This window comes from Simochromis diagramma, unplaced genomic scaffold (genome assembly GCF_900408965.1).
Source record: "Simochromis diagramma unplaced genomic scaffold, fSimDia1.1 OVJJ01000334.1, whole genome shotgun sequence".
Taxonomy (NCBI): Eukaryota; Metazoa; Chordata; class Actinopteri; order Cichliformes; family Cichlidae; genus Simochromis; species Simochromis diagramma.
Genome location: NW_024386764.1, coordinates 4670247 through 4742335, shown reverse-complemented (window position 1 = coordinate 4742335; position 72089 = coordinate 4670247). Strand labels below are relative to the sequence as shown.

Below are 72089 nucleotides of genomic sequence, written 5' to 3'. Positions count from 1 at the left end.
CTAGGAAAATGCAAATTTTAAACAAAGTCACGTGAGAGGTGAGGCAAAATATGGAACACAAAAGCAAAAGGTCTGTCTTTCCTAGAAGCAGCAAACATCCATGAACATGCATGTTTGTCTTACTTACCCACCAAGAGCTGGATTTTTTATAGACAGTTGTTTAAGAGAAATCGTTGAAATCTATCTGAATTTGAAAAACACTGCATTCATTTGGATTTTTGTCTGTTTAATAAACAATTATGCAAGTTTCCAACATATGTCCAACAATATCTTGCATGTATTAGTGGGTGATTCCCAATATGAGCTTGTGTGCATGCATGCACATATGACCCCTTAGACCTACATACTTAAGCTGCAGTGGTACTTCATGTGACACGTGTGCATAAGCGGATCATGCATCTTTACCATCACTGGCTCACTGCAGCTCCTTCACCTACTGAATACTAAGTTGTCTTAATGAACTACACTAACAGGCATTGTCCTTTTTCCTTTTTTTTTAACATGACCTCATTAGAATGTAAAAGTGAACCCATATGTGTGTGATGTGCCCTTGCATGTGAACTGAAACAGAATTTACATAGTTAACAAGCAGCTAAGCGTGAATAAAACATGTGAACCGTAATGCAATGGGCAATATCGTGCAACATATGTCCTGACTGGATGAACCTTGATCCTCTCTGCCTCACTTCATTAGGACCTGGATCAGAACACCTCAGTGCCCCCAGAGCCAGAGCTGAAACTGCTTTCTTTTTATATTGTAGGATAAAAATTATTTAAAAATCTCCATGTGAGGGGACACACCATTTGCTGTTACCTTTTTCAGCCCCTACTGTGCGGTGGAGTTAAATATAGAGTAATTTGGTGTTGCACTACACAGGAAAGGGTTTGCCAAGATCTAATATACATATGGAATTACTGTTTGTCAAATCTGGATACAGACTAAGCACATAAGTATTTACAGGGTAGACTTGTTAGATGAGTATGAAGGCAACTGTTTCCTCTCTCCATTATCTTGCTACAAAACCTATCCAAGAATCCTGTGTATGTGCGCAGGTAAAACGCTGACAAGGGTAGTTTATTTTAGTGCGCAAAACTGGATCAATATATAATTTCTTGATATGTATTATATACAAGTATGCAGTTATTTATATTCATTAGCCCAGGAAAGCCCAGGAGTCGTCTCCACAGGTTAAGGTAACAGAATTGGGATAAATCTGCACAATATTCAATTTTAACAGTTGGCCATCAGACAAAAAAAGAGAAAGCGAGTGAGAGAACAAGAATAATATATAGTATAGTATATATGAAAATAGCTCCACTGAAATAAAGAAAAGCACAGTACTTTACTGAGGTAATGTACTATGAAAATGTCAGGAGGGAAAAAGGAAAGGAACAATATAACAACAAGCAGCATCGCCTCTTTTTTTCAACCAATGATCGTAATGACACTTGAGAACATGGCTTGCAGTTGTTGGGGGTTGGCTGTGGTTGTGCTGGCCAATGTCTAGGTATGAAGTTACAGCAGGTCAATTTTAGGGGCAAAAAGGGTAAAAAAAAAAAGGGGGGGGATTAGAAATAATAGTGAGAGATTATTCACAGAGCTGAAAGAAAGTACTTAAGGTCTCTTTTGCGTTGTTCTAGCTGCATCTCTCAACATTCTTCAGACATGGTTCCATAAGCCAAGGCATTTGTGGTTAGTATGGTATGGTCCCTGTTTCATATATATGCTCTATGAATGCATGGGCCAGACTGAGTAGACAAAGCCAGTCTTCCAACGCCAGCAGGGCTGTTCAAACCCTGTCGGTCTTTCCATCCACAGAAATTCTGGAAGAGTTCCCAGAGTTACAGTAAGCCGAAGCCGGAGTGATGACTTCACACGGAAACGATCTAATTGGGGAGCTGACAGCTATATTATGGTTAAATCCCCTGTGAAAAACCTTTGGCTTTAGATTGTGGATCAATGTGACAGAGTCAGAGCAAGCATTAAAAACTGGGGTGGGTTGTATGTAAGAGGATGGAGAGGTAGTGTGTCTGTGAATGGGCAATCACACGCGCAGTCCCTGACCATGCCACCAAATACTCACGGCAGGGTCCAAAGTAAACACAGCTGTGAAATATCCTGAGTGACTTCACAAATGACAAATCTGTATTGGTGCAAGAGGCAACTGCTAAGCTGTCAGTCCTTCAAACCTCTGTCTGTCTGACTGTTTATCTGACTCTCCGTCTTTGCCAGAGGGACAGTAGCAGCCAACTGCAAACAGAATGCAGTGACTGTATACAAATGAAAGACGGCAGCAAATCAAGAAGGATGACAGAAACAATGACAACATGCATGATTTGGAAGTATTGTATATTTGGCCTCATCCATCCATCTGCATTTATTCTCCATTTGGGCAAGCTGTTATTTTGATGCGCTTTGCTGCTTAGAAGAGTGTGAAATGCTGTGGGACAGAATTCATCCATGTGAAGGGAATAGACAGAATTGGGCTTATATATTTGGTGATGATTGCTATCTTTTACTCCAAATATGTATTCAATTATATGTGTGGATGGGCTGCTTTGAACATATAGGGGGTTGCAACTAAATATAAATACACATTTGAGAATTTAGCATATTTCTGTTGACATTTTTAGTGTTATTCTTTCATTTCCCTCCAGAAAGAATTGCACAGTTGCATCAATCAAGACAACTGATTTCTCATCACTTTATTTGTCACCTGTTGCAGATGGATGCTAAGGCTGCTGGGCTAAGGTCAGTATGCACTCTTTATCATCACTCTGGGTTCCGGACTAGCTTTGCGTTAGCATGCTGTCTGTGCTGATGCTTGCAAAGATCTAAAGTTGTATTTGCAGTATAATGCGATTTTTTTCTCTCCTGAACACAGCTGGCACTTTATCATCATACTCTTATCCTTTTGAGCAATAAAAATAAAAATACTTTCCAGATCTCGACTTCAAACAAACCTTGTTATTGTAAAATTGCACCAAGGAGCTCTGGCACATGTAGCAATACACAAAGGGTGATTTGGGCTACTACGCGTACGTCCTTCAAGTGGACTCCAAGCAAGCTAGAAAGCTGAGTATCTCTGGTGTCTGCAGCTGTCCTTGTGCACATTTGCAAGTGGGTATAATTCCGGCCTTAGGCTTAGGCTTAAAAAGGTTTGTAACCTTTTTAAGAGTGCAGCTTCCTTTGGAGAACAAAAATATTGCACTGCACTTTCCCCCTCACATGCCTAGAATGACAAATTTATGGAGTGCATATTACTGTATTCAAAATTAAGACAAATTATCTAAAAAGGGTGAAAATTTTAAATGGAACTGGCCAAAAGGCATCTCTCATTTTCTCATTCTCTTCTATTTTCCCTCTCTGCTGTGAATGTGAACACAAGGCTACAGATACACCGAGGTTGTTCCCAATCTTACAGTTAAGAGTTCAGCTAATGTTGACTTATGTCTAGCAGTTATATAGACTCAACATGCAGTTGGCCTTGGTTCTCAAATAGTTCACAGCAATTATGTGAAAGGAAGGGATTAAATAGAATTATTATCGGCCTCAATAAAAACGCCATTTTTCTTAACTGTTGACATAAAACTTAAAACTATTCTCAAATATTCATAACATTTATAGAAGTAAAATCCGTAGTTAGAGTCGTCTACATTTAAAAGTGTGATTGCTTGGTTGCCCCATGCTGAGCTGTGATAGCAGAATCCTCCCCAAAAATGTGCTATGCCAATTGGAATCTTGTGACTTAGAGTATATTGCCAGGGTAGGGCTTTTAATATCCCCTGCCAATAATCTACCGTGCTAAAAAAAAAAAAAAAACCAACAACAACAACAAGGAAATAAAAGTCAAGAAATGCAAAAACTCTGTTTTCCTTTCCTAACTTTTACTATATTTGTTTGTCACTTTCACTGTCCTGGAGGGGTCCACTGCAGGTGTAGGGAATATTGACTTTGGCGCTGCTTTTCGTTGTTTTCTTCTTGTCAGGAGGTGTTGAATACCCTCAGAGTGAGTGCAGAGGAGGAAGCCAGGCAGTTTTTTTTTCTTTTTTTCCCCACTCAGACATAACATGCCCAAAGCACATCAGTGCTGTCCATGTCAATAATGTCAGACAGAAATGGTCCTTGACTGGTCAAGAAGAGATTAAGTTTGACCACATTCTGGGGAGATTATGCTCTGAATTATGCAGATATATTCCTGTGCCTAAGTTTTTAATAGTAACAGTTTGGACCGACACTGGAGGTTGGAGCAAACTCCAGTTAGTTATAGCTGTGACCTGTCAAAACAGCAACTAATGAACTACAACGACTGTTACAATATTAACTATCGCCCCTGTCCACACAAGTTTTATGACTTCACAAAAGGCAAAACATCCCTCTCAGATTGTGTTTTATTATTTGATAAATTTACTGTACACCATTTAAATTTTGCTTAAGATGGATTATCATATAAATTCACAAGAGTCCCACCGTCAAAAAGTTGTATTTTTCAGTCATGGCCACAATTAAACATTTTGCTGTATCTTTAAATGCACTTTCATATTTGGTTATGAAGGTGTGTGTGTGTGTGTGTGTGTGTGTGCGCACACTGTTGATTGAGTCACATCCAGCATTGCTGCTGTGGGTGCAAAACAGCCTCCGGTATTAGCATGTATAAACAGGCTTATAAATGGAGCACTATTTGGCTGTTCATTTTCATCCTCTTAACAGTAAACAAGGCGGAACAGGCCCTGACACCCTCAAATAAATACAGACCAACACACGCAAATTCAGCCGCAGCGAGGAGCCGAGGAGGCTTGTTTGAGTTAAGGTCAATCCTGTTTAGATTGCTTTCGTCGTATGCAGTTTCTTTCTTCTCTTCTGCCCAGGAAATCATTTATTCATTTATTCTGAAATCTGGCGTTGTAATGAATTTGACTGTGTTTATTTGTGCTTTACGATTGTACTTTCGGTGTACAAGCGAGGATGGTGGTGGTGCGGGGATTTGCAAAGGAATGAGCAAAGTGGATGCACTCACATGCAGAGGTGCACTTGGCAGCGGCTCATGTAAATATACAATGTATTGTAAATTAATGGGCAGCTTCAGTATGTGAGAAGTGATTCTGTCTTAAGCCCCTGTCGGTCTTGAGATGGTTTATTAATTTATGTTTCAAGCCATCAGAACTCTGGCTGGGAACAAAACCAAAGAGGAAGCCGACAGCTGACCTTCAGCATTAACTATGAACACTGCTATTAAGTAGGTCATGCAGGGGTTTTTTTTTTTTAGCAAATAAATAAATTCATAAATGATTTAAGAAAATCTTTATATTTGCTTGCAAAAAAGTTGATTCTGTTCGTCTGGACGTAGCGTTTTCAGTGGGAGAACATCATCCAGGCGATTTCTTCAGATTTCCTTACCTGGATGATTGAGCGTGCATCGAGACTTTATATCTGCACGTTTTTTGAGGTCAGGGAGACCTGCAGTGTGTCCCACTGCTAACGGAATAAAATGAACATACAGTAGAACGACTAGTGGCAGCTGTTTGGAGGAAACTTTGTGCTTCCTATCTCACACAAAATGTTGAAGAGATAAAGCAAAAACAAGTCGCTGGTAAAAAGCCTGTAGCAAGCTAAAGGCCTAGATAGCAAAGCTAGAAGGCCAATAATGGATCCATCATTATGCAAATGAATAAAAACTGTTACAAAGTAGTTACCTCTACCGTTACTGGGTTACAAATAGAGGCACAAATTCACTACCATTTGGATTTACACTTCAGTGTTAGACTGTACGAAGGATTATACTGTCACAACTGTACAGGCTGAATTGCAGTTAGACACCAAGCAATGCATCTGACACTTTCAGCAGGGAAAATTTACAGCATGCCTCTATTGGCTGTGGTGTCTTGTTTTTAATTACACCACACAAAAGGATAATGGCGAGTGTCAAAATGGTGGACAGGTTATAAATAAGATCCATTCATTAAACACTATCAGTCTTTTCTGAAGGAGCCATCTAGACGAGAGCACTTGAGACAATGCAGCATGTCATTGTGATAAGTCCCATCTTGGCTTTTTAGCGCTTGGCTGAAACAAAGACCGGATTAAGAGCATGGATTGGAATGGTAAATCACAGTCAAATACATTTGTTTCTCTAACACGGCACAGTCTCCAAGCTCCCTGCAGCGACCTACTCTGAGTTATTTATGATGTCGAAATTAATCTCACTTAGCGCGATGGGCTCTCGAAGAGGGGCCCTCCTTCTGAGTCAGTTGCTGCGCAAGGGATGAGAGCGAGATTGAAGAGTCGAGAGAGAGCGCAGAGCCACCAAGGACTTATTCAAATCCTCCCTCATAGATTAGCAATCGCAGCTTGACAAGCCGCCCCGCAACTTATTATTTATTTAATTTTTGAAAATCGAAGCCGTTCCTTACTAACATGTCAGAGACAGGGGGGTAATCCGTTTGGAATTTACGAGTGATGAGACAGGAGACAAACTCGACGACATGTCACAGAGTAACCGAGACTGGAGGAAGTAAAATATGCAAATGAGGCCTGCATGCTTTAAATCAGCTGTCTTTCCCATTGCTGCTCTCTGGCATTGTTCCCCTATGATGGATAGAGGCTTTCGTTGCAGAGAACCATTAGTAGAATAAATGTTATGATTAATGATTACATAGGATACAAATTTGATTTTGTATTGATGCAATGTTGTTTAAGAGTACAGTCTGTTATTGGTCTCATTTTAGAAAAAAACAAGATTTCTGCTTTGATTTTCACTTATCTGCGCGTTGAGGATCCAAGAATGATTCAGCTTGGGCAGTGATGGTATAATTCCCAAGTAAATTAAAGCATTTATGAAAATGCAAACGTGACCTGAATTAAACTGGACACATTGTTTAGTGTTTTTACTCTTAAGACTTAACTCATTAAGACGATCTTTCTTCTAACACAAACAAAAAGGGACAAGGCCTGTCCGAGGGAATAAACACAGCCTTGCTATTAAAGCTTCCTCACTCGGACAGTGTTTTACACCAATAAATAACGAATGCAAGTGAATGCCGGGCATTTTCACATTTTCATGAATGCTTTCATTTATTTTAATTCATGGTACCTTCTTATGAAAATTGCTTGCATAATAAGAGCCCAGCTGCTTCTACAGAGATCAAGAAATAGAATAAGATATGAACAGTGACAGCTAATTAACATGAAATACTCAATACAACAATATCTGTCACTGCGAATATTATACTAAGAGAGGTTTTGCTGAAATATGAGTTGGTGTAAACTCAAACTTGTACTGATTTCAGTTTCCTGTTTCAAGAGATGTATCTGCATGGACATTTCAGAAACATTGGCTAACCATCCATTCTAGATCGTCTTCAGCAGCATTACCTCGGTGTAGCTTAAACATTTTGGCAGGGAGGTAAAAATATGCTCTTGACCGCCCCGTTTCACTGCAACATCTTATCTCTGTCACACAGCAGGCCTATGTTGACCCCAGAAGTCAAAAGGGGCTATTGTTTGACAGTTCAGTGGCAGGTGGCAGGTGCAAGTAGGTTCTCAATGCTATACATATGTACATGTACAGTGCTGTGGAAAGGTCTTGAGCCAACCTTCATTTCTTTACATTTTGCTAGGAAGATAGGAAATTGATACATGCAGATAGATATTGAGACCCAATACATGGCAAAATCATTTTTGTACAGTTGAACAATCTTGAAAATCAATATTTGGTATGACATCCTTTAAATACAGGTAATAAATGAATGACCATTTTAATTATTCAATGAAGTCTGAACTCTCTTAGGCAAGCCAAGCTTTCCTGTAATTTATTGAAGTAGTCTTCATGAATAGTTCTCTAGGCTTCTTGAAGGACATTCAGCTCATCTTTCGATGTTGACTGCAGACCCCAGATCATCCATCTCCAGATCATTCCACACTGCTTTAATATTATTGAGGTCTATTGCTGAGGAATCTGGGTAGGCCAGTCCATGACTGATAGTGTTTGACTCTATGCTTTTCTATCCAGATGTGCTTTTGCTGCATTGACAGTCAATCCAACGCTTTCCACTTGGCACAATGGTTTTTGCATGATGGAACAAAATCTCACTGTGTTTGTCTGGGTTCATAATTCCATCAGTTTTGACAAGATCCCCAACACCACTGACTGAATGCAGCCACACACTATGACACGGCCTCCACTGTGTTTTACAGCTGGCTGTAAACACTCACTGTTATTCTTGTCACCTCATCTCCTTCATATATATTGATGATAATTGGAACCAAAAATTACCATAACACTTGTTCCGATTACTCAGATTTTTTAAGGATGTATTGCACACCATGCCAGGATAAGCCATGTTATTGACTAATAGCTCTTTGGGAATCACCTCATAAGTGAAAAACACTATTTTATGCCTATCAAAGTCTGTTATCTTTGGCATTTTTCATAGATTTAACTAAAGAAATTGGAACAAATTATATGGTTTTACAAGAGGCTGCTTGAATGCCAAACAAAATGCCTAAAGATTTACTTTAAAATTGTCTCTTTGCTAAGCTGTATACATAGACATAACACTGATTGACACTGATTCATCCCTTGAGGTAGGTGTCTTTTTATGCTTGAATGATTCAAAGGTCAGTGTTAAGTAGCTTAACACTGAAAACATTCCACTGAATAGAGTCAGGTATAAGGACTGGCCTGAAATTAAGTGAAAAAGCAGCCAATGTCCAAAGAAAAGCTTTAAAATACTTTCAGAAATCCTGGAGAACTATCACCCAAGACCACTTTAGAAATTACAAGAAAGTCTGGTTCCTTGGAAGAAATAGACAAAAAAGGCTCAAGACTGTGGACATTTAAAGTATGAGTCGTTAAATATAAACATAAATTTAGCACAAACATTCACTTGGACCCAATATGAACTGATTTAATTGTAGTACTTAAAGGTTTTCGTGATCTCACAAAAAGTAAGATTTTCACACAAATGTCAAGCATAATGAAATGATACAGTGAAGACATTTCCTAAGGTCAAAGGTCAGGTTCAGACAGATATAGATGTTGACTGAAAGTTTTCAGTTAGTTGTAGGCGTAAAACCTGGGCGGTAATACTATGACTACCCATGGAGCCAAAACAGCTAAACAAGAATAAACTGCATTTTTTTATTGCATTTTTAATACAGTGTAAATATCAGTGGGATATAATAGGTGATAATTTGTGAAAAAAACAAAACTAAAAAATAAATTTGAATTAAACACATCTCAGTTTATCTTGTCGAATATGTGTAGAAAAGGTCACCGTAGGATGAATTCATTTTCAATGTCATACAAGACTCTGAAGGTTGTCAATGAACCAGCTGACTCATTATAGCTGGGACCCTTACAGACTCTGCTGGCATCATTTGGAGGCCTTAGCTCCGTGACATTTATAAATATTTGACAACAGATGAGTGGGCTCTGTTGGATGCCACTCGAAGGCCGCAGACAAATCTGCTAATAAAGCAAAGGCCATCAGCGATTTCTCAGTAAAAGACTGTGCTCAGTAAACGGTGGACGAGATTGTGATGAAAATATACATACAGACTTGGACACACACACACACACACATACATGTACGCATACCAAGTAACAGTGAGCCACTTATCACAATCAGTAACAGAGAAAATGAAAAAGCAATTAGATCCTTTGTGAGCGAGTGCATTTGGCTTGGCTGTGCTGTGACACTTGAGACAAAATGCAGCAAAAGTATGACTATGATCCTCACTTGCCAGATGAGCAAGCGTGTGTGTATGCATATGTGTGTGCATCAGCCTTGTTACCAGGCAGCTGTTAACCTTCCAGGTTGAATGAAAAACAGGTGGTGGTGGGACCAAGTGCAAAAGCTTGGCTTGGAGGAAACACTAAAACTGTGCAATACCTGACGAGTCACCAATAACACAAAAAGTGTTTTCTAGAGGTGTCTTGAGCAATGGTGCTGTAACAACAGAAGCGCTGCACAATTTTGAAATTGTGCATGGTACCGCTTACTTCTGCACATTATTTGTTTCTGCACACATTTGCTCCCTCTTTTATCCCTACTCCTTCTTATCACTATCTTAATCAGTGATTACTGTCCCTTTGTTCTTGTTCCCTTTCCCCCTTTTCCTTCCTCTCATTCTTCCATCCCCCTCTGTTTCTGTCCATCTGTATGTTGCTTTCTCTGCGTTGGCACGTGTATTGCTGTTCCCCTGGTTGGTTCTTGGCCAGCTCCCCCACTCCTCTATTCTTGCTCTTGTTCACCCACCCCCACCTTCCTCGCCATCCTCTTCTTCTTCCCATTTCTGCATGTGTGCCAAGGTCTGGGGGGCTCGACACAGTGTTCAGCCCAGTGGCCTAAAAGTGAATACTTACGTAATTGCCAACTGTCTCCAATCATTAGGGGCAGCCCTTAAAAAAGATATGCTTCGCCGACAGCTGCGTCCCCTTGCCTTTGCCAGCCTTTCAGATCGCATTTGCTTTAAAGGGCTTGTCCGCATTATATTTAACCCCAAAGCGTTTTGTGCACCGTGGACAACAGAGGAAACGCATAAAGGATACAATTTTTGAAGTTCTCCAACATAAAGTATGAAAACAGTTTCTCTCAACATGTCAAATGGATTAAGAATAACTGTGTCGATGTGTATTATTTCCCTGAGTAATGCTATGGATTTTGTGGCTTGACTGCTTACACTGTGTGAAATAACTACACACTAATTGCAATTTAAAGTGCAGCAATACAACAATATATCGCAAGCTTTAATACCAACATTGTTCGGTCGTCAACTAAGTTGCTACACTGGGATTAGGTAGAACCTTTGAGATCTTGCTCAGTGGATAAATTAATAAGGCAGGGATCAGAACTTTGGCCTTTTTTATACGCTTTCACAACTTCTGCAGCATGCTATGTAGAATGACAAAACCTTTGTTTCTGTGCTCCTGTGTGAATTCTTGATGAAATCCACAGACACATTGGGAGAAATTAAGGTTGAGATGTGTTCAGAAGAGACTCATTTGTTTATATTAACTACTGACAATTCCCTGCCAGTTCCTGCTTAGAGACGAACGTACATTTTATTTCCGTGCTTTCAGAGAGACCTCCCACAGTATGGTTAGTGACAGCTGGGTCAGGTCCCCACATATCGAGGACACAGCTGCCCTGCAGACATGTGCTCAGATGCACACGCGTGCGCACACTCACAGACGAACTCCCTTGCACCAGGCAAACAGGAACAGGAAAGCAGAGCATCTGAACAGCCTCGGAGCTGAAACATACAGCCACATTCCTCTTGTCTAACAAAAAGCATACATGCAAAAAGACATTTCAGATTAAAACAAAGAAGAATTAATTTAACCCTAAATCACCTGTGTTTTACTGATTTTTTTTCTTTTACAATAGAATAAGTTTAAAAAGTCCATTAAACTTTTCTGCTTAAAGTATATTTTTTTAAATATATATTTATTTTTAAAGCTGTATGTACAAAACCTGAACTCCTGCGTCTCCAAATTTAGATCCCTACCTCTCAGCATATCTCCTTGGCTGACAAACATATTGGCATGTTTCAAGCTGTTGTCCAATAGAATGCTTGTACTCAAAACTAATTACCTGAAGCAAGAAGTCCTAGAATAACTCTTGCAATCAACTTTAATGTGTTGCTATTCTCAACTTGCACAGAATAAATCCAGTGGCTTTTGACCAATACAAGTTGCAGTCAAACTTATTGAAAAAGCAAAAGTAATTCACTAGCTTATATTTTCCTTTAATTACTGGTTGACACAATATAAGCATGTTTTTAAGAGAATACACATGTTAAGTTCTTAGATCCTATAAGAGTGAAAAAAAAAACAATAAGAGTGAAAAAAATAAATAAATGATATCATTGAAAAAAATAGAAATGTTCTTTCAGTTCTCATGTTGAGTTCCTATAAGGTGTGATCAGCTGATTTCAGTTCATGTGCTGGGAGGAGGAAAATAGTGTAGGAGCATCTAATTTTTTAAGGAGTGAAGATATGGACATAGCTTTTATTATTAACATGTGAAAGGACATTAGTGAAAAATGCAATGGTAAAATGCAGACTGCGTCAAGGACAGAATCAACTGCAGCGTGCTGCTAACATAGTATCAGCTCTTTGCTAATATCTGCACAGACAGCATGCTAACTCTGAGCTAGCAAAGAACCTGGAGCCATGTTAAGCTGAGTGAATACCAACCCCAGCCCAACATCCTGAGCTTCATCTTCCACAGTTAACAAAGGCTTGTTGTTACCTGTGCTTTGAAATCTATTTAGACTGGTTTTAAACCTTGCTTTGTGTCCAATGATTCATGAGTTTTACGTGGTTCTCAGCAGGTATCGTACCAACAGCAGTGGCTGCAGTGACTACTGTATACAGATATGCTACATATCCGGAGGGGAAAATTATAGTTTTGTAAGTAAACTGTATATTTAGTTTTCTATTTTAAATTCTATGTCCATTACTTAAAAAAATTGCCTTTTGAAATCAGATTATTCTTTTCATTACACCTTATTTAATGAACAAGTGTGAAAAATACATCCTGAAAACATTCACATTTCAATAACTATTTATAAACAAGTTGAAAGTCCTTCAGAAAAATTACTGCAATTGCAGCAGTAAAATGGATCCATTGGACAAAGCCATAATTCTTTGAATCAAACAATCAAGCTGTGATTAAAGTGCAGACATTCAGCTTTAATTTGAGCGATTTAACAAAATTATTGCATTAAATGTTTTGGAATTACTGCCCCTTTTATAGATAGTCCTTCTTTTTCATAGGCTCAAAATTAATTGGACAGTTGACTGACAAGCAGTCAGTCATGGAAACGTGAGGTCAGTTCTCTTGTTATTTCAGGACAAATGAAGCAGACATAATATCTGAACTTGATTCAACGTGTTGAATTTATATTTTACATCAACTGGCCAAGTGGAAGTGTAGAGAGGCAAAACTGCAAAAAATCTGCTTTTTGCCCAACAAATTATAGACCAAATTATATACCTGTGTTTTCCTATATTAGTGTAATAAATAAATTCTGCTTCTAATGAAGAAACTAATGTACAGTCTCTAAACAAGATGTCAGGATTAAATTTACTCTACTTTTACCGTACATGCATCAGGAGAGGTAGTTAATCTTTTTGTGTAACTGCAGATTCACAATAAACCAACTCATCTAAAGACAAACTGCATTTACTATACATATTTATTTATAGTAAATGAATTAAAATATTCTGTGTTTGAATGTCTAGTAGTTAACCTGGACTACTCGAATGTCTTTTAACAGAAAATCACATTTACTTTGCCTTCTTTCTGTTTTCTCTATAAAGAAATTGAGGTGAACTATTTTCAGGAGGTACTTGCTGATAAAAATCAGAAGTAAGTTTCTGAGGCTGAAGAAATGAGAATGCTTTTAAGTAAGAAAAAAAATACATTCACAAATAAGTGTGTCAGACTGACGGCTTGTGTAAACACTCCCCAAGCAGAAGCTCAGAGGGCCATGATTCAACCATGAAGGATAATCAAATCAAATGCAAATGCAGTTTGTGTGATTTTTTTTTTCTGTTGCTGAAGCTTGATGCCCTAAGGGGCCTTGTCAGTTGTTAGGGGAGGGGTCGTAGATAATGAGGGGTCACGCTTGAGGGGCTCTTTGTAGACACAGTGAGTGGGAGACCTTTTCTTAGGGACAAAATTGTGGAATTACTTCAAGACAAAGGGAGCAAGAAGCACCCTTATTCTCTTGCAAACCCACTTCATAGACACGCACGCACACACACACACACTCTCCATTTTTATTCATTCCCTTTTCTTTTATGAGTGGTTGTGTGTGTTTGCATATGGATATTGATATGCTACAGTCGGACTCTTTATGAAAATCTTGGAAAGGACTTAAAAATGGCCAGCTGAAGCAAACAGGTCTTTGGCCATCTGTTCGTGTGTTTTTCATTAAATAGATCATGTCTACGGAAATTTTGAGAAGGCTGTCATTGTTATACTTGGTGTTATTATTTCAAAGCAAAACAGTCCCAGTGTACGTTCAGTTCAACTAAATTCTTTGATATTATTTTTATTCCTCAGCACAAATCTCTTCCTACACCATTTATCATACTCACGCTTTTTTTGCTTAAAAGCTTTAAGACACCTGAAGAGAGTTTGACATACCGAGAGATCTTTCCATCATACACTTAATCTAACATCGGCAATCAGGATAAGCGGTCACACAAAGGTGGTTATCAAATCACTAAGGTTCTCAGGGTTTCCTCTGCATGTTCACATGTAAGCGGTGGTTATTTTACAAAGGAAGATGAAACTGGGTAGGGTAAAATACGAAAGGTTAAACAGATACAGAATGAAAGCAGACAAAGGAGCAGTATGACTGTGTGTGAGGGGGAAAGTACTGTAGTGTTAAAAATATATGCTAAGTTTTTCGGTCAGTAACACTAGGAAAGATCTACTATAGCAATAAAGTGTAGACGCGAGAAAAGTAAGCTGTCAGAAATGCCAACTGTGGAAGTTGACAGAATTACCGATATCACAGCTCTCTCTTAAAAGAATCTTCAAAAAAACGTTATAGTTTTTATTCTTTCAGCTGAAGCCTTGATGGTGTCTAACAGTCTGAGAGCAAGGAATTCAACTGTAGGCTGACTGTGTGTACAAGTTTGATGTAAGGTCAGCAAGTACAGTATAGGAGTATTTGTTTTCAACCAACAGAGCAGAAATCAAGGAACAAAGCTGCATCTTAGAATCTGTATGTATCACATTAGTTGCTACTAAAAGTCTTGGTGGCAGATAAGTTGCTACTTCTACAATGTTTGAGAGGATTGGTGACACTGTTTTCCAGAGAGCTGATTATTTCATTCCTGTTTATCTTTAATCTGGCACATAACCTGCTCTGGAGCCGGTTATATTTGCACCATAGATGACCATAGATTTTACATTTTGTTTAATAATTTATCACCCAAAAATTTAAAAACAGAAGAATTCTCTCTCTTTCACCACAATTTCTGTCAAACTTGCTGCTGAGCACAATTTCCATTTTACAGTCATTATTTTTCCAGCAAATGAAAGGAAAATCTGTCTTCTTTTAAACATGTCCTGCTAAAATCCAATTCATTTAATTTATTTATTTTTGTCTGTAGGCATTAAGTAAGTCAAATGACATCTAATTGGCCAATAGAGACCTGTGCTGGGCTGAGCAAAACACAGATTTCACTCTCAGGTATGCACAGAATGTCATCACCATAGTAATTGATTATAGGGCCTTGACTAAAATGGACTTGCACACATTTCAACTCATTTAAAGCTACTCTTCCATTTGGAAGGCAGGAGCAAGGAACAAAAACAGGGGAACAAGAATGAACATGAAGAGGTGGCCAAGGATCCCTTCATGTGAATAGTGTAAGATACTGCTAGTTGTCTGGGTGATAGAGAGCACCATGTCATCAGCAACATAAGATAAGTCATCGCAGACTACATAAATAATCTGCTATTACAATATAAAATTGGAAGGTTAAGGCAATCTGTAATATGACCCACACCCACACCACAATGTGTACTGCACATTTACAGAATAAGCCGGGCAAATATTCTTTGTTTTTATGCTGAAATAGATGATTTCGCACAGTGCTTAAATTTACTTACAGTATAATTTGTTTTTGCTTTCCTGTATTTTAATGTATCTACTGGTCAGTAATAGTATGTAAAAATAATTACGTTGCATTTTCAGACAAAGTACAGTGGAATTCCATTTAATTCAAGGGGAATTACAGCCTTAGACATGTCGTTTGGTCGTTGCAGTTGATCAGTGTATATATCACAAATACAAGCATATTCTTGATGCTGCTGGGTATTTGTGGGGATGATTTAATCTCTATTATATCAGTATAAAGAATCAAGACCGGGAAAGTTCAGTTTCATAATATATTTAATCTTTAAAGTGTTTATTAGATTATTTGATTTGAAGTAGTGGGAAGAAATTTTAAGTCATATTGAAATTATGACAAATATTCACATATAATTTTTAAAAACCACTGAAGGATTCATTTCTGCTCTGACATATTTTAGCCTTTGAAAGCCACTAAGCATGCTTGTGGGTGGGGTAGCGTGTGATGTGGCCCCGAAGGAGCAGAAGATACCAGAGAATGTGGAAAAATAGCATTAAGCCTCCCACCTGCCTCCTAAACATCATGGAAGGACAGTAATTCTGTGTAGGTAGAGAAATGTTACCAGGTTTCTTACAACAGCTGAAGATAACAGCACAGCTTGAAAAGTTGAGGTAGGAGCTCATATTACTGTATAGTCACTTCATAAGATCACACTGCCAGCACATCCTTTACACCCAATTAACTCTTGTGTGCAGTTTGAAAGATGCCATCAAACAGCTAATAATTATAGAATTTGTTTTAATTTTTTTAGTTGCTTTTTTCAGGCAACCCCTTAAGCAAAAAACACATTAGCTAATTAATTTCAGTTTTATTTTGTGAAAAAAGAATCTATTTTGGAACAACCTTGACTTTTAAAAGAAGTGCCTTCATAAAACTAAAATTATTCAGAATTTGCCTAATCTTTAGAAGAACCGTAGTTAATTTCATTGACAAAAACAAAACTTTAACAATTTAGCTTATGTGATTCACATGCAAAACAGCAGAAGTAGGCTGGTGTGTAATTAAAAAAAACAAGGGGTCCCAATAGCATCGTAGTTGAAGGCAACGCCCATGCCCAGAGAGGGGTCTTGGGACTCTAAACAATATTGCAGTGAGGTTTAGCACACTTTAAAAGACACAATGGACAACACTGGAAAACAATGGTGGGCTAACATGACTGCGCTTGTATGTTTGACCAGGACTGTAAGGTCTATTGTCTTTTCAATTGTAGTCCTGCTGAAGGGGAAGTGAGGCATAATCATGACAAAAGCGATGGGTGCATAAAATTTTGGGACATGTCTATTTAATGAATCCTTAAGCAGCCAAGCATTGATGCAATCTGTGCGCTGAGTTTGACTGGGCTTTAGCAGCTGGAAAGTGGCAGCAAAGCTCAAATTGAGTTCTGGTAGATTTACAGCTGTGTGCTGCAGCATCTACTCCTTGGTTGTTGCAGCATGCAGCAGTGTTGCTTGAATTATCAGTGTTTTCGTAGGCTTTCTGCCTATGACCTTATACCAGTCTTTCACACCTTTTTCTGACTTTGAGGGCATTATTGAGGACATTATTTTTGTTTACCTCTACTCCTACCCTAAAAGTTAGACATAATATGTTTCATATTAAAACAGCTTTCTGATTCCGCCAACTAGCACCAACATTCATGTGGCTGAAAATAATAAATTGCCTTGCCTAATGTACGCAAATGTATCTCTAATGAGTAGTGTCCTACTTGTTCAATTCATTACAGAGATTTTCGGAGGCTTTCATCTTGTGCACATGCCTCTGTGTAAGACTACAAACTATGTGTGTCACATAAGTTGTTCATGCTTTGTATGGGTGTGTGTGCGAAAGAGTAGAAGTAGTTTGTACACATCCGTATTATCTCTTTCTGCTCATCCGCCTGAGAAGCTGGCCTTAATTACAACTGTCTGCTTGAGTCACTAGCATGCTCCCCTACCCACACAAATAGACAGCAACAACAGGCAGCATCTCTGAGGAAAGGCAAGAGTGGTTTTGCCACGTAGCTTGAGGGCAACTTCTCCCTGCCAAAAAGATACAAAGGTACTGTGGGCCCACATCCAAATGGATCCCTAGACCCTTTTCCCTTGGGCCTTGTTGACTTCCAATTGCTGTGCAGGGCCTGCAGTTTGGATGGGCTAAATCCATTGTTTGTTTGTTTGTTTGTTTTTTTAGACACTTTTGGTTTTGTTCTTTCATTTCTTTGTTTTTCTAGCTTTTTAAAATCAGCTGTATCGAATCAACTCTGAGCTTTGAAATTGTGGCTGAGGGACTGGTTAGGAATTAGGCAGTAAGTTTTCACAGAATGTACTTCTGTCTAATGCAGACAGCAATCATCCCAGAGGCATTGAGTTATATCTTGTCTGGCTGCTTAGATAGAGTCTTCATGTGTAGGCATTTTTTCCTCCTTTAACACACTCCCATTGCCTGAAATGTTTGACTCAAATGTAAAGCTTAACATGGGAACTTTTGGAAATTCAATTAAACATCTGGAAAAATCCGGCACATCCTAAATTGGGTGGAAAGTGGGCTGAGAGTTTAAATAAATTCCATACATTTTCTGTGGTCAGAGCACACCCCAGCATGCAAAGCATTTCATTTGATGCCTCTATAAAATTAAGACAACCTTTGGACTGTCGCCAAGAAATGCTTTTCTCACTATTCACGATCTTCCAGTATAACATTTTAACATTTTAATAGCTGGCACTGATCCACTTAGAGCCAATAAGACTATCATAAAACATCAGATTGTAGTTATCTGTGTTGATAAAGGGCTATAGATCCAAAGATATTTCATGTAGCCTCATCAAACATAGCTTGCTATTATCCAAAATGCTGCTTTCTGCAGACTTAAAAAAACATCTCCAAAATAAGCTATATTTCACATACAGTATAGTGCTGTATAATTTGATATGTATATATTGTTACAGTTCTTTGAGTTTTAGGACTTGTATTTGCATTGCCTACCTTTGGTCACCTGAGAAGACTAATAAGCCAGTTCATGCTTTTTTCTATTAGTTGCATCAATTTATGTTATTTTGGATGGCTGCATTGAATTACGTAATGAGGTTTCATTGATTTTTTTTCAAAATGTCAAGGTGACCCTTACTGCATAAATCTGCATTGAAGATAAGAAAGAGTCATACAGTTAAATCTGTCTAAAATGTAAAATAAATGCAGTGCCAGTGGTGTCAGTCACATAGCTACCAAACCATTCCTTAGGAATTCTGATAAAAAAGCAAAGCTAAGTACGCATTTCTGAACAGTTTTGCCAGAGACACACAGCCAAAACGAAGCATGAAGAAAAAAATGACACTTCAGATAAGAAAAATGATTCTGAACACAAAATAACATTAGCAATGCCACTGTTCTGCAAGCTCAGCACAGAGAACCATTGATGCTGTGTTATTAGTGTGCATGATGGAGTTTGTTCAGTAAGTCACCCGGCGTGAGGTGGTGGCTGTCTTTGCTCGCAAAGCCACCTCTCTCACTGCATTCACAGCAGGGAGTCGACTCCCAAAGCCTGTAAAAGACACACTCCATTAAGTCTCCTAAGGGACCCAGATTCTGCTCAAATACACGATGGGGGAGGGGGGGGGGGGCTTGGGGGGATAAAACCACCCAGGTCAGTAGAGATGGAATATGCTGTCTTTGATGTACAAACATTTATGTACATGTACAGTATCATACAACATGCAATACTCAGTTATCAACGGAGCCGAAGAGCAGACTTGACTGAGTGTATAGTTAAATGTCAGTGAATTTACAGCTGAATGTTGACAGATGGAAACAGAATGTTTGTGTGTGTTTGGGCTGAAAGATAGAGGAGTTAAAATAATTCATGCTTTTATGTGTAGCAGCATGTTTGGAATGATGTAGAGTGCCATATGAAAGCTCTGGGGAAGCAAACCTCGGGATGTTTCACATTTACATTAGAGCTTATAGCAGTATATTTAGTAACTACAATAGGAGGAATTCCAAGTGATTTTATACAGACACAGAACTGGTTTCTTTATTGGCTTCTTGAAACAATTAATTTTATCCTCTAAATCTGAGTGAAGGCTCCCCCATTTCGAATAGCTAATTGCATTATTATGGTTTGTCCTTTTTGCATACTAGCAGTGAATTTTTTTAAAATGATAGAAAAAATACACTGACTTGTCATTCCACATTGGCATCAGAAAATATTTATTTCATTCCCATTTAATGCTTTAGATCTTAATATGTAAAGGTTTCTGAACCTTCCTCTTCCATTTGACACAAATCGGACCCTTTGTGTTTTAGATTGCATTTTCCTGTAGGAATAAACACAACAGTTTGTTATGAGCCCATTTGTATGGGTATTGATTTGTACTGTTTCGCAGGAGGGACAAAGGCAGAAATCAGGCTCTTTCTCATCACATGGATACATCAAAATAATTGGCAGTACCCAATTATCCAGTGATTCGTGTACAGGAGATATGACGAGTCAACTGAATTTGTAATCAGGAAGCCTTGAATATGAATCACAGATGAATTGCTAGAAGGTCAAAACGTTTGGATTAAATAGGACAGTGAAAAAAAGAGAACTGCGCTTTTTTCCCCCCATACTCTTAATATTCCACATCAAGCGCACTGCTTGCCTTTTCAACATTAGTATTCAGTTTTCATTTATGTCACACCAGTTCACAATAACAGTTGTCTCGAGAAGCTTTATATCATAAGGTAAAGAGGAAATATTGTTCAAGGACAGGTGAAAAATGTTTCACTAATTATCTAAGTGATTGGGTTAAATCTAAATGTATGAATTACCAAGTTTTATTTTAGCTACCTAACGTAAACATACATAATGAGTTTAGAAGCTGGGTAAGCCAAAGGTGTACCTTGTTAACCCCACTCGGTTACTTCCTGCCTTTATCTTTTCTAACCTGGGTGATGGATACTCAGAAAATTGTCACAAAGAAGAATATGTAAAGTCAAAACCCACAGATGACATAAAGGATCAAGAAAAATGTTCGGTCACTTCCCAGGGAAGGACACGGTGATAGGTCAAGCTTGAGACAAAGCACTCAGAATGTAACCTCCTGACCATAAAATGTCATTGCTGTCAATCTGTGAGCAAATGGGATTTAAACTGGCATCAGCCATGGCACAAGGTGGCTTCTGGCTACTTGTTTTATAATAGATTTTATGAATATTAATAACAACTATAAATATGTTAAACAATCTGATTAAGAATGCTTTGTTGTCTGTTTCTGAGCATGCCACATAATTACCACGTGTACAATGTCAATTGTGTGATTTAGGTCAGTGACCTCTGCACAACAGAACGGTTAACACAAATGCATGTAACACACTGCTACTGCGTTATCACCAGTTCAAATCATTTTTCTCAGAGCACATTATAAAAAGCCATTTGAGATAAATGACAAACTCAGTGGCCATGCCAGCGAGGCAGGCGCTTCAGCGGCTTATGCTTGAGCGAGCATGTAGGGCATACGCCACGGATGCACCGCACACCCTGAGGTGAGTCGGGCAGTTTTTAAAAATGCATTCACTCTGCATTCTCGTCATAAATTTGGTGATGTTTGCTTATATGGTAAAAACAAGTGTTAATATTTTATATGAAGTATTTGTGGAACAACATGTGAGGATATCTCATACACAAGTGTTGAGAAGGGGATGTATCTAGAAGTAAATGAAATTTGTAATGCAGTTATTGTTATTTATTTGCATGCAAAACAAATTAGCACAGTGTAATTTCCTTGTTATTTGTCATTTATCATCTATCTTTATCACAATGTTGAAAGAAAGCAAAAAGTGGTTAAAAATAAATAAATAAAAACCAAAAAATTAGTTTCAGAACCAACTGCTGTGTGCCAAGATAAATGTTTTCACAGCCCATCCACCCCAGCCTCTCCCCTAACTTTGTCACCTCATTTGCTACCATTGTAATTACTATGTTCTGTAAATACAAGGCACTGCCATTTAGAAATGTAAGTCTGGGCCACGTAAGCCACTTGCTCAAATGACCTTGGTGGGTTTTTTTTTTAATGGTAGGGCAGTCTTGAAATAAACATACTGATTGGGCTGTGGTTTACTCTGCATCTGGTATGTGACCTATCAAATCTTATGACAGAAATGGGCAAGTCTTGTTAGAAATCCTCGGTGAGATTAGATGTGAAAATTTGAATATGAATAAGGATATCTGGGCTAATTATAACCCCTCATCCAGCTGCCTCGTTAGCACCAAGTAATATTCAGAGAAATCAAAAAACTCTGGGTTGAAGGGAGAAGGATGAGTAGGAGGAGGAAGAAGAAAAGAAGGAAGAGAAGAGAGGAAGAAAGGCGCAAAGAGGGAGGAGCCAAGGCATCAATGCCTATACTTTGGGATTATGCATGCTCAGATAACATCCTCCACCCCACCACCCCCACAAAGATATGCTTCCTTTCAGGGTGAATGTTTCAGGGCTGCACTAAGTGATTCACATCAACACACATGCATACACAAAAGTACCTTCACGTATACACTGCACTCCCCATCCGGATAACGCTGCTGGCCAAGTTTGCACCTAGCTGTGCCGCTACGGTCTCGAAATGCGATTAGCACTTATCTGAAGGAAGACCAAGCTACCTTCATCATCGGGTTCATCATCATCATATCCATATTCATGCTGTTCAAATCCCCTCTGGAGTAAAACTAAAGGGATTCAAGCACCTGAGAAGACGAAGTGCTTAGCGGAGGAGGAAGGATTGCAAATTTCTCTATTGAGGTCACGGCTCTGTGTGATGCATTTGAACAGCTTTGTTCTACGAAGAGATAGCCACCAAAAAGACGACTCTTTTCACACAGTGTATTATTGTACATAGGTAGTACAATGCCCACTATCATAAGCATGTTGGCATGGCAGCATCCATTGTCACAGACGGGTTCAGTGACAGTGTCAAGAAGAGCCTTCCAGCCTGCAAATAATGTTGAATGCAGTATTGTGCTTACTCCAATCTTCAGCAATACACCTGATATTTTTAAAGTAAAACTATTTACTTTACTATGTAAAGTTATTTCTCAATGTGCAGAGATATCTTTTTTCCAAGAATATTTCAACCCAAACCACAAATTTTTCCCAAAACTAAGTAGTATTATTTTTGACTGCCTAACCTGACAAAGCAGCAAGTGACGATGAAAGCAAAAATCAAGTCAAAAGAAATCAGATGCACCACATTCTTGCAGTCTTCTAATCTGAACTAGACTGCTCTTTAACGAAATTACAATTAACTTCATCTTGTATTGCCACAGCTGATATGTCAAGGCACCAAGATTACAGGACATCTTGTGTGCATCTCACAAATGCAGACACAAGGAGGCAGTTAGCAAAACCAGATGCTTAAAAGTTCATAATATGCGTGGGTGGTAAGCACTGGCTAGCAGGAGAACAGAATGTGGCTGTTAAATCAAGGTAAAAGCAGCAGGTAATAAAGAAGTAAGGGTGAATCCATGTGGTGAACCAAAACACAGTAAACAGTTCTGAAACATTAGGGACCATTTTTTTCCTTAACGCAGCAGGGTGCATGAAAGGGAAAGTACAGTAATGTTTGGAATTAGAAAGTGCAGACATCTGTGAGTCCTTATTTTGTCCCTCTATTCAAAAACTATGTCAAAAAAGTAGGTGGAAATGCGCAGAAGTTTATTCAATAAGATAACCACAACTGTTGCAGGTACAACATGTAGTTGGTTGTAACTTGGTTAAAATATATATATTTGGTTAAAAATAGGAACAGATTTCTCGTGACAGAAACACAAGTTACTGTATTTTTATGATATATTAATTTTAACATGGCAACAATTTGTGTCTCTGTGTACTGTCTTCATAAGAATGTAAAACTAACAATAAAACTAACAATTTTTGCAAGTCCCAATGCTTCAGTTTCCATCGAATTTAAAAGACATGTGAAAATCGTATAATATGTAAAGCAAAATAAAGCAAATTGTAACTACTGGGTCTAGGAAGGAAATGCCAGAAATAGCAAGAAATATGTGGATGTTTAGCCTAATTTTTGCATGCATGCATGTGTTATCTTCCACTGTCTCTAAAATGGTCTGCAAACAGTATAAGTAGCTATCTTTTCTCTTTAAATGGTAAATGGTAAATGGGCTGTATTTACATAGCGCTTTACTAGTCCCTAAGGACCCCAAAGCGCTTTACATATCCAGTCATCCACCCATTCACACACACACATTCACACACTGGTGATAGCAAGCTACATTGTAGCCACAGCCACCCTGGGGCGCACTGACAGAGGCGAGGCTGCCGGACACTGGCGCCACCGGGCCCTCTGACCACCACCAGTAGGCAACAGGTGAAGTGTCTTGCCCAAGGACACAACGACCGAGACTGCCCAAGCCGGGGCTTGACCCTGCAACCTTCCGATTACAAGGCAAGCTCCCAACTCTTGAGCCACAATTAATGCATTAATTTAACATGGAGCGTAATCTGCCTGTGTTGGTAAGTTCATCAGCATTAATAATGCAACATTACATTTAGCATGGGGTTTTTTTTGGTTCATTTTGAGGCTCAGAAACTAGTGAAAACAGAGAGGCAGGCAGTGCTCAGGGTTACGGATAGGCATAAATGACGGCAAAGCCATTGCAAAAACACAATAGAAAAACTGATGAGGGGCAAATGGGAGTGGGCTAGTATGCCACACACAACAGTTGGTTTGTGCAAAAATGAAAACAGGTGTATGGAGGGTGGGAAAGTGACGCGATAAGGAATGGGTGTTACTGTAGAGCGTGTTTGAGTATTTGCATTTGAAATTACAGGGCAGTAGGTACATCACAGCAAAAGCTAGGCAAATGTGAAAATGTGAAACTGTAACTGGCTAACAGCTGGCAGTACAAGCACTGAGGCAGTAATGAACACCATAACACTTTTTAGTACAAAACAGGATTAAGTCTGCATGTTTCTTTAAAATTAAGTCTTCAGCTTGCAAATATACACTTGTGTACTTGTCTCTATCTTTGTGTCTTTACTGATCTAAAAACAATGTTGTAAGTGTATGCTTTCTTTTCAATTATTCACTCTTCTTTCCTTGTCTTTCAGTCTATCTAAATAAATTCTTTGGTGTTTTTTACACTGTCTTCCTATGCCGCGGCTGAACCTCTTCACCCTACTGTAACGAATGTTTCCCATCATCAGCCACATAGCCCTACCTTCAAAACCACGGCCTCAACGGTTTCTCACCGCTTCCACCTCCTTGTTGACTGTGTGTGTTTGCATGTGTGTATTTGTGTGTCTGTGTGAGTGCTGTATGCAGCTCACAGCTGCCAAAAAGGCAGTCGAAACTTTGATAGCATCGTCACACAGGAAAGAAGCAAGCGAGCTAGACACTAGCTTTTGCTGCTAAATTTGGAGGAAAGGGGAGAATTGGGGTTGAGTGCTAATCTGTCTCTGTGGATGAAACAGATGTTCAGCAAAACTGATGGGAACTCATCAACCTTTTTCACTGTGGTTTCTTTTTGGAGGTCAAGTGAGCAGCTTGTCCTTACCCAAAGTTTGTTACCACTACTAATTAGCCAAGATGGGTGTATAGTACATGTAATCAAATATCCACACACAGGCTTTGGGCAACTATCAAAGGGACGACGAAGATGCACCCTTCCTACGTCCCACTTAAACACTTTTACATTTTTGAAAGGATTATTATTTTGTTTAGGTATTATTTTTTCCTCATCCTTAATTGCTTTAAATGCCATTTTTCAAATCCCCCCTCCAAAAATACCAACAAATGGTAAGAGGGCATGTTGCAAATTGAAAGTACAGTTGGAATATTTCCTGGAAGAAGAAATTTGCAATAATTTTATTGTCAGAGAGAAAGCTTAAATATTATTTTGAAAGGAAAAAAAACTTGTCAAATGGCATTTAACAAACTGGAATTTTAAAGCTAACCCATATTGTCCACAATCATGTTAGATCATTTAAATCAGATAACGGATTTCTTCATAATGTGTTGCTGATATTGTTATGTGGTTGTTTCACACTGAGAAAAGTCTTTGAAAAATAATGAAATGATAATTCCATGTAATTAAAGCAGCATACTGGACAGTAACTGCAGGCTAAACTGTGCAGTTAGCAGAAACATGGTACTGTTTATGGGGATGGACTATGTTGGATTCCTGCAGGGTAGAGTGTGGTATCCACGGTCATTGCAAGATTAAGTCCCGGGCATGAGGATATTGTAAGAAAGAGACACGGCAGTCAAAGAATTTAGAAATGGGATAGTGCAGACTTGCAGCAGCATAACCGGTGGTGTAATTTGTAGTCTAGCAGGCATTTACGATCTTATTTGTGGACAAATATTTCTTAGAATTGACTGAATATTCTGTGCATGCACTTTTTATGTATCTTTGACCATTGAAATAAAAGTTCATATAGATAACGCTTCAAAATAATTGCCTATATAAGTGCTCATATGTGCTGATGGACTAGTTATCAAATTGAATTTAAGATGCTCTTTGATGACACTTACCAAATCCCACCCTTACTTGCTTTAAACTGACTAGAGGTTTTAAAGAAGCCTTTTTAACATCAGCTTTAACATTCTGCTAGAATGTAGATGGCTACATCCACAAAGAGCAGGAAACCTCAGAGCAGCATCACAGGTCAGTTGATCACAACGTGTACAAAGAGAAACTCGACTGGAAATTGCAACAGAAATTATAAGTGAGTCACTTCCCCCCACTGCCTCGCTACACCGGAACACAGGCTTCACCCATCTACCAAATACACCTTTAACTCTTGCTAATGCCACATTCATAAATGTGTTGTTCTAAATAATTCTAGTATGTTGGTTTAGTTTTCATTGATTTATTGTGTAAGGTTAATTAAATGGTTACATTTAAAAAAGCACATGGACACTGCAACTATTATTTTCAAATAAACAAGTAGACAAATTTGTTTAAAGCTTACAGTGCGCAGTCACATGGGTAAATCTACTCCAAAAAATAGCACCTGAAAAAGTAGAGCGCTGTCAAACTTTGTATGTAAGTTTCCACCTTTAACACCTCCAATGGCAGCCTTTGTGCAGCTATAGGTTAGATAAACATACCCTAACTTATTGTTACATCCCTAGAGTTTTTTTCACAGCATTCACATTATTGACACTTCTTTGACTCCATAATGAGAATGTTTCATTCTGAACCAAAGCCATCCTGACTTCTCTCAAGTTTTAATAATAATAATACTTTTAATTTAGTTTTATTCCCGATAGATATGTATCTGTCCACGATCTCATCTCATCAATCAGCCAGGCTAATATGCTGGAAGTCAATTCTGTACACATCCCACATGGTCTTTCCCTGTCCCCACTTCCATACCCCCTCCTTCCCTTTCCCCCTTTTCCCTTACTCTACTCCTTTCATCACTCCACATCCACAGGGGAGATGTAAAGCTTTTGGAGTAAATCAAGGCTCTCTCCTTCATAAACGCCTGTGCAATTAACTTAGCTTTTTCGCCTTCTGATTTACGGCATGCATGTTGGAAACTGGAGTCAGTCAGGCCCTCTGGGTTTCAAAAGAAAAGGCTACTTGGCTAACTTCCCTCTCTCTCTCTCTGTGTGTGTCACTCTCGCTCACTTGCACACACACTTTCAACCACAAAAATGTTATGCACGCACACAGGCTAATTCACATCTGCTCCTCTGAAAAGAAAATGATGATTGAAAAGGATGAAAAGAAAAGAGCAGTGAGTGAAATGTTCAGGCTTAGGGTAAAAAAAATGGATGATTGATTGCTAATTTGTCTGACATTTGCCTGTTTTTAGAAAGGTATATATTCAGTTACATAAAACTTAGAGTTATATCCAAAACAATTATTAAGCATTAACAAAGTAATAAGTTTGTCATTGACTTCAAAGTAAGTCTAGAAGTTTTGTTGAAGAATCTTTGTAGCTGCATTGCACCGTAATATAGAGATGGTACTTGCAATTTGGAGGAAAAAAAAATGTAACAATCTTAGCAGTTTGGAAAGTCAGTGTTTATAGGTTTACCCAGAACTTTCCCACACAGTTCTGGCCTCTCTCTTTGACGAAACATCTGTGTGTGTCTTCATTCCTCTCAAAATCTCACTCTAGTAAAGAAATGTGGCCTTGGATGATGACTAAATACAAGGTAGGCATTACTGGAAAGAACATCAATTTATGCTGCATGAATGCTGAACGACCCAGCCTTTGTACAGAAAACACCTGCAGTGTTATTTCTTGAACTGGAACCAACTATATGGTTTTCATTATCTTTGAAGATTTGCACTAGAATACAGTACACCCCCACCCCCCTCTCCAGCTCTGTAGTATTGTATGTAAGCACAGAAGGAGATGAGAAGATGTGTGGTGGAATTCCTTTTCACCTTCATTCAACAGCTGTTATAAACTGTTTCGCATTTAATGCAATAGATACAGCAAATTCAAGGCAAACACTCCCAATACAAGGGTTTGCGTTCATAGTCAGTGTGAGGAGTTGTATCTGTTATTACATTATAAATATTGTGTTAAAGCATTTTGTGTATATACACACACTGGTGTATTTTATAGAAGCAATATGCCAGCTGATGCACTGGGCAATGGGAATAAAGGGTGGGTAAAAAAGGTGGTGCTACTGTTATCCTTTCCTTTTTTTGCTTAATTTTTTTTTTTTTTTTGCTTAACATTTACAGGATTGACGTACCTGTAAACGTCATTAAAAGCAGTAAGATGAGGAATTAAATTTACATTTCAAAATGTTGAGAATTTGACTCCAAAGATGAAAAATTCAAGCAAGAGAAGAACAAATGTTGATGGAATCGCTGACCCAAACTGACCCATAGTTCTGTTTGTTTCTCCTGTCAGAACAATTAAGGAAGGGAGGAGAAAAAAAGGAAAACTTTTTTGTTTTCTTTATTCTTTTCAGTAAGCTGCTCTGATCTGTTCCTTCTCATTGTAGCCTCTTCCCAACATCAAAGGAGCCTGCACTCACTTCCTGATCCCAAGTTGAATAAATTACTATAAACTATTACTACAATACTTTTTAATTACTTTTAATGCTTAAATTGCGATACAGACAACCCAGCTGTCATTAACCCTGTGTTATAGCATCAGCACCAAAAGATTTCTAACTATAAGCAAAAGTGTAGTATTTGCAAACCTTTCTGTCAGAATCTGAACCCATTACTCATAAATCTGCTTTAAATGTTTACATTTATGACTTCATTAGTACAACTGGTAGCAACGTTGTCCAGACTAGCCATGCTGGCAAGCTGTAATATTTACAATGCAAAGCTAATGCACTCTGCTTAGTTGTAAGTGTATTGTGAAACCAAAGCGAAGGAGGATTGAATACATACAAGATAACACACATTTAAGCTTTGGTAACTTTTAGATGTTATGTATTTCATATTTATATTGTTCATATTTCTACTTCTAGAATTATCCAGTTTTTCCTGCAGGAAAATTTTAACCTCCTCATTGTATTTATTTCTATTTGATACCCTAAAAGTAATTGTGCACCTTCTAATTTTTTTCCTGGTGACTAAGATAGATCTGTGAGTGTTAACTTGCTGTGTTTGCTAGTTCTGTGAAGTTCACTGAAGTTTCAGCTGACAAGAAGGTGAGCTGAGAGTGACAGTCTTTTCCTTTTGTGTTCAGTATTTCTTGAAAAAAGTGGCTTTCTGCTCAAATCCTTTGAGTGCTTCTTTTAGACAAGCTTCTAATTTTAGCATGGAAACATCCATGATTTTAATAATTTATTTTCAAACTAGCCTGCAAAGATCAACTCTCATATCCTTCAAGGGCTTTGTGCTTTAGATGCAGCCACAGATCTCCAAGTTTGTCATATTATGACTCCGACAGCATCTAAGATTCTATTTGGGACTCTGTCTATTTACTTACTGTAAATTCATTGCAAATGTATAGATCGGGGCCTCTCTCCAAACCTACCCACATTTTTAGCCTGCTATGTCCCCAACACACAGCCTTTCATACACACATGCATATGCCCCTGAAAACCCCCGGCCCTGCCCTTGTCTGCTAGCTGCCTCGCGTACACTGGCTCCATTCTTCCACGCCACAGACGGAGATGGTTGGTGTGTCGGTGTGTGCATTGGTGTGTGTGTGTGTGTGTTAGAGAGTAATGGTGCATACAGTGCATTGAGTGTTCTGGAAAACCAGTGTATATGTGTGCTTGTATGAAATCTGTGGATTAACCTCCTAGGACCTGGCGTCCACATATGTGGACATTACATTTTGGGTTATTTAGGCCAAAATACTCAATTTTGCTCTACAAGGGCCTGATATCTACTTACAAGGACATTATACTGCTAGTGTTCTATCAAAATTTTAAACGAATATCCTCATATGTGGCTCTCATTTTTCTTAGAAACAAAAATTAGGTAAAAAAAAAAAAATCTGGTAATTTTTTGTTTTTACATTCATCAGGACCCAATCAGCCCAAATATCAAAGATAAATTAAAAATGCATGCAAGCATATGTGGAAAGGGGAAAAACTGCAGATGGGTATAATTCAACTGGGAGGCTAATGTGTGTAGGACTGTTTGCATGTGACAAACGGATACATCATGTCAAAATTAGTGCAAGTATTCAGGCAGCTGACCCTCTATGACCCGCTATCCCTCTAGCCTACTCCCCCTCACAAACCCATCCACCCCAAACAGATCCAAACTTCACTGTGCTGAGACCAGACTACATGGGCTCTCACGGGAGCTGGACTGTCATCTCCTGGCATCAGCTGTTGGAATGCATGTAAGTGGTCACAGTCAGTCCCACAATATATATTTTCACTCATGGCTAAGTCATGTCAAAAGAAGTTTGTACTAAAGAATCTGTAAAAATACCACACGGTGCAGTTTTAAAATGAAATCATTTTTGTGTACATTTTATACATATATATATATATATATGTGCGTGTGTGTGTGTGTGTGTGTGTGTGTGTGTGTGTGTGTGTGTGTGTGTGTGTGTGTGTGTGTGTGTCTTGTTTTGTTTTGTTTGCCATACATTGAATGTTACCAGCAGAAAATTGTATTGGCAGAAAATTACCAGGATATTTTCTGTTCTACATATATATGACATTTACTATCATGTAACCTTTTCAATTATCTATTATGTCTAAAACTAATTTTGCCCATTTCCCTTTTCATCATTGTGCACCTCTGGATCTCATCCAGCATGGCCATAAAGAGTGCCCTTGACTGTCTTGTCTATGATCATCATTTGTGATAAGAGCGTGGTTTCCAGCTACAACTCAGAGACTGAAGAGCAGTTTACAGCTATAGAGTCCACAGTGTTCAACTCTGAAGACAGCACATCAGATCAGGAGCATAGCTGTAGAGTTATGGATCGTGAATTTGTCCCCAGGGCCAGACTGTCCTACTGTAGTGTCCTAAGATGTCCGATGAAGAAAAGTCCATTGTGGGGCTGCACATAGTGCATGAAGAAGTCAGGATTTTTTTTTAAGCCATGTGAGCACAAATGTTACCCATACCCTTCCCATTCACCAGATTTGTCCCATTGCAACTTAAATGAAATTAAAAATGAAGGGGTTTCATTTTGACAATAACGAAGGAGATCTGCTGCACATCGCAAGCGCACAACTGCAACTGATCAGAATGTGACTGTGAGGAAGCAGCTGACAGGAAGAGACCTTGAAAGAGAGAACTGCCAACTCTGTATCAGGGATAAGTCTGCACAGAGATGTGGAACATGATGATGGTGCCATGAGTATAAAAAAAATTGCGTTCTTGAAATAAAAAAATTCCAAACCTTTTATTTTTTATTCCACAACGATGATGTTACCCTGTCCTACAACTGCTCTTTGATAATCATGAATAGGGACAATGAGTAAACCTTAATAGAGCCACAAAAAAATCTGACAAGAAGACATGATTTATAATACTAAACAGTAGAATTATGTTAGATTGAGAGTGAAATTATGAAGAATAGAAGAAGTTGTGTTATTGTTTGTGGGGTTCAATTTCCTTGCCACAAAGTAATTGCTCATTATGCTCTCTAGTCAGATATGATCTGGTGGTTCACCATTTTCAGTCTGAAATGCATTCTTTGTCATTATTTTTTGTTTCTTTTTGATCACAAACATAACGTGGAAATGTGTTCAACTGAAGTAGGTTATGATCAAAACTAAAATGTAAACCATAATGGTCCACGGCATGGTGCCCAAACCCCTGAACCTGAAAGCTGCCTTTGCTTTCCACTTCTTGCACCACTTGGGCACTAAATCACAGAGACAGGAACATAACAGGAGCTTACCTTGGTGTCAACCCAAAGCACCAAGTGCTTTTCTCCCTCCCAACATTTTCACTTTGTAGCCCATGCCAGACACTGTCACCCCAAATCTCCTACAAACCTGCCTCCTTATGGCAGCAGCACTCACAAGGCGATCGTAGTAGCACAGCAAAGCCACACAGCACCATCTGCTTGGGCAGGACACGTGGTGGAGGAGAAGCATGGGCTTCCTCCTCATCTTACCCAGTCTATGTTCTTTATAGAAATCCTCCATCCTGTGTCATGTAACTCACTGCACTGACCCCCCACCCCCCCTTCCCTAAAGAAAATCCTCCCGATAATTTTCAAGGAATTATCAGGAGGACTGCGCTTGGATTTATGAACTCCTGATCGTGGCCATGGCAACCACAGGCAACTTTGTATTTCAGGAGGGGAATCATGGGGTGGGGTTTGAGGGGGATAAAGATTTTTTTTTTACTGGGTAGGGAGGGAGACAGTAAGATTTTGCTCGCTCTCTTTTTCTGTGTCTCTGTGTGTGGTGATGGTATTGGGAGGTGTCTAGTGGAGAAAGAAGAGGCATTGTTGTATTGGTATTCATGGTGTCAGCAAACCAGAGTAATTGCTGGGTCTTAATAAAGGGGAAGAGGTAAAAGCTTGTCTAGGGGGTGCAACCTTCTAAGTACTCCCAGCACATGATAGGAGGGAGTAAACACTTACACTATATTATATTATATTGCTTGTTGACTGATATTTTAACTCAAAAGTACAGTTTTTAAATTTAATGTTGCTGAAACAACAAAGTGATAAAAAAAAAATCTATCTGATCGAGAAATCACTCAACTTTGGAAAAGAGAGTTAATTACAGAGAAATGGCTCTTTCCAAAATAAAAGCTATACTATACGCTTCTTCTGGGCTATATTCTCAGCAGCATATTAAACATATCAGGACCCCATAAGGAGAGTCATGTGCTAACGGCTGTCTAAATGACGCGGGTAAAGTTTGTAGCATGCGTGCTTGTTGTTTTTGTCTGCTTCCACTTGTCTTTGCACTAGGATGATGTCGGAGTAAATGTGCAGTCATATTCGTTGTGTTCCCTCTAGTGCTGTCAGCGTTAATCTCGTTGAAATGACGTTAACGCCACAACACGGCAAATCTCCGTTAACCAGCTATCGCGGATCGCCCCGTGCGTGGGGCTGGACGGCCAACACGTTAACGAGCTAACTGTGCTAGCGCACTAGTTCCCACCAATGTAATTGAGCATTGCGTGGCACATCCAACATGCTGTTTTACTTTTGTCCATGACGCGCTTACCTTCAGGGTCATACGTCACATGAAAACCAAAATAGTTCCAAACACCAGATCTGAATGAGGGTGGGGGAGGTTGGGGAGACATGATTCTCCTTATGGGGACCTGATATGTTTAATATGCTGCTGAGAGTATACCGCAGAAGAAGTGGAGGCAGAACAATACTGGAAGAGCATATGGGAGAAGGACCCAACCCATAACGGCAATACTCAGTGGCTAGTGGATCTGAGGGCAGACCACAGCGACCTCCCCGAACAGGGTCCAATAACCATCACAGTGGCAGATATCCAAGAAAGGGTCTCCAGTATGAAGAGTTGGACAGCACAAGGCCCTGACATGGTTCACGCCTACTGGCTGAAGAAGCTGACTGCACTCCACGAGCGCCTGGCAGCACAAATGAACCAGCTGCTAGTTGACGAGAGACACCCGGAATGGTTGACCGAAGGCCGGACAGTCCTGATCCTCAAGGACCCCCAGAAGGGACCGGTGCCTCAGCACCACGTGGAAGCTCCTGTCAGGCATCATAGCGGCTAAGATGAACAGGCACATGACAAGAGGCACAAGACTGGCTACGGATACCGACTACAGAATGGAGCAGTTGTCAGCCACATGACATGTTACATGGATGACATCAAGCTGTATGCCAAGAGTGAACAAGACATCGATTCACTGATCCACACCACCAGGATATACAGCAATGACATCGGAATGTCGTTCGGGCTGGAGAAGTGTAGTCGGATGGTAACAAAGAGAGGGAAGGTAGTCAGAACGGAGGGGATCAAACTAGCAGAAGGCAACATTGCAGACATAGAGGACAGTTACAAGTACCTGGGGATCCCGCAGGCGAATGGGAACCATGAAGAGGCCGCTAGGAAAGCTGCAACCACCAAGTACCTGCAGAGGGTCAGGCAAGTCCTGAGGAGTCAGCTGAATGGTAAGAACAAGATCCGGGCTATCAACACCTACGCCCTGCCCGTGATCAGGTACCCTGGTGGGGTAATAGGCTGGCCAAAGGAACAAGCACTAAACACAAGATCCATTGAGGCTGGGGTCTATCACACCAGGCAAGACCCCAGGTGCAGGCTGTGTAAAGATGCTCCAGAGACAATCCAGCACATAACAGCAGGGTGCAAGATGCTAGATGCTAGCAGGCAAGGCATACATGGAACGCCATAACCAAGTGTCCGGCATAGTATACAGAAACATCTATGCCAAGTATAACCTGGAAGTCCCGGGGTCAAAATGGGAGATGCCCCCAAGGGTGATGGAGAATGACCGAGCTAAGATCCTGTGGGACTTCCAGATACAGACGGACAAAATGGTGGTGGCTAACCAACCGGATATAGTGGTGGCAGACAAACATGAGAAGACGGCCGTAGTGATCGATGTAGCGGTTCCGAATGACAGCAACATCAGGAAGAAGGAACATGAGAAGCTGGAGAAATACCAAGGGCTCAGAGAAGAGCTCGAGAAGATGTGGAGGGTGAAGGTGACGGTAGTCCCAGTGGTAATCGGAGCACTAGGTGCAGTGACTCCCAAGCTGGGCGAGTGGCTCCAGCAGATCCCAGGAACAACAGCAGAGATCTCTGTCCAGAAGAGCGCAGTCCTAGGAACAGCTAAGATACTGCGCAGGACCCTCAAGCTCCCAGGCCTCTGGTAGAGGACCTGAGCTTGAAGGATTGACCGCCCACAGGGGCGAGTGGGGAGTTTTTTTTTATATATATATATTTGTCCAACAGTGATGGAAGGGCCAATTCAATTTGTCTGGGAGCAAAATGAGACGTGGCAAGGGATTTTTTTCCTTTTTTTTTTATAAATGCATCCTTTCTTAGTATCCCTTTACCATCTTCTTAGGTGCAAGAAACTTGGCCAGTCTTTTATGTTTACCCTCTGCTATCATCTCTGTATGATATGCTTACATGTAAATCCAAGAAACATTATGTATGTGATCTGTTTACTGTCTTCCTGACTGTGTATCTGCAGCTCGCTCCCGGATGTATATATCTGCTTTCAGCTCCTTATCAGGCACTTGCAGTGTTCCCTGTAAAGCACAGACTCCACCACTATAGAGATGTACTCACTGTGGAGAAAAAAAAGTGAGACAGAAAGGGGAGGAGGAGGGGTTAAAAAAAAAAACTCCTGACACCTCAGACTCCACTTCACAGCCAGTGAAGGAAGAAAGTAAGCAAGCCACTAAGCCTTCCCTCCCCACAGCCGCCTGCAAGGTGAAGATACTGCTGTTCACATTTGGACAGATGCGAGGATCCCGCTGCACTGTGTGTGCGTGTATTTATGTGCGATTGCAAGGTTAATGCCTTCAGCTGTCACTGAGATTTTCATATAGACCAAATGTCTACGTTTGATTTTGCTCAAATTTTCAGCCTAAATCACACAGTCTAAAATAAAGAAGTCATCTATCTTAAACTTGAAGATGAATACCCATTCCTGTGCAATTGAAGTTTAAGTAATTGTTTGCTTCTCCTTCAGGAGAGTTGAGCGCTTTCTGGGGAAAAGTGGATTGCTGCTGGGATTCACATACCCCAAACGGTCAATACAGAGAGCCCGTGAATGGTTTTGTTATGGGCAAAATTTCAAAATGCACAGCAGGATTATTTCTGAGTGTGAGCTTTAAAAGGTTTAATGATTGAACTGCCAGTGGGAGCAAAACAAACATACTGCAGGATACAGGGACCCTATTCATTGTGAACTGTACAGTGTAAGACAATAATAGCTTAATCAAATGTGACATGATATTATTGCTCTTAAATGTCAACTGCTGACAGAAGAAAATGACGTAAGACAGTAACCGAGCGAATGAGAGCAAAGCATTCCAGTTTGCACAAGGCTGAAAAACTTAAATCAAAGAGCTTGCTAAAAAATAAAAACAGCTTTAGTCAGCATATGGACATATACAAAATGGATAACAAGGTGGAAAGTCTGAGTGACTTGTCCAAACCCTAGTCTCATGTCTTATGCACTTTCATGTTGCATTATATTTAATTATAGATCATACCGGGGCAGCCCTTAACAGAGTCTGCTTGCCTCACAGGTACAAACAGTTGAATAATTCATTAGCTGGCATGTAGGATAGGATGTGGTGTGAGTGCAGCAAGAGAATAAGCTTACTGTTATTCAACTTTCAGCTTCATCTTGCTGCGGGACAAAATGGAGTTTCAGTAAGGTTAAATGGCAGATTTATTGAGCTTGTCACCTGCACCTTACAGGTATCCAAGAGAAAAATACCAATGTAACAGTTTACAACAGCCGGCCAGCGGCTGACAGGTATTTTTTAGGGCTGTTGGCAAACCAGTTATCTGAAAATCGATTGTAACCGTGAAAAAAAAAACAGTAGAATATTAAACCATGTCCAAGTTTATATTCTTTACACTCTAAAACAGGTTGGCTGTACAGTTGACTGCGATTATTCTCGAACAAATCCACAGCCATTGTCATTCTTTCATGTTGTGTTCTCAGTATCCTTTTAGGCATTCTTATTGCAGTTGAAGCTATTAACAAAGAAATGTGTCGTAGCTTCAAGCAGAGAGAAATTGCCATTTTTGTAATTCTGTTTAGTGTAGCAAATAATACACTCTGTAATGATCGGAAGCAATCAAAGTTATCCAAGTGATCCTGTTTTGAGTTTGTAATGACCCCAAATATGGGCTCACTACTAATGCTTCTCAGAAACTACATGAGACAACAAATGGCTATATATATTTAAAAGCTAAGATTTATAATGACATAATCTAGCCAATTTGCCTGATAGCTATAAAAAATGGTGAGCATATTAAAATTCCGGCATTTCTGAATGACTTTTACAGCCTATAGAGAATAAAGTTGCTTCTTTCATTTTTACAAACATAGTCAACTTGATTGGACTGAAGACTCTTAGTGCTGATCTTGAATTAGAATTTGCAGACTGAACTTTATTACAGGATAATTAAAATTACATTGTGATTTTTTTTTTTTTTCCGTATATTTTGCTAGGGCCCCTTACATTTTTTAGCTACACATCCATGAGCTCTACGATGCCGTGGGGTGGAATCTCTCAGACCACCACATCCCAAAGGTGCTCGATTGCAATGAGAGATCCATTCGAGTACAGTGAAGTCATCGTCATGTTCCAGAAAGGGGCTTAAGACGATTTGACCTTTGTGATATGGTGAGTTATCCTGCTGGAAGCTATCACTGTCCTCATTAAAGGATGGATATAGTAAGCGAAAACACTCAGTCTGTTGAGAAAACATCCCCACCACTATCCTGAACTGTTACAAAGCTCGTTCTTGTTCTTCATGTCAAGTTCTGACCCTACCATCTAAATCCCACAGCAACAAAACATGACTCATCAGACCGCACAACAGTTTTCTCATCTTCCATTTTCCAGTTTTGATAAGTTTTTAAATTAGTTTGCTGCTATTCAGTGTCTAAACTCAGACTGAACTTGTTGCATTGTTTTTATTTTATTTTAGTTTAAACAGACAATATGGTGAAATATACATAATATAAACCTTCTCAGCTGACGGTAAAGTGAAATGTAGAAAAGAGTGCAGAAATGGTATGGACTTAATTTTACAGTACATGCACACTTTGGGAAAATAGGCTACAGTCACATCAGAATAGAAAGGATGCTTGTACCAACATTTTTAATGCTTCCAGCTGCTGCTGCTGACTGTGTAGAAAAGAGGCTTTGGATGCACAGCGGGAGAAAGGAGTGGTGCGAATGTGTTGTGCTCCTTAGTGGTTCCCTCTAAAACTTTACAATGAAAACTTTGGATATTTGTGCCACCGTCTTTGAAAAAAAAGTGCTCACTCCTGCCAGACACACAGGATAAACCAAAAACTATGACTTTTCCTACAAATTCAGGTCAGGCAATAGTAGTTGAAATGTTTTAGACTGCTAATGTTTTAGTGAACCATGTTCTGCGTGGTTGGGATTTAGTTGGTTGTGCTGTTTAAGTAAAAATCAAGTGCGTGAGAAAATAGAGATGAGTTATGAGGTAGATAGCAAAAGGAGGAGTAAAAGGACAAAAATGAGAACGAAAAGAGAGGGAGAGAGAGGGAGGAGTGGATGCAATGAGCAGGAAGCATCCGGAATGAATTCCCAGAGATGTCCATGCATGGCTGGGCTGAAGTGGCCTGGATCTGGGAGGTGGAGACTGGGTGGGGGGTTGAGAGTCCAGCTGGACAGAAAGAGAGAGACAGAAAGAAGACAGCGAGAAAGAGAGAGGGGCCCTGGGCGCTGACAGGTGTAGCCCTGCACTCCAGCTGAGGCCTCACAGCTGACCTGGATCTCTGGATAGTTCTCTCTGTCTATGTCTCTCTTTTGCTCTCTCTCTCTTCCTCCCCCTGTCAAAACACATGCTAGTCCTCAGAGGGTTACACACATGACAAGGCATTTTATGTTTCACCATGTTCGCTGTTCTTCATTTAGTATGGCGGGTCTTCCAACCAGACTGCAAAACATAACTTTATTAAATACTAGAAACATCTACGTTCATCTTGCATCTTATAGTTGATAACTACTTCAGACTCTGATTCTTAACAGTACAGATTACTCTCTCACAGATCAGACACGTCAACAATCGTGAACAGCAATAAGTGGTTAGATAAATATGTCACACTCATCGGGGCAGCTGGAAGGAAAGCAGCAACGGCGAACAACAGAAATCTATGGGATGACACGAAATGCCTTTGGTTGGACTTACACCAGAGACGTTGTAATTAAATGACATCAAAGAATTGCTAAAAGCAATCAACGTGCCGGCAGTTCAGTGTTCATCAGCCATATTTCACTAATGATGAAATGATTAAAAAAAAAGAAGAGCAATGTTTAATAAATATCAAGGAGACATCTCTCTGCTTGTTTTTTCTCTTTGGCTTTGTAAAGAGGTCCTATGTACTCAAATAGTTTTATAAAATAATATCAAAAATGTCCATTAAAAGCAGCAGTTTTAATTTGCACTAGCTAATCATTCCTTCTGAAAATCATTGAGGTAATTATTATATTAGCTTAAAATGATAGGCACAGTACATTTAACATATCATTTAGGTGGTTTAAACAAATATACATACTGCACGAGACTATTCCATGGGCCTCATCTTGATGCATAATATTACCTTAATAAATTCAAGCAGGTTTAACTTTTGATACATTTTACACTATCCTATCATCCCCTTTATTTTGTTTAAACAATTAGTGTTTCTATCATGATCCAGACCTTTTTGTCACGCGCTGTTATTTGAAACATCAACACGATTAAAAGCAGCCCCAAATTAATTGAATTTGCCCGACTGCCTCGTTACGTGAGGCGACTGTTAACGCGATGAGTAAATGAGCATTCCGATATGACAAGTTAAAATGATAAGGTCAGTGCGGCTGAACAAAGAGGAACCATTTCTGTCATTTTACAAAAGACTAGATTACACTCATGTTAAATAAACAACGAATTAGAACAGGGGCAGACTGATTTGCAGTTAGCAGCAAAGCAATTAATCTTACATTGTAAATGTGGGCACAGAATGGGAAAAAAAAAATACAATGAGCACTATTGTAAGAGCGGCATTGCTTCATGTCATTGTCATTACAGCACTCACTCTAATGAAATGTACTGTACTTATTACGAGCTTTGTCTTTCTCTGCCTACCAGCGGATTCTTATTTAGTTTGTCTTAAAATTTCATATCCCAAAATGAAGTAGAGCAATCTGTAAAGTGGATAATTTCATTTGTTTCTTGTGCAGGTTTTTGTGAGAATATCAACACTTAAGTGAGGAAGAGTGGCTTGCAAGCATATTGTCACTTATTTTCAGACACTTAAGAAACACGTGTTTGCTTTAATGTCGAGTCAGCTCGACATTAAAATTCTTATTTCCATGCATTTTTGCAGAACGGCAATTGATTTGGTTTTTTTATACATATTGTTTAAAACAAATGCATTCCTCTGGAGGATGCATATCTTTACACACTTCTGTGAACAACTGGCATGAAACTGCAAAACCTTTAATATTTCATGGACGGGCATTTTTGTCTCAGTCGTGATATTTGACTATTTTTTAAAAAAAATGTAAGTGTGTGCATCCATGCATGCACCTAACCTACCCACAAACACACGCACATGCAACCCCTCAACCCCATCTCATCAGCAACCATTCATGTAACCACACACACACACACACACACGTGCATGTACACTCATGTGGATATTATCAGCGGTGCTCAGCTGAGGCTCCAGGCCTGTCCGGTTCCCATGGCGTAGCAGTGACCAGGGGAGGAAGAGCTTATCTCTTCCCCAGGCCCCTCCCTCGGCCCCACACCTTGGCTCTGGGAGCTGGGAGGCAGATGCCATGCAGGACCCCAGTGTGGCACGCTTCTGTGGCCAAAGCATATAGCGTTTAATGCTTAAGGGATGGGCTTTTGAACCAGACAGTCTATCTCATCTGTGTGTTTGTGTGGAAATGTGCGAGCTTGTGCAGGCCACACAGCAGATGGAGGTAAAGGCTTTGAGTATGACCATCTCCCACTGGCCCACCTGGACCCGTTTAGAGCATTTGGTACGCACACACACGCACACACTTTCACGCAGTCTGAAATCAGCTACTTTCTGTATAATAAATGGGACCAAATGAAATCAAGGTGCTGTGTTATCTCTGAAATATTACTTCCTCTAAATTTATAAGGACGTGATTATTGAGATGTCAAATTATGTGACGAGTACAGTAAAGACGATGACTGCAGACATCGAGCGATGCTCTATGAAGGGAACGACGGCACATTTTTGCACTGTTTCTGGAGCCGATTTCACTCAACACCCATTCTCTCACGAGCAGCTGAATGAATAAATCACCTCCTCACATTTGTGGCGTGCTCTCATTGTCACACTGCACCATCACCGCCAATTATGCTGAACTATTTCCTCACTAAACCGGAGAGTATTTACAGGTCTACAAAGAGGAGAACAGGTGTGTTGGAATGCGCAGCTGAAAAACTCCAAATGAGTTTTAAAGAGATGAGGTTAACAGCTTTGAAAAGCTCCTTTCGTCTCACTGAATTATGCTAAGTGTTCACAAAACATTGGTCTAAATATAGGGCCAGAACATGCCGCAGATTAGCTCGCACAGTGATGGGTCTATAAGACGGCGGCACGGAGCTGTCTTCCCTCTTTGACTGGCACAGCTTTGAACCCCACAGCGAAAATTCATTCCACAGTGGGTATATATCTGCAAATGTGTGTCTCTGTATTAGCCTGACAGTGTATCTTGAACCAAGGCTTTTATTTTTCCCCCTATATTCAGAAGGAATCTTACATTGGGCTGAAACTGTATTCACGTATGACACAGAGTGGACTAAGGTAGAATAAATATGATGCTTCTGTAGATTATTTTAGAGCGCGAGCACCCTCCTTTTGGCCGTTTGAAGGTATTAAAGGAAAAATTCATTTTGGCTCTCCGGGCTAACTATATCGCACGAGCTCAAAAGTGCTGAAAACATTCAACGGTTTGACACGCTCAAGTCCTGTTTCAGCAAAGACACCCGTGCTTTAATATTGGGAGTCTTGCCTTTGATGTGTGATCACACATGCGCATGCCTACCACTCACACACTCACGCAGGCACAATACATTTGCTGAGATAAAGTGACTGCAGTGTATGACCCATTTTGCAGAGGCAGGGCTTTGCTTTTATAACGATGGAGAGTGTGTGTGTGTGTGTGTGTGAACACTTGAGTGTATGAATGCATAACCACTATCTTACAGCAGGATGACGCTGCACAACAGGCTTTTAAATCTTGAAAAGGAAGTGCTAGGCTGGTTTCTTGTGAAAATGCTCCTGTCACACGTCCGGTCATAATGCCGTTAGCCATACTTACTACTCTTCCCGCCGGGGGTTTCGGGCAAGCCAGTAGCTTCTGAAAGTACTCACAAATATCAAGAAAAGAGGAAGCATTATTTTCAGGCAAAAAAAATAAAAAATCTTGAGCATGGGGTGCGTTGTGCAATACACTTCATGTTCCCTAAGTGTGGCAACAAGCCTTGAAATCCCTAAGCATGCTTCTCAAGCAGTTAATAATCATTGTTTCATGGTGCTGGAGGAGCAAGCCGGAGATAATGCTCTGTATAGAGATAGCGCACTGCCTTATTTCTGCCGCCTCCTGTTAACACAAGAGACAAATGGAATGGGCGCATCGCCTTGGAGCCATCCAAATGAGGGTGTCTGCTGTGGAGTGAAGTGAAGTGAAGTGAAGGTGGAAGAGGAAGAAAAAAAGGGGGGGGGGCGGTGGCGGGTGAAGGGGGGCACAAGTGCCACAAAAATCAGGGAGCGGCTGCTCGACCCTCGCGGCGCATCACGGTTGCAGTCAAGTGAATGTGAAAACAAGAGAAAGCTTTGCGGAATATCGATTTAATGCCGCAGCCTGAGCAGGGGGAAGATGCGTGCTCCAGATTACACGCGCTCTATTTCCCACCCATACAGAATCTCCAGTTCCTTCTGTCTCCACAGAACCAGAGAGGGAGGCTGAGAGGATGCTCTTTTATGTCCCGTTGCCCTCCTTGAAGTCCAGCTGTGTAGAAAATCAATGTAGAAATGAAGAACGGGGCAGAACAACATAAATATGTAAAACATATCACACCGCCTTTGTGTCCATACACGTAGGAGAAAGTAATAGAGGACCTTTGTGCTCTTATAGCATTTTTTGCATCAATTAGCTCCAGGTGTCTTAAATAATAGTTTACTTTTTAGGAAAGTGAGAGTGAAGATGCCGAATTCATTTTGGGGTTTCTGCGGTGTTGAACATCAATGTGGGGCCTTGCTGAACTCTATTTGATCCTATTCTTTTTTCACTTTTTATTATTTGCGACAGAACATTTGTGGCATTTCAGCCGGAACAGTATTGACTTTGTTAAGTAATGATGAATGAAATTCCTCGTGAATGTGCAGCACTTTGTTATGCAGGAAATTATCCACAAATTTATGCAACTAATTCAGATTACAGGGATACAAATTTGATTCTGTATTGCGCTGCTGTTCTTGCATCTGGTGGGGGTTATATGGATATCACATCAAAATCTGATAAAATCATGAGAAATAAGTGATGTGATATCTGGAAACATCCAGATCCAGTGAAAACAGCTCCCTGTTGGTGACTTTGGCAGTCATGTTGCTTTCTTACCTGTCGTCACTATGAAGACAACTTCGTGTTACATTTTCGCCCTCGGTTAATGTGCTAGTTGACGACCACTCAAAAAAAAAAAGAAAAGAAAGAAAGCTGACGTGTAGGCTCGCCACACATTTTCATACATTCCACTTTTATATAACGACGAAACAGAATGTGTGCGTTTCCCCTCCCTTCTATGACAAAAATCTTAAGAACAATTTGTTACTTATGCGCCCCCCCACCCTCTCTGTCTTCCAACCCCTCCCGCTGAAAATTATGAACACTGAGCCGCACTCACATTCTTGCGCACGGCCAAGCGAGGAGGCGCCTCCGCTCTCGTCCTGGGCCAATGGCGCACGCACTCCCCTTATCATACTTATCCCTGGCTGGCCAATGGGCGCTTCGAACACAGGCTCACATGACGCCTTTCTGTGCGCTCCCTGTCCTCTCAGCGCTCAATCCCAGCGAGTGCAGGCATCACTGAAGACCTGACACCGGCGGAATCGGACGTTCGCCGTCCTCGGCGGGACTCACCAGGTGTTGTGTTATGCAAACTTCACTGCCATCCGATGACGCTGTCACATCCCGTCGACGAGAATGACCCCTGGCTTTGTCGGAGGAGCACACTTGGCCGTCTCCAAAACGCAGAGTCACAGGGGCAAGACAATAACGCCCAGAAGTTATAGAAATGAATTGTAAGTATCGACAAAATTTTACTTCCCGTCTTCTATTCGCTTTAAAAAAAATACGATGATAACAATCCTGAAACTATTTTATTTTCTGTTTGTAGCCGACTTTGCTTTTTCTTGATTACATTTTTGTTGTTTTTAGGATTTGCGATTGCATGTGCCACTTTTGCGCCGTTTGCTTTCGGTCCCTTTCTTTTGGTTTCCAAGCAGAATTAAATACATATTTTTTAAACCACTTCATAGTCTTATTTGACTTTACCTGATGCTCGGATGGTGTTTGACTTCGCTCATATTTCTCCTCTTTTGACGTTCTTTGCGCAGTCTGTGAATTTGCTCATTGTGAATGTGGGGCTGTCTCAGCGCAGGGCCATAGCATGAAATATAGATAAAAAGCACAGGGTAAACCCGCTGACCCCGGGCAGGCAGGCAGACAGACTGTGCAACCGGTCCGCACGGCTCAATGAGGACAATCGGGGGTGAGAGAGGGGAGGGAGAGCAGCAGAAGAAATAAATGGAGTACTTGAAGCGCACTGAAACAGCGCTGCACTTCACTTCAGCCCGCGGGGCAGGATAAGGGTGGATCTTCAGTAACGTGTTTTGTCTGTTCAAATGTGATTAAACAAAGAAAAATTATTTTAAAAAGTACTTTAAAAAAAAAAGGTAAATAATTATTGAAGAGGCTTTTTCTACTTAAATTCCAGCAAATTGAATTTCACATTCTGAGGTCACGTCACTCATTGAATCCTTTTATTGATTGGAAATTAGGGGTGCTGGGGTCAGGTGGGGGTGCAAAATTTATGTACAGGCAGGAGTCAAAGCAAAAAAAAAAAAAAACAAACCAAAAAGGTGCCTTCAGATTGTTTTTTGTGCTTTACGCCAAGGCAGGGGAAGGGAGGGAGAGAGTAGGGGACCGGGGCCATTTGATGTTTTCAAAAGGTTTCAGATGGCTTTAATTAGGACCTATAAAAATCTGTCTGCCCCGTTCTCTAAGGTAGCGCTGTGGAGTACCAGAAGGGAGGGGAACTGGCAGAGGAAGAAAAAAAAAAAGAAAGAAAGAAAGAAAAGCAAACCGACACAGAAAGTCGCTTCAGCAAAGGATCGTCTAATCAAATTTTTATAACCCTCCTCTTTTCTTCTCCCTGCTTCCCTCCCTTGCCTCCCGCCCTCCCTTCCTTGATGCTGGTGGTATGTAGGCAGCCCTCTTTGTCTGGCTGCTGTGTTATCCCCCCCCCTCCATCCCCTACCCTCCACCCTCCACCAACCTCAAACTAACTATTGCCTACAGTTGGTCCGACCCCAGACACCTGAAGGCTAGACATAATGATCAAGAGAAGTTCCAGTCTGTCTGGAGCACAGCCAGCGGTGTTTAGGTTTTCTTCTTTTTCTCCTCCTCCTTTTTTTTCTTCTTCTGCTGGCGCTTCTTTTGCTTGCTCCTCATCCACAATCAGCTCACGCTATGTTTGAGAGTTTGCGTTGGTGTCTCTGTGTGTGTGTATGGCTGGAGTTATGTTGGTTTTTTGCTGCTGTCACTGTGTAGCATATATGGATATTGGATTGACTGTGGGTGACTAACGGAGCTGCAGTCTCCACGCTGAGGAGACATCAAAGACTTTTTCTGTGTTCTATTATATATGTGTGTGTGTGTGTGTGTGTGTCTTTAGCTATGCACCTATGTATATAAGGAGCAAGATTTCGGCTATGTTGATTGGTGAACATCCGGAAGTTTAAGTTCAAATAAGTTATATCACCTGGCTCTTTTAAAATTCATTACATCGATCGTGCTCGATCGCTGTTTTTCTGTACCACCCAGAGGAATTCTGATGCAAAGCAACATTTATTATTAATGAACAGGAACTGGGTCCTTTGATGTTAAAACAACAAACATAACATATAATTTCTGCACGATGATTCTATTTTTACCATCTCAAGGGCTTCAGACGAGGCTGCGAGACGTTGTTCATGGTTTCAGTTCTGTTGACTCTGTCGTCTAGTCACCGAGGTTATGACGAGGTAGCATCTGAAGTCTAGCAACACGAAATGCACAACTCCAATTAGAAGTTGGTGGAAGATATTTCAATATCTCTATATCTTTGACACAGTCATTTATGGAAGTGTCTTCCTTTTGCACATCTTTGTTTTGTCGATGTGCGGTGGTTAGGGATTATATGGCGCGGCTTATAACTGGATAATGAGCTAGCTCGCTTTATGGAAAATGGCTGGTTGAAGTCTTTGTTGGGCATCAGTGGAGATTGTGGTTGAATGCGGCACTTTTGAGTTGTTTTTCCCATTTTTGATGAAGTTGTTTGTGAGAACATTATCCTTTTTAGCAGCTGGACTGGCTCTAACAGCAATGTAATCTCCCCAAATGTGACATTTTGAGGAGCAAGTGCCTGTAAAATGTACACACAGTTTTCAGCTGAAATCCTGCTACTTGTCTGTGTGTGTATTTTCTGAAAGCTGACTGTGTATTGTGGAATCAAGAAGATTGAGGTTGCCTCTTCTTTCGCCACCAGCCTTTTTGAAGAGGGAAGTAATAAAAAGCTCAATGGGTGCAACAGGCTGTTCTTCCCGCCCTCGTTTTGAAGCTGTCTACCTGGAGATGAATAGGAGGCCCTTTGTAATGAAGGGGGAGAAGAAAACATTTTATTAAAGGCTCTGGATGCAGGAGGATGCGCTATAGCTTGTAGATGGTGCATTTGTGTCAGGTTTCACAGTTGTACTGCCCACCAAACAATGATTTATTGACATATGAATAATTATTATTTAAGATTCTTCACGGGGGTACAATTTCCTCGATATATCAACATGATGATCACGACTGATGGAAATCTATTAAGCTCCAAGTAGGTGAAAGGAGTATTATGTAAACATTATCAAATGATTTAGTTAAATCCTGCTTGAGCACCTTACCTGACAATGACGCCGGAGAACCACAAAGCCACAGAGTTTTCGGTAACCACCTTTATGTGTGAAGGAGTGAAGTCACAGTCAAAAATGGCGGAGTCATTCAATTACCGGCGTCCCCTTTCCTGGGAAAAGTCCCGAGCTGCGAAGAGGTTAATTGTTTTCAAATCTCCATCTGAGGGGAGAAAATGGGTGAACGGGAGGGATAATTGAGCTGCTGATAGTTGAGTGGGTTATGGATTACTGTGCTTTTCTACAGCAGAAAAAGGGAGGTGACCAGGAGGGGAAGGGGGGAGAAAGAAAAGGGAAGGAAGCGGTGTGAAAGGCCCGTGTTATGCGATGCAGCCGCAGGGGTCGTCTGGCCCTTCTTGGGAAGAGGAGAACTTCAATCCTGTTTAACCCGTGAGGTGACCCTTGGCCCCTCGCATACTCCCGCCTGCACCAGGTGCAAGCCCTCACTGCTGGCAGCTCATGCACACACTGCAAGCTAATTTTTCACACACTCTGCAAGCACTGGGGGAGAAGCCATATGAAAATGTGGATCCCTTTTCACCTTTCCACCCCCCCAAGCTTCTTTTTCTTCATGCCATTCTATTGTCAGGGGTTAAAGTTACAACCAGGATGGGAGGGGGGAGCTAGAGCCCATCTTTCTTTCTCCTCTTGTAAAATGTGTTATAACTAAGAAAACGGGAGCCAAGATGATTCGACGTGATGTAATAATCACAAGAGTGTTAATCAGAGGGATGTCATGTATAATTACTGCAGTGTTTGATAACACCGCAACCACCTCGGGCCATTAGCGAAAGTTTCCTGTTATTATTAATGGGCGTTAATAAAATACAAGAAAACCAGCATGGAGCAAGCCCTTTGCATGGCCCACTGGTTACAACACTGTAAGGTTAACGAACCAATTTACATACTTCCAGCTACCATCTGGGTGAAGTGACAAGGCAGACGCTCCCTACTCTGTGCTGTTGCGTTATGATGTTCAATATGGAGGAATGTGTCAAGTCTGAGTCTATTTCTTAATTGTGAAGTGAAAATCAGTGCTGTAGAATCTGAGCTGGCTGCTTTTGTTGTACGTGTTTAATTTTATTTGAACCCATTTACACATAGCTGAGCAAATGTTGTCAATTGTACCCCCAATCTCTTCTCTTTTGGAGGGGAAAAAATAAAACGGTGTGAGTGGTGTCTTCTTGGCTTCAGGCAATGAGAGTCTTGACAGGGGCGAGCCGCAAAAATCACTAAAGATGATGCTGGAGACTGGGAGGAAAAGAGGATTAGTATCTGTCCACCATTCTACCATTTTCATCTGGGCGATCACATTACAAATAGAGCCTTCTCCAAGCACAGGAACAAAATGAGGTCTGTTGGTGATCAATAAAGCAGTGTGAAAGCAGAGGGATGTTATTAAAAAAAAAAGAAATCAAAGGCTCTGGCTGGCATGGCCATCATCTCGACCAGTCTGCTGGAATCAGATAAGGGAATGGAGCCTTGCAGGATGGGATGTTTGGCCTCTGGGCAGCTTGAGATGACGAATATCCCTGCCACCGGCACCCATTGCAGACTGATTCCATCTGCAAATGGGCAAAATCAAAATGTTTTAGGATCTTTCTGGCATCTCTCAGATATTGTAATTGTGAAAGAAAGGCCGTAGGTAAAGATGAGTAAATAGGGACCCAGTATTTAATCCCAGTGCTGGATGTTCGGGAGAAACTACGCAGTTATTGCTGTAACTCCGCTATTGTCCTCCATTGGATGATGGCTTTTTACCTCATGCTTCACTTACATGATTTAAAGAATATATAATCACGGCTGTTTTCCGATGACAGTGTGTCAGAGCTGGTGCGAGTGTTCGTCTCAGATTAGCTCTTTGTGCCACGAGGAGAGAGGATAGGCAGGGTGTGGGGTGGCGGAGAGGGGCACAATACCTCCACAATCCCAGTTGAAAGAAATCATTTGCACAATTTTATGAAAGCGGTATTTGTCCGGTTGGATGGTTCTATCAAAGCCCAACAGCCACGGTGGAACGTGATTTTTTTTAAAAAATGACGTGGTGAGCTACAAAGCCGGCAACATGTCGGGTTACAGTCATTTCTCAGCTGAACGCTCTCCAGGTAAATGCAGATAATGCGCTCTCGAGTTTCTCTTTCTCTTTCTTTAAGAAGTCTCATTTCTACAGATGGCTCTGAGCTGACACCGTAGCTGCCAGAGCTTCTGTTCTCAGAGCTAAGCTTGCACAAAATTTATGTAGTGAAGATGAAAAGACATCATGGCTACACACTCTACGCCTGTAAATTAATCCCTGGAAAAACTAACTTGGAAAAGCAATGAGTTTCTTGTTCTTACAGTATTATCAAAGCCCTTTCCCCCCCTGTACTCACGCCACAGATGCTCTTTATCTAAAACACTTCACAGTCTCACTTTTAAGACTTTTCAGTTTGAATAAGATGGTAGTAAACTTTCATGAGAAAGGTAAGTGTGCAGCAGATGTAACTAGATGAAGCGTGTCATTTCTTTGGAATTTGTTGTTCACTTGCAGTCATAAAAGATGACTGGCTTCTGCCCCTGTTTGTCTTCAGTTTCAGAACCCCCCTCCCCATCCCCAACCCACCTCCCTGCAGCATTTCCTGGTGACTCACTTCTCTTCGAGCCATTTATGCTTACAAACTTTGTGAGGATGAACCACGCAATTCTTGCGTTTTATTGTCCACGAGGGACCATTGGGCATAATGAAGTTCTGTTTCCCAGCTTGAGTTTGGGAGGCTCATGATTACAAATGCTCCTCTCATTGTCTCCCATCATCTCCTCCCTAATTGAAGACAATATAACGAGACAATGGGGTCTCGCTCATCACTCTGCGTCAATGGCATGCTCTATGGAACGTGCCAGTCTGTTAAAAGCGCGGTAGTGGAGGTGGGCGGCACACATGTGGATGGATACTTGAATGTGCATGAGCTTGTTTAATTTGGACCAAGAAGAAGATGGACAATTAAACTACAGCTCCCAGTGGGGCTGTTCATTTTGGTCAGCTTCCCCACGTCATGGCTGCCTGCCCTTGTAAACGCTCCTGGATATGTCTGGGTTCATGCCTTGGGAGGGGGGAGTTGGGTTTGTGGGCGGGAAGGTCTGTCTCTGGAGGGTTGTCTCAGACGATTAGGACAGCCAAGTGAAGAGAGTCCCTGAGAGCCTGGCCCCCTTCACCTCCCTAATATACTCTGAATAAGTTTGTCTATACCGTGCGTTTGTTGTGGTGATGGAGGCGGGTGGGGGTCGTGTCTGGCCATGGTTTAGTAGTGTTTGTCATCTGCCCCTTTGAGGCCTCTATCGGCTTCTTTGTCTGAGTGTCAGACGTGCAATGTCAAACGCACAATGTGCCTGTGCAATCAGGGCGTATTGGGTTAGGACGTGACACTGGAATTCATCTTCTTTTTTTCAGTGTTGACAAAATGCAACTTACTATTTCTCCCATTAGTTGTTTTTTTTTTCTTAATATAAAATTTTATGCTTACTTTATGGACAAAAATCCACAATTCACCCAAATACTGATATAAAACCACTTCATAACAGCTGCCGCGTCAGATTTTTTCCCCCCTCCGTTCTTTACTCACATAACGCATTTTTAATGTATTTCTGTAAATGACTTGCAAGACATAGATATAAAGGGACTACGAGGATATTCTCAGAATATTATCAGTTAGAAGCATATTGTTATGAGTAAACAGTTGGCTTTGTTATGAGTCACTGAAGATAAAAAGGGAAAAAAATTGCTATGTTAAAGTGGTGCACGGTTCGGAAAAATCCCTCAAAAAAACAAGATGAAACCAAAATTCTTCGCTAATCTATGAATGCTGAAATCAACCAACTCTTTACGGCTTTTTTTTTGCCCCTACTAATTTGAACAATAAGGTGTTATGCTTTTTTTCCCCTTTTCCCCACCACTCTTAATCTTGATTTTATGTGTGGTTTCTTGAAAAGCCAACTGAGAGATGAAGGAGAGCTGATGCAAGCCTAGTTGACGCTGTTGTTTCGGTAACTTTTAGAATTTGCGGTATTCGAAAAAGATAAATTGAAAAGTCTCGATTCATAAAAAAGCAATCTGTGTTATGCCTAAAAGCATTAGCAGAATTTCCTTTGAATCGAGGCTTAACACTCGCTTCATAGCTGTTCATACAAACAGTCCTATTGTTTGGTGGCTACACAAATAATCTGGAGACCAGTTTAGTGGTCTCAAAGGTGTCTCTATGGTTTCACACAGTGCATCTCTGTATGAAATTTGGAAGAAAGATTCATTCATCTCAGCACAATGACTAACATAGAGGGCACTGAGTCCCAGCCAAATATCACAAGTTACATTGAAAACAAACAAAATGGCCTTGCTGTATACTGAGGAGACAAAACGTCCCAATGACTGATAACAGCTCTGCAGGATTTGGGCGCTGTGGGAGAAATGGCCTCTGAGGCTTTGCATTCAAGTCATTTGGCCATTTGGAGCACCAGGAAATGACACGCATTCCTCATTCCCAGTACCAAAATAAACTCAAATCTAGCTTCCTGCTATTTGTTCACAATTACTTTTTCAAATTTCATTGATAATGACTTTGTTAGAAAATGTGAAATTGATGCAAAACACTGGTCTTGTGATTAAGAGTTATTATTTCCAGACAGCTTTCTACCATAACATAATGTTCTGCAATATATATAGTTGTATGGTTCAGTAGTAAACTGATATAAATGGTTGTACAAATCTACTGTATCTTAATAGAGTGACAGAAGATGCTCAACATTGAACAAAAGCAATCATGCTGACTGTGGGAAACGTTTTGGTTTTCTAACGTAAAGCCTGCTACTCGGTCTGACTCAACACGGGACCCTGCAATGACTAATCACATGACAACTTAACGTTGCTTCAAATGTGCACGTTGTAAGAGTGTACCTTCCTGCTCTGCAGATGAGTAAATTCATCAGGAGTTTTGATGACACCCAGCAAGCTGTTCTTGATCACTTTAGCCAATGCAAGCTTTACACAAGTGGCAGTTTTAGGCATCTCTTCCGTTTGTGTGCATTTGACAGAAAAAAAAAGCTTAAAAATCTGCCTAACCTGATTTTGGAAGCTTGAACATTTTACACTTTATTTGACTGCGCCTTAAGGTGTATTAAACCCATTTTGCATAAAGATTTTTTTTATATCTATAACAGGGTGTAAATAAACACAACAGTGGCAATTAAGGTGTGTGTTTCTGAGCAGTTATGTGTTTGTGTGTAACTGTTATCTAGGGCTCAAACTGACCAATAGGGAGATTTTCTTTGGCGCTCCTCCTGTATCCCCCTGAAGATGAGGGAGAAGAGTTGTGATACCAAAAAGCTGCTATTTATTCTGTGTAATCTGACATACATGTTAGACCTCCAAAATTAGATATCCCTCCAGGCTCTTGAAGTGATGAGAAAATAATGCAATTTATTAGAATAATGCTTACACAAAAACAAATGTAATAACTCCTTTGTTTATTTCCTTCCCTCTAACTTTTTTTTCCCGTTGGAGGTAGAAGAAGAAGGCAAATCCAGTGTTGATGATCTCTGTGTGGGCAGGAAGCCTTGAAGGTTTGCATCATGTCTGCCACGTTCTACCCGAGGGCATTCCAGCTTTCTTACACGCTGAAATTTGCACACACACAAACAGACGACGCTTGCGCACGCAAGCTACCGTTTTCCCTCACAGCGCAGCAGGAGTCTGTCTTCATCTGTCCTATTGATTAATGAAGCAGGCGCAGCGGGTGTCGGAGAGAGGCAGGAGCCTAGATCAAGGCTGTGAGCTGCATCACTGGCATAGTCACGCCACACAAGTGCACGCGCACAGGCGCTCGTACGCACACATTAGCGCGCACTTTCGCTGTCTCTGTCATGTTCTCTCTGTGTCTGTCACAGCAGACACCGTAGACACAGGCGGCCGTGACACACATGCATACTGAGAGACATGACACACTTGTCATTATAGCTCACAGATACGCCACACACAAATTCGCTCACACACACACTCGCTCAATGAATTAACGTGACTTGGCTGTGCCGGTCGCCTAAGTTGGAAAGGCGTTTTCTATAAACATAATGTTTGTAGATTAGTTGGGGTTAATGATCCACAGCCTGTGTGTGTGTGTGCGCACATGTGGGTTTTTGGCTAAGTGTAAAAGGTACTGCTCTACTGTGCTGTCTCCCTCACTTCCAAATGAGACATCCCCCAGGCACCATTACAAGAGCAGTATTTATGCTATTAGGAAACTGGGTTCGCAGCTCCAGCAGTGGTACCAGAATGAAACGGCTAAAATTATGTCTCAACTAACCTCACTGGGCAGGGCTACTATTTTCTTTGCATAAATGAGAAATTGCGCATTGTGTACTTAGAGGCTATTTTTAAAAATGCCCTGTTGGAATATCATGCGCATTATTTCTTAGCCGCATAAATGCAAAAGCCAAGGAACAGAGCCATTTTTCTTCTTACCCGCAAGCATTGGCTCATTCAGAGTAGAAATAAAGATCACAACTTCTCTTTTCTATTTTTACTTTGTGTTTTAAAATTAGCCTCACTGTTCAAACCAGAAATAGACCTTTTGTAAAGGCTTTCTGTAAATTGGGATTGGTGGATTCACTGAGGGTGTGGTCCCTTCCAGCCAACCTTCCTTTTTTCTCACAAATGGTCTCTTCTGCAATGCTGAATGGACAGATGAATAAGAGCAAATGACTGTCAGGCCCCTACAATTTTTTTTATTTACGTCCCCCCCCCCTTCCCAAACCTGCGCTTATCCGCCTTCGCTCCCTCCCCTTTCTCTTCCCTGGCGTTCCTGTTGAGGCATGCCTCCATCCCGGCCAACCAGCATCATTCAGGTCAGGGTGAGGGGGCAAAAAGAGACGAGGGGAGGAGGACAAACAAAGGAGCACTGTTACTGCCATGCTAGAGAGCCGACACCAGACTGGAGGGGTGTGGTTGGAGGGGTACAGACGGAGAGAGAGAGTGTGACTGAGGAGGTTTATCATTAAGAAAAGAGATTAAAATGAATGGGAGGGGAGCAGGGGTGTCTGCTCTGTTCACAGTAATAAAGAGGACAAGCAGTGCCAGTCTTTTTTTTTCTACACACACATTTGGCACAATCTTAGCTGTGTGTGTTTGTGTGTGAGTGAGTGAGAGAGAGTGTGATAGGGGAGGGATGGGGGTGCATTGTTTTCTGGCTATTGTACAATATTTGCTTAACCCTCATGTTTTATCTGTGCAGCTGCATGCTACAAATGAGATGCAGAAAAGAGTGTGTGCATGTGCACAATAGTGCCTGTCACAGCTGTTAGCAATTTCATCACACACATGCACGCAAACAGATTTTTCTTTTTATAATGCTTGTATAAGTAGTACAGCTTAAAAAAATCTAAATGTAACAATTACAGGTCAAACAAGTCAAGCCGAGGAGAGGAAAGATGAAATAGACAAAGTTAGACAAACTGTTAGTGGCTAAAACGATCGTCATCGTCATCATCATTGCATGGCTCTTCCACTGGTTGCCAGTCAGTGTTTCCTGACCCCAACTTGAACCTCATTTCCATTTCCACTGATCTTTCTGCTGAGTTCTTGTTCAGTATATCTCTTTTCTTCTGGGTTTTTCTTTTGTTCGGTTACTTAAAACTTTGGAATTCCGCATCACAAAACATATCTCGACTTCAAACACTTGCAGTTTTTAGGTCGTGAATTGAACCGATTTCTAATCACTTATCTTGTTCTTTAAATTCACTGTATGCCATGAGTAAGAAAATGGTTACAGATAACTCAATTACACGTGAAAGCTGGTACTCCATAAGGCCCGTCTGCTTTGTGGAGAGTTTTATTTATTTATGGGTTTTGGGATTTTTTTTGAGTAGGCTCCATTCCAGTGAAACAGTTTCTTAACTGTTCGTATGCACTTTGTTTTTCTTCTTTTGCTCCGTCAGGTCGGGAAAAGAGCTGGAACGAGAAGAGGGGTGCTCACAGCGTTAGCCATCGATGCAGAGTGAAGGAGCGGGTAGAGGAGCAAAAAAGACAAGTGAAAGAGGTAAGGGAGCTCAGTTTACTCTGGAGGGGGGTTATATATTGTCTTGTCTTTGTATCTGTTACCTTTTCATTCAGTTGCCTGAGTCAGCTGTGCACCTGGGGTGAGTTTGATGTTTGCATGTTTTTGTGAGTTGTTTGAATGTGTCTGTTGTATGTATGTATGTGTGTGCATGTGTCCCTGGTGTCAGACCCCAGCCACCATTTGAAGAACACATCATCCTGTCTGAGTCATCAACTGCCTCCCGATCTTCATTCCCGTCTTTATCTTTTTTTCCTCTAATGATTGTTGCTCTCTGCTGATGAGAAACCCACCAACACATCTGTGTATACTGATATTTATTTTAGGAATGAATCTCTCAGAAAAGTTGAAACTTCCTGAAAATGTTGTTTGTACCTATTAATAGTAAAAAAAAAAGAAAGTATTTTCTTAAAATTCTACAACTATTTAAAAATCAATGTCTATTTGTATGAAGGAACCATTTCGATCCGCACTGAAGAAAGGTTTCGTGGAATTACAAAGCCTCTTGCGCCGCATTTCCATTTCACGCCGTGCAGATTTGACTCTTTCTCTTCAGCGGCCATTAGACTAAACAGTCCTCTTTTCAGGGATGCCACCTTCGCCGTCTTAACTGCGTTTCAGCTGTTCCCGAAGTGAGCAGCCTCTCGGAGAGTAATCTTCTCACCCTCTCTGTGTGAGGCTGAAGGCAGCACTAAATCATTTTCCACCATGCAGTCATGGACAGAATGGCTGCCACCATGCACAGATAGGGGGATGGTTAGAGAGGAGAGGCGCCGAGAGGAAAAAGAAAATGTTGTTTTTCTCAGTTCTTGCCATCCTCTCTTCTGATGAGACTCTCTCTTCTCTTCTACATCAGCCTTCCACCCAGACTTTACAATAGCAATGTGTGAATTGTCTTCCAGGATTTATGTATCTAGTCCATTTTTTTCTTATTATTTTTAGAAAGGGAAGATCCATATTACTTGAGATGTATATGAGGATTTTTACCCGCCACTATTGGTACTATTACATTTACTGTCCTTGATTTCATTTATCTTTTCGGTAATTGGTTGAATTGGAGGGAACTGAACCTGGAAATCTTCTGGAATTGGGGGTTAATGTGTGTGCCCTTCCAATAAAAAACTGTTTCTCCACTCATCATATTGCCTTGTCCAGCAAAGGGATCACCACTTTAACATTACCTATCAAAAAGGTTCCTTACAAAAGGCAAAAAATTCAATTCAGAATGCTTCACTTCATTTCACATCAGCCTGATCCACCTTCTCTCTGATCTCTCTCTTAGTTGCTCTTACCTATTTCTCCTAACTCATTTTGGTTCTTTCCTTGTTGAATTGTGTCACTTGTGTAGCTCTTCCATTCGAGCTCGCACTGCTGCTCTGACCTGATCTATTTTCTACAACCACCACCATTTTAAAGGACAGGATATGATGATGAGGATAATTTTGAAAGCTATTAGTTCGAATAGTTAAGGGGGGTAGAGCGTTGGTTTAAATAAATGGGAAGCTTTCCTCCAAGCGGTCGTCGGAATTCCAACAGTAATCAGTTGTAATTATTGCGCTTCCTTACTTTTTACATGTCTGTCCAAATCACTCCAGCTGGACCAGAACAAAGTGCTTTAAAATGGAAGTGGTTTTGAAGCTGTTTCAAGAGGGAACATTATTCTTCTGATGGATGTGCTACGCATTAACCATCTGGGATTTTGAGGGAAACGCCATTGTTTTAGGTTACTGGTCAAATGATGCAAGGAAGAAAGAGAGGAAAAAGGTGAAGGATGTTTTAAGCAAATATCCAGACATGCCACTACCCCCCCCCCTTTCTTTCTTTTTTTCTTTCCTACCAAGTGTGTCTGCCCTCTGCTTCTGTGGAATAGGACCTTTCAGGAGCAGCCGAGTCTATCTAAGCTGGCTTTAAAAGCCGCAGGACAAGCACCAGCATGGTTCTCTGTCAGTGTCCATTTGTGTATAAGGAGGTGGGCTGCCACAGTGTGTCACAAGGTTTCATATTTCAAATATATGAACGAGAGAATGACGGCCAAATGAGTCACTCCGTCATGTCATATTGATTCAACGCAGGACTCTGGGACAGAGCGAGTAATTGTCAGTTTCACACTCACGCAAAATAATCAACACATGATGGACAATAGTTTGCAGCGGTGCGGGGAGGTGAGGGGCTTGGACACACTGCATCGGAGGCGACCATGAAAGCCTAACAGACAAGTGTCGAAAATGGGACCATTTTTATCCACACAAAGAACTCCTCAAAACAACTTGCTCTTTTTTTAAAACCATAGACACCCCGTCACCAATAAAACGTAATACGAGGAGAATTCTGAGGATTCGAATGAGAGCCTTTATTGAGTTTTAATGGAGAATGCTGTTTCAAAATGGATGGATGGATGAAAGATTGATTGGGGGGTGATGATCAGGCAGAAATGGATAAAAATTAAAACAAAAGAGGGTGAGAAGATGGAACAAGAAACAAGACAGGAAGAGGTTGCTGGAAAAATGTCAAAGCAAGCATGGAGAGTCCAAAAGTAGACAAGAAGTAAAGAACTGGGGGGGGGGGGTGTCCGGGGGCAATGCGGCAGTGCCTCTAATGTCTTTATAAGGTCATAAAATACTCCACTTCCTGGCCTCTCTAATTGTGAAGAATGGGATGGAGGTGGAGGGGAAGTCTCAACTCTACCTGCCTACTAAATGAGTCCCCTAAATCTGCTCTTGGCCTTGGGAGGTTTCTATAGGATCGCTATGCCAGCAACATGGACGCAGAGGGGGGTGATTTCTGAGAAAGTCTATGTTCTGATAGTCTTTATTGCTCTTCTCTTTAAGATTAAGATAGAGAAAGACAATGTAGAGAAATGCAAAGGAAGAAAGAGTGAGTAAAGTACTGCAGCCTGTTTTAATGATCTTTTTAGAGCTTTCTCATCCAAAAATAAGTGAATGGAGATGCGTTGAAAGGAGGGTTCGAAGAAAAATCCAAACAACTGAGAGTAAGAATGTAATGTACTTACATACAGTTTTTCAGAGAGAGAGAAAAAGAAAAAACCTTGTGAAGTAAGAGTGAGAAAGAAAATAGAGGTGGAGAGGCAGAAGATTTTATTAACTCTGCAGGGATAGACTGTAATGGCTATACTCCCCAAAGTAGCTGTAATGCTGAACTCTTAAAAATGTGAGAAGTCGCTCTTACCATCGCTGGAAACGAAAACATTTTCATTTCATAAACTGTTTGTCTAAGGGACCCTGCCCCAACCTCTAACCCACAAATGAGCACAGTAATGAACAGAACCTTCACTGCAGAAGAAAAGTTAGTTATTTTACAGTCTAGTGAAAGGTACAAACTAAACTTATCCCCAGATAAGCTCAGTTGTTCTTGAAATTGGGAGCCATTAATATCACTGTTTGTTTTGAAGTGAGATGGCATACATTTGAAAATAGCACCAGCTTTGGAGTATGAATAAGGAAAAGATATATATATATATATTATATATAGCTTTTTTTTTTTTTGGTAAAAGATATACAGCTTTTACCAAAATAAAAGCTGTAGAACAATGTACATTTAGATATGTAATATTTAGGGAAGCCAGATGTTGACATATGTGATGTAAATTAGGGTTGAAAGACAAAAGCTATATTCACAGATTGAAATAAAAACAGAATCTTACACAGTCACAAGCTATGTATGTTTTTTTTAGTGTAATTTGTATATCACTAACAGCGTGCTATCATGTGTCACTGCTGTGTTACCCACTGCCATTGAAAAGAATTTAAACTCTGCTATATAACAATCCTTCACCATCACCACACATTTGAATCTTCGTGGCTTTCCCTTTTTCGTTAATGCAGCCTATATACTTGATATTTGAAATGAATGGTAATTTCAGGCATTGTGAATTTGTTTTTCAAAATGTAAAATTCCAGTCTTAATCTCTGTCTTTTGTGAGTGACTTATGAGTTTCTAAGCCGTGCGCCCAACTTTTTGCTTATTATCACGTGGGTATGGATCGGGGAGGGGGGTTGTATTGTGACTAAACTTGCTACACTACAGGAGCTGTATAACAGTTGCCTTTTTTGTTACTGGGGTTTTATCAGTGGGTGAGAGAATAAAATGGAGTCAAAGGCAACCCCCTAAGCTTTTCATAATGCGTTCCGAGAGGAGACAAAGGCCCGTATTCACTGCTGGGTGTCGATAAGACCTATCATTAGGCTGCCATTGGAGGTATTACTGGCACACACAAACACACATATACGGAGTGCAGCAGGGCGCTTACTTCTGCACCCTTTCTCTCTTCTTTTTCCCCCCTTTTTTTTTCTTAAAAACACACACATAAATATTCCTATGCGTGCCAGAAGTTAAAGAGGCAGCCGGGCTCACGGTGAACCGAATAAAGGCAGACGAGTGGACCCCTGCTGCTTCCCCATCGCAGCTGAATTCACTCACATGGAGGGGACATCCACTCGGCTAGACGTTGCGCAGCTGTAATTTTGTACATCTAGTAGCAAATGCTAAAAAATATTTTTTTTAAAATGTATATATTTTGTAATAAATCTATCTAAGCTTTATATGCTCTAAAAAGAAATAGATGCCATTACATTTATAAAAATTGGAGAAAACCAAATTAAATAACAATAATGTGTTATTTTTATTTATAAAGCTTGTTTAAAAAATGACTTACAAAGGGCCAAACCACCTTTAGTCCTCTGATGCAATATTTAATTTTCAAAAAGCACGATCAAAATAACTTGCAGCTTTTTTCACTGATTATTAATGCTCTTCTGCTCTATGTGCAGCCCCCCCCCAAACAAACAAACAAACAAACAAACAAAAAAACCCAAAAAAACAACCCACTTGTGTTTGCGTTAAAGCGGCAACACATTGGTCGTGTTTCGAGGTGTACTTTTGTGACAAACTCCTACCAAATGCTTAAAAGCAGTTGAACAACCAGTGGAAACTGCCTGATGATCAAACTCCTTGTTTACAGTAGTGATGTCGTTGCTCCAGAATGAATCTGTTATTCACTTACTAATGATAAAATGCTACACGTAAGTACATTTACTTAACTAGACAGGTGTAAAATTAGGTGCTGAGGAGGAGTTGGGCTTCCCATTACTGTTTTCCCATATGTGCGTGTTTGTGTGTCTGAGTCTGAGAAGGAAGATGGCACTGCTGTCTAGTTCCTAAGTAGATGATGGACTGTAGCTCGTATTCCCATTCCCTCTCATTAGCTCGGCCCCTGAGAATATATGAGGTTACTTACCTTCCCTTGCTCTCAGTTCGTGGCCAAACGCCAAGCGTCGGATCAGGGTCATTAGCCTCGCTATTTGGAACAAATGGCCTTCGATAGTATCTCAGCTATAATACAACAGGAGCAGATTAACCCCTTGATCCTTGAAGGATAGCATGTTGAACACATTAGGACGAAAGCAGCGATCAAGGCGGTGATGATGTTTATTTTTACTATCATTATTTGTCTGTTTCTGGCCTCTTTATTCATGTGTTCTTTGGTTGTTTTGAGGGGATTTTTTTTTCTTATCTCTCTCTCTCTCTCTTTTTTTGGTTGTTGTTGTTTTTTGCAGCAGATTTTGACAGTTGGAATCTCATTGCATTTCAGCTAAACATCACAGCTGTTTGCCTGAAAACAAAAACCACAGAGAGAGAAGTGGGCAGACGATCAAAGCCCAAGGAGGATTTGTCTGGCAGATAGAGGCTGGGGCTCTGCCTGCGTGGACTCTCTCAGCACAAGGTTGCCCCCTCATATCGCCAGCTTGAAAATTAGAGCTCACGAAAGGGAGCAATGCAGTCACAACAACCTCCTCCCTATCGCAGTTGCCTTCTTAATACATTGCGCGTGTGCGTGCGTTTTCTTGTCTTTTCTCCTTTATAGCCAGGTGCCTGACACTACACAGTTTTTTAGTGCAGTATCACACCACTCGTAGTACTGTAAATAATTCACCTGACTGATTTTGAAACCCTTCGGATTTGTTATGAAAAGAGCCCTCTACGGGAAATTTGGGATTATTTCCAAATCCGTAGGTACAAAAGGAGATAATCCATGACTTGTTTGTGTTTTGAGCCGCCAAGGGAAAAAAAATGCAGCATGCTATATGTTTATTTCTGTCTAAGGTCACCAAAACCATCTTTCCATAAGGTTCCTTATGAGGTTTGTGGCCTATCGGGGAGGGGGGGGTCTTCTGATGTCTGTTTTGAGCAGAAAGACACACCCAGAGGATGGATATAATTAAGACTAGTGCCTTTTTGTGAGTAAGGAGGGTGTTTGTATAACTGCTCTGGGTGGTCTAGCACTACATGTCTCTACCAGTTTTATTACAAACAGACACAATGCGGTAAGAACACACATGCATTCTAAGAAAGCGGACAAAGATTAGCATGTACTGTGCAACGTAAACATACACGTGAAAACAGCCATGTCGCTGGTTTCCTGCTTCCCTGGGACGTTGTTTGAGCATGGCACAGCAAATTTAAAAGAAAAAAAAGATGACTTGATCAAAGCAGCGGGCAGACGTATGTGACGTTCAGGGATGTGCACTTAAAATAACGCTGTTGCTTTACAAAGATCATCACATAGCTAACTTTAGCTTCGCCCCAACCATCACTTTGGCAGTGAATAGAAGCCAGATGATCCAGAAGGGGATCATTTATGTACATAAGGTACACACAAAAACCATAAATGCTACTCTGGAGTAGATTGAAATATTTTATTTTCTTAGTGCAATTATGGAGCTTAATGAACCTAAGACAAAACCTAATTAAACTGTTGGATTTTTCAGTAAAGAGCCCTGGTAATTGTTTGCATTTATATAATGCTTTTCTGGTCTTAGTGATCGCTCAAAGCACCACTTTGTACCAATAGCACATTGGGTACAATGACACTTTGATAAACACATACACAGATACACCCACATTTTTGGCATTTCAACTCAAGGGAGCCCAATAAAGGCTAAATTTTAATTTAAGACTTGTGACTGAAATGTACAGTTCGCTGCTTTGTCAACTATCCGATAAATCACTGTGGAGTTTAAAAACTGTCATGCTAACTAACCGCTTGATGACAAACTATATTAAGGAGGAAAATCAAAATATAAAGAAGTGCTCTCAACCATTTAGGTCCTCCGTATAAAAGTTAAAACGTCTAATTAACTCTTTTAGAAACAAACTCTAATTTATTCAAGGCTTTCTTGTACTTGGTGGAAAACAAAATGCAATGCCAGTCAATCCCACAACAAGGGCTTTTCTACCAGTCACTTCTGATTAATAGCGTCTTCTTGTTAACACATAAACACCGCGTCTACCATCAGACCCTCAAACGTCCGTTAATTTGCAGCTTTTTCCCCCCTTTGTGTGAATTGGCTCATTTAGTCAGCAGGGAGAATGCTGATCTTGTAGCATTGGGTTTGAAAACACATGGGTGGTCCTGCTTTCTTTCTGGGGTTTTTTTCTCTTCCCCAAATGTACTGAGCATAAATTTGTGACTCCATATAGGGACTTTAATGATGAGAGTACTCTCCAGGGTCTCGTGAGTCTGCTTACTGGAGCAATAAGAGGGAGATGGCAGTAAGAGAGGTGGAAAAAAATACAGTGAAAGAGAAATGGAGAGGTGGGAGCGAAGCAACGCACCCTTAAAAACAGTCCAGACAGAAATAGTAAATTGCATATTCTCAAAGATGCAGGAACTGCAAACGGGTAGGAGGGATTTCTCCTTCATTTGTAGTGAGCAGCTTTCCTCTGCTGCACTGTTTCACTGTATTTAACATCAAAGCAAAGTATGAACAATTGAGGCAATTTTTCATTTGGCCAAGGTCAATCATTGTTCTTTCTCTGGGAATGTAGATCTGGCTGCGAAATTCAGAGGAACCACATTTCACTGGCAAGTCTATTTTAGCAAGCCACCTTTTAACTAAACCGCTGAACATTTTTGTGTGTGTGTGTGTGTGTGTGTGTGTGTGTGTGTGTGTGTGTGTGTGTGTGTGTGTGTGTGTGTGTGGTTTAGATTGTACATGTAATTATAAAAAATCTTCAGGTCCATTTATTAAAGCTGCATTGTGATTTTTTTAAAGCATAGTTTTAATTAGAGCTGTGTCTAGACTGCTTTTAATAAAACCTGTGACTTATGTATGTAATATAAAAGGAAAAGCAGATACTGCATACAGTAAAATGCCACATTTGAAATTGACCTTAAATTCTGCTCGCAAATTTATACAACCCTGATCCTGGATCAGATTCAAGAACCAAAACTCCACTTGCCATGTTTACATAAACAAAAAGTGGAACTGGTTGACATATATATAGTAAATGCTTAAACACTGAATATTTAGACACAGAGATATATTTAGACCTCAGCTCTTGTACTTGCTAGATCTAACCACGGCCACATGAACTTTCTTGCCAGGAACCAAACGGTTCTTGAACCAAAGAATATAAAGCTAAAAAGGACTCTGAGGGACTGGTTAAATCTATGAACAGCAGGCAGCTTAAAGAAGTCATTAATACAGCTAAAGTAGCTTAAAAAAAGGCATTTATGAATATGTCTTCCATGGGAACTTTGATGTGCTTTTTGACCACAAATGAACAGGCAGCTTTGAGAATACACAGAGTGACTCATTATTTGTCTCAATGGGAGTCCAAATGGCACTTGAATCAAAGAAAACATCAGGGGATGCAGAGAGGGAGGAAAAAAACTGAAAAACACAAAACATGACTCACTAATGAAGAAACTGAGTAGATGCAATTTTGAAAAACTACAAATAATGTAGTTTATGGTAACTATGTTTAATTTCTTGGTATTGTCAGATGATATTACCCAGTGCCCACATATGCCATTATTAGCATAGTCATAGTTTCATATTCTTTGGATGACTTCTTCTCGTTAATTCGGCTTTTTGATTTGCCAAAAGTACAGAAAGTAAGTTCTGTAAAATGTAGGACTGGAGTTGAATTATCAGGACCAACATCTAACCACACACACACACACACACACTGTACACTTGAAACAATGTTAACACAACAAAACACATTTTTAATTTTTTTTTTCTTTTATTCAAAATTCCCTGATATTGTTTAAAATCGAGCAAACCAGAAGAAGAAAAAGGGAAAAAAAAGTATAAAAACATATTAAGCTTACTATAAAAATATTAAATTATTTATAGGTTTGGCTGAATTTTACAGAGTCAAAGTCCTTTTTTCCCCCCACCTTTCCATCTGGTCAACCTAAGATTTTCTACTCAAAAATTCTTTTTGATAATTCATTCTGCCTCCGTGCACATCCCTCTCAGCCCTGGTGTGTAGAAATGTCAGACACCAAGATTTATAAGGCGTTACATTCCCTGCCGTCATAATGCTGAAATTCTTTCATGTTGTGGGCATCACATAATCACTGATATATCATCTTTAGTAAAACACATGTAGGGGCTACCCCGGCACATGATCACAAGCAGGTTTCTTTTTTTTTTTCTTTGACAGACTCCAAAGTGACTTCAAAAAGGCTCGTTCCTCATATCCGTGATATCGGGATTCTTGTACTTCAGGCAACAACGTACTGTCTTTCTTTCTTTCTTCTTTCTTTCTTTTTAAACACTTACTTTCAACTCATTTATTTTCTTTCTTCAAGATGAATCATGTATTAATGTACACACATGCTGGCTCTGTGTCATTGTTCCTTAAGACCACCCAGAGTGTTTATATGAATCGGCTCATGAGTGGGCTCTTTTTTTTGTACATAAAAAATTGTGTTGGTTCTTTTTTTATTTTTTAGACGGGGTTTGGTGACGTGCTGACATATTACACCTAATAGTGTTGACACATCTGTCTGCGATGTTGAATCATTTACGACATATTTCACCACCACAAAAATATTTTTGGAAATGGAGGCATATATAAACTAGTCAGTGCGAAAGCGTCGCAGTGGATAATAATGCGGGAAATAAAACCCCGAAACACTGTGTCGATTGCAAGAGTGTGTGTGTATGTGAGTGTCTTCCTTTTTGAATGTGCGTGCATCTGTTTCTTTGTGATTCATTCACGGAGATTACGCATCCGTGTGTGTGTGTGTGTGTGTGTGAACTCCTGCGAATGTGTGTGTGTGTGACATTTTAATGACAAGCTTTGCCAAACAACACCTGAATTTATCCTATGCTTTCTTCTCTGTTTGTTTTCTGTCCAGGTCCAGACTTGAAGGAGGCACGCAAGCACAGAGACACACACATAATGGCACCTAGAGGCTGTCTGCGGTCTACCACCACCCTACCACACACACACACACACACACACATATGCATGCCAGTTACGCTAAAAATCTGAACACTGAAGGAGGATCATTATGGCCTCCTTCAGGAAGAAAACAATGTTTTCTAGTTTTCTTCTCCAAGGAGAGAAACATTGACAAGTTATATTCGAGAAAGCTACAGAATTCAGTCATTTAAAGAGCTTTGCAGTTTCCAGTACCAGCACTGTTAAAAGCTGTTTTTTGGTTTGATTTAATGCGAGATGTAAAAAAAAAAAAAAAAAAAAGCTTAAATGTCAAATTTAAATTCTCACTTTTTTTATTTCTAATTTTCCAAGTCTTTGCTCATGTCATATCTCATATCATTTGCGATTTGTCCACGTGTGCACCTGTGCTTATGCCTGCTTCGTTTTTCAATTTCTATTTTCATCAGTCAAAACCCATCCACACAAGTCAAATTTAACAGCTGCACCACATATCCCACAAGCCCCCTAACCCACCCTGTGTCCCTCCCAGGGTTCCCAGCATCCTGCTTTGCACACCCTACCAAAAACCCAGGCATGCTGAAATTACAGTGTGTGGAGGAGGATTGTGGGAAAGTGTTCCTTCCCTCTAACTCTGTATTTGCCCTTTTCTGTTTTTTTCTTCATTCTGCTACAGTTTCGGACGTGTTCGGCTTAGTTTGATGTTCGGTTAAGTGTCAAACCGAACGTTAAGTTGCAATTTGCATCAGCAATAAGGGTGACTAAAGTTCAGCGTGAGATTAACGAGGCACGAATGTGGCGCTAAATAAGATTGACCCTGTTGTATTGATTAGTCTACGGCTAGGGTGATAGTCTGTCCTGTTCTGATACCGTCAGGGAAACGGCGTGTTTGTGCATTTTATGAGCTTGCACGCACACAGCTCATTAGCATACAAAGATTAATTAATTTGGTTTGATGTTCTGTTCAGTATGTCTTCAGAATGTCACACTGAGGTATGTGTGTGTGTATTTATACTACAAACACACTCAAATGTAATAGGATTTGTGTGTTGAATTCAATTTGAGAGGTTAATAGAAGTAACCAAGAACAGTGTTGGACATAGAGTTACACACGATCTGCTGCCAGCTTGCAAATAACTGTGATTTGCCAGATAAGACCAAGTAGTGTCAGCTACAGAGGCTTGAACTTGTATTCAGCAGAAAATCATTGGATTATGCAAAGTGCAGTGCTCCTTGAATCAGTTGTGGCATTGTGCTCGCGGTTTGTAGCTTCAGGTTAACTGAAAGCACCGCCCTCGCACCGACCGTGTTCCTAACCAGCTCTAATGATACACCCCATCAGTTCAGCTTCGCCAGCACCGGGGTTAGCTTGGTTAACAGTCGGCTGAGGTGAAGCGTGAGAGTGTGTGTGTGTGTGTGTGTGCCAGCTATTAAAGCACTTCAGAATCAGAGTGGAAAGGACTCGCACTGCTAATGGACGTGTCTATTGATGTTCCCATTTAGCGGCACACTGTAAACGATAGGCCAATGATTGTGTTCAAGACGGAAGGAGGTGGAGGAGGATTGAGAGCTGTTTGGCTGGGCGATGATAATGACAAAGAAGGTTATTATTTGGCGCCCCATGGAGTCTCTCTGGGCTTTGTGTGTGATGGGGAGTAGCGAGAGAGGGTGAAGAGGTGCACTCTTTCTCTCTGTCTCTGTCTCTCTCTGTCTCTCTCCCTGCCTACTAGCTATTATTCCTTTCTCACCCCCCCCCCCTCCCCGTCCACTCCTCTCATGACATTACTTACTGCAGCCAGTCTACATCCATCTCTTTTTTAGCATCCTCCTCTATTTCTCTTTTCTTTGTTGCTTTTTTCCTTTTTTAACTAGATAGCACAGATAGCTGTTGTGACAGTAAATATAAAATAACAGTAAAAGAAGTCAAAGACAGAATAATGCAGCAGTGGCAACAAAATAGTTTCTCTTTGTAAATTTTTTAGGATAACAGGTTGCAGTTAAAATATTGATTTTTCTTTTCACACAGCTGTGTGTGTGTGTGTGTGTGTGTGTGTGTGTGTGTGTGTGTGTGTGTGTGTGTGTGTGTGTGTGTGTGCGTGCTGTCAGTTCTAATCACTGTGTGTGTGATGAATATGAAAACAGTCAGGCTGCCTGCAGGTTTGGCAGGAGACCACCTCCAGCTGGACTCAGACCCCTACTCAAGTGTGTCTGTGTGTGTTTTGTGAACGGGGTTGTACAAGTCAGCTTGTATCTGTCAGTGCTGTGACAACCTCAAGAGGACATAACAAACAAACCCCCAAAAAACAGTTATATAAATAAAACACTGCAAAACACAAACACACAACACTGCAAAACACACAACAAATCAAAATCCCACTAAGAAAATTCATCAAGTTTAAGCGGCTTTAATAATTGAATTTGATGCTTTTCTTATTTATAATGTAAAACTATGCTATATAAGCTAGAATGTATTGAGACTGGATTTAAAAGGTAAGGTAATGCTACTTTTGATAATGTCCTGTGTTACATCATCTATCCTTACTTGCTTTTTGGGTTTAAGCAACCTAATTCTTTCCATTCTAGCTTGTCAGTCCTTTGTTTTATGAGTATTTGTGTCTCGCTTTCTTTTGCACTGCTGATTCTCAGGCCTTAAATATTTAGTTTGTCCCAAAAATTGGGAAATTGCTGTGTTGCAGCAGTCAAAACATGGGGGAAAAAACCCATCTTATAATAATAATCACAGGGTGAGACTGCTTAGAAAGGTTGGGGGCAAAAACACTAAAAAGATGCTTAATTAACTAGCAATTAGCCTCAATAGACTCAATAGATTTATTTAGTATTTAAAGTTGGAGCTTAAAGTAGAGCTTAAACATAATAATGCTGATGCTGTGGTACGAGCTGGTAAAGAGTCTCTTATCTGTTTTTTCATCAGTGGAGCTGAAACACATGTTAGGGGAAGGCGTCAGCTGCATGCCTGGTTAGTGGACACAAATATCTCATCAGTGTAGTAAAAATCCATCTATCATTCTGCGTGTGCACACGTCTGTAATCGCAGGGCGGCAGATAAAGAGGGAGATGCCATTCCAGCTGTGAGGGGACAGCGGAAGTCAACACACACACACACACACTCAATCACACAGAGCCGGAGGCGCGTGAGCAGGTGAGCATTAAGTCAGGCAGCTAAACAGATCACGTCGGGGTATGATATCTGCAGACAGGCAGACAGAGGAGGCCGGTCTGTACCTGCAGGCAGAGAGCAACAACTCGCAGCACCCTCGCCAGGAATTTCCTCCCCCTCCCGAGAGAGAGAGAGAGACATGGAAGTGAAGGAGAGAGACGGGCATTAACTGGGGTTTCCAATTGTGTTTTTATGCATATCCAGTTTCTTCAAGCTATTTAACCCTAAACCTGAATCCATTTTTTTTCTTATGATATTTTAATCATTTACTGCATGTGGGTGAGCTCCAGAATTCTGGTACAAGTAATTTCACCCATTAAGGCCTTTAGAAATGTTACCATGAACATTTTTGTGTTAGTAGTGTACTGAAGAAAAGTGGATAGTCCAAAATATATTCCTTTTGTTAACTCACAACCGATAAGAACCACACAATCTGAATTGAAATGTTTTTTCTTAGTTTTCTTAGTTTCACATCTCACCAAGAAAAAAATCTGTGTGTTCCTCTGCCAAAATAGGCATCAGTAGTAACCTTCTACACTAGTGAGACAAAGATCGAACGAGAAGGGTACAAATCTTACGTAGAGAAAACGAATCCTAAACCTTATGGTTGGTGACATTTCAGCCCAACACTTATCTTTAACACCATCTGATGAAACTGTATAGACAGACATTACAAAACTCGATACTGTGCTATTGGGTGCAGTCAGTTCTTTTGTTGTTTTTCGAGTAATTTAATCACCTCTTGCAGATGCCTTTCTGGAATTACAGGTATGTGGTTTTTTTTTCTGTTTTCACAGTACTAACTGTGAAACACTGACAGTATCCATTACACCAACTTGTTCTACAAGTTTCTGTATTGCTGGCACTCCTTTAAAGCAGTTTTGTAACAGTACTTTGTTTTAAGTCTGTTCAACATATGTGGTGGTAATCTGCGGCATCCTGTATCACATTCATACTGTGGTCTCTTACTCTGGACCACCAAATAGCGTCACCGAACCAACTGTGGGATGCGCCGTTGCTCAAGAGAACGTCAGCATTAGTCATTAACTAGAGAACCCCTTGAGTCACTTCTCCAGCTTGTGCACAAATATTATTTTCCCCTTTAATTTCCTCTCCTTATTCTTAACGTTTGCGCGGCCCCTTTTCAAAAGCTCTTTATAGCTTATAGTTAACCTAAAAAGAGAAAAAAAAACCTCCTGAAATTTTCACAAGTCTCAAATCTGCCTCCACCGCATCCACTTATCTAAAAATGTTTCAGTGGTTAAATGTCAGAGCTGTCTGTGCCATTAAGGCCAGCATGTTTGAAGGAAGGACACCCATGCCAGCCCTCTCCCTCCTCCCTTTTCTGTCTCTTCTTATTCCTCTCCCCACTTAGCTTTCTCATAATGCTCCAGCACAACCCCCCCCAACCCATGCTGGTTTGAGGGCTGATGTGCAGACCTTGTCATTCAGATTAGGGCCACATTGTCAGCTCAGGGCCCTTCTCTCTCTCTAGTTGCATGTCCCAGATCTTTCTTCCTACTGTCATCTTCATCCTGCGGCCAGAGAAGACCTTATAAAGCTACATTCCTTCTCATCCACTTCTGTCAATTCCAGCGCTGTCACTCAAATCACTGTTGTGGAGAGTGAAAAGAGACCAAGTTAACGTGTCCCTCGCAGCAAGGACTGTGCTTTTTGGTCCAAGATTGGCTGTCATCAACTAACAAATGAGTTTTATTATTACTATTATTATTATTATCATTATTATTATTGCTCGGGACCTAAAAGCTTCAGAATGCCAAATTAACACATGCGATTTAAAATTCTTCACAAATGAATACTGCTCATTGTTTTCCTGCCTAACAGTAAAGACAGAGCCATCTTGCTATTTTTAACTCTCTGTTTTCTGTGTAAAAGGAGTATGTGGCATGCGATGAGATATCCGCCACATCAGCTTAGTCACTCCTTATCCTGCCCTGGAAAAGCGTCCCAACAACGTTTTTATCGTCCGACCACATCTTGACTCACTGCCACAGTTGCCGTCACATCGTATCTAATTACTCCAGCAGCTCCGTGGCATTTGATTTCTGTGCTTCTCACAAACCCTGCAAACTTGTTTTTTGTTTTGCTTTTTTCTCTCTCTCTCTCAAGTTGATTCAGCACTGTGTAATAAAGCCATTGATGCAAAATGGTGGATAGTTTCTTTACTGTTTTTAGTGTAAGAAGAGGAGGAAAGAAAAAACACCCCAGTCTTTGGCCACAGCGCCACATCATAGCGAAATGGCAGCCGCTATCGATCAGGGTGAGTCGGCAGTTTCATACCCGGTGTCTTCCTCATCCTGCAGCTTGCATGAAGCTATTCAGGCATGCTGGGGCCTCTCTAGACACCACGCCACTGTGCTTTCAGTAAAATATATGCCAATTGGCTGCAGCCTCCACCCAGGTGATACGTTTACTAAAACCCACTATGAGTCAGGAGTTTCAAGATGACTTCCCTTTTCTAACTGTTATTTACCAAGGAAATGTTTTCTTACACACTGACGAGTTCTTTGGTGTAATAATGACCATGTGGCATGGAAGTCATTGGTAAATGCAGCTCTCCAGGCTTGATGGAAAATGTTCTTCTACTAAGAAATCCAAATAAATGGGTTTAGTGAAAAATTATTCTTGCTTAAAGAAGTTCAGCATATATTTTAAAGTCTTCTTTTATACCTTTCTAGAGGTAGTGGATGTAAAAAAGGAAAAAAAGCTCCAAAAAGATGTGAAAGATGGCAGCATTGTGATTAACCGAACCTTTAAAAATAATGTTTTCTTATAATTTATCACTATTTATTGTCAGTTTATATTAACTGGAAGTTTGACTTGAATAGTATTAGTCATCTGATTAGCCTAACTGGAAAAGATGGTATAATTCAGGTTTGCTACAGTCATGACCTTGTCAGTGTTACTAAGAAAGGGAGGTTTGGTGAGAGAAGAAGAAAGAAGCTTTTCCCTCACAGAGAGGATATGCTCCTGCCAAGCAGACTGTCATCCCCAGTCACCATCAGGTCTCTGCTTGCCCCAGTGAACATTCAACGCTGTCGGTGAGTTTGAGCTAAATTGAAAGAAAAAAAACCATCGACCGTTGACTGTACCCTGTGGCTAGGCTTTGTCACAGAAAAGAAGGAAAGAACACATGCAGAAATCTTTGCACAGACATGGTCTTAGAAGGGGTGGGGCTCACAAGGAACGCATCGTCCATTCTCCAGAAACACAAAATACTTGTAACTTGCAAACCACAGCAAAGGTCACAATCAACATTCATTGCTGTCGGTGGGTTTAACTGTGTGGGAGAGCTCACTGAACGATGAATGCAACTGTGTCCCAGATTTCATCCGACCGTCACAAGGAATAGTGTCACGTTATGCTGATGATGGTGTTTTTTAGTTCTCTGCTTGCCTCTGTCCCTTGCCTACCCTTAAGAGCAGTAAACATGGACGGTGTGAATTGACAGGCAGTTCAGATCGCATCACGATCACTTTGGGGGCTGTAGACTTGGGGGAGTGGGAGCTGGGGAGGAAGAAAAATGTTGCAAGAGGTAGCTTGTGAAAAAACTGACCTTTAACGAAACGGTGCACATGCCTTGTGTGTGCATCGGGGGTTGTATCAATGATTTAGAA

The 72089-nt window shown here is 40.5% G+C and overlaps 1 long non-coding RNA gene across 1 annotated transcript; it reads left to right on the top strand.

The window, feature by feature from the left end:
- The first annotated feature begins 43824 nt into the window (after positions 1 to 43824).
- On the top strand, positions 43825 to 71727 carry LOC120734002. The gene is made up of 3 exons (XR_005695945.1): positions 43825 to 44070; positions 54937 to 55037; positions 65230 to 71727. It is a non-coding gene; the product is annotated as an uncharacterized LOC120734002 (long non-coding RNA).
- The last annotated feature ends 362 nt before the right edge of the window (positions 71728 to 72089 follow it).